The sequence below is a fragment of the Microtus pennsylvanicus genome, chromosome 4, assembly GCF_037038515.1.
Source record: "Microtus pennsylvanicus isolate mMicPen1 chromosome 4, mMicPen1.hap1, whole genome shotgun sequence".
NCBI classification, from domain to species: Eukaryota; Metazoa; Chordata; class Mammalia; order Rodentia; family Cricetidae; genus Microtus; species Microtus pennsylvanicus.
The window spans coordinates 112,571,675-112,643,763 of NC_134582.1; the positions used below are offsets into that span (position 1 = coordinate 112,571,675).

Here is a 72,089-nt window from a genome sequence, read left to right on the forward strand (position 1 = left end):
AACCTCCTGCTACACTTGCGAGGTTGAAAACTGGCAGAAAACTCTAACTCTAGCCCTTGGAATGGCTACAGCTTCCTGGTCACCTCACAGTATGTCTTGACACTTCTCTGCCTTTTATTTCCTCACTATGTATTCAGCAAGCAATAATAGAAAACCTTCACGTTTCTTGAGGCTATTCCATATCTATCTTTCTTCTCCCTTCATAAGGTGACCTCATGTCCTGCATCATTTTTGAATATTGAATTACCTATGGAATACTACCTTGCAGATACTCCATTCTCAAACCATCTAGGTGTTCTGTGGTCCTCTCTGCTTCCTCCTGAACTCAGATATGTCACTTGTCACTGTTTTCTCTTCGCTTTCAGCCTATCCTGATCTACCACTTCATTTCCTTTGGTTTATAAAGTTAGTCAAGTATCTGTCATGAAAAAAAAATGAAATTTAAATCATTTCCTTAGGAGTATAGTTTTATTCTTGACCTAGGCCTTTTCACTTGTGAACTAAGCACCCTGAAAAATTGGAAGATATTTTCTCTCTAAAGCTTTTGCTGCCAATTCTCATCTTAAATCTTTGTAAATAGCATACCTTTATAATTTTTTAACATATATATTAATCATTTTAGAATTTTGTACAATACGTTTTGTTATTATTTACCACCAACTTCTCCTCTTACCTTCTCCCAGATTTACTCTCATCTCCCTACCTTCCCATTTTTGTGTCCTGTTTTAAAAAAAATGTAATAACCCATCTCCTTCAATTTATACACATATACTATACACATATAGAACTATACACATATAGTTCTCTGTGTGGGTACATCCACTGGAGTGGATTCGACTTACAAGAAGCCACGCCCTTAAAAGGAAGTGAATTGCCTTCCCCCAGAATCCTTCAACCATCAGGAACTCCTCAGTTAGAGCGGAGGCTCAGAAATCTGTTTCCCACTCCGCGTTAGACTGTGGACTAACTTGACTTGACTTGTGTACAAATCGTGCAGACAATCACATGAGTGCAAGAATCATGTTTTGTCTAGAAGATAATATTTTGTTCTACTTCTCCTTGACCTTTGGCTCATAGAACCTTCTGTTTCCTCTTCCAAAATGGTGCCTGAGTCGAGGAGAGGGGAGTGGTAGACTTGCCTCATTCATGGCTGAGCATGCTACAAATGAGACATAAGACCATTCTTTGTACCTTGAGCAGTTGTGAGTTCCTGTGTTAGTTACAGTCCATGGCATGAAGAAACTTCTTTTATGTGTCCTAAGAGCTGAACAAATCAACTGGTAATATTATATGAATTTAGAGGACAATTTGAATTTGATATTATGTTCATTTAACAGAATATTATTAGGCTTACCTCTGGAGCCTGTAATTCTCTAGCCATGGGTTCTTGGCCAGATTTATAGCACAGGCATGTGCTTCCTCCTCTGGAATGTTTCTTAAATCCAATCAGAGAGTGGATGAGTACCCCTATAGTAGCCATGCCATGATGGCACTGATGGGTATAGCTTGCTATGACAGTTGTTACTGTAGTTCACAGGGTTCCAAGCTGGATAAGATTTCTGTTTACTTCCCCCTCCCAATCCTATCACCCTGCATTAGCACCTTCTAGTACAATGAGAGGTAGCCAAGAGGGTGGAAGCTTCCTGGTCAGCATCAGCTCAGTATCTTCATGCCCTGTGGCTCATATGTGTGGTATTTTCAGCAATAGTGATTTTTTTTGCCAAGTTCTTCCGAGCAACCAAGAGCAAATAACAATAGCTTGTATTGTTTTGAGGATTTCCAGGACATCTATGATAGCAATTCAAGGGGATATGTTTCATACCAGGTACTGATTTTGTCTGTTTTACTTGGCAACCAATGGCTTCTGAAATGAGCATGATACTCTGTGTATGGTAACTCCAATTAACCTCTTTTGTATGATAATAAATACGAAGCTTACAAAATAGAGGGTTTCCACACAGCTCTTCCAAATATACTCAGAATTAAGGTTCTTATTGACATTTCAATTTAAATGCTTATTTTTGTGTTATTATCTTTGACTTTTTTATAATTTCATGTATTTTGTTATTCTGTTTGAAATTCTATATACACTTGGTTTCTCATAATGACTCCTTACTCACTTTGTCTATCTCCAAATGTGCCTTTTTTCTTCTTCTTTCCTCCTGATACACCATCCTCAAACATGATTTCTTCTCTGCCAATTACATCATGGAAACATTGGTGCCACTGTTTGGATCTTGAAGATTTTTTAGGGTTCCATGTATTAAGGCCTAGTCTCCAACCTGTGGTGATTTTGGAAAGAGGCAGTATCTTGAAGTTTAAAGCCTTGTGGAAGGATATTGTCACTGGGATGGTATTCCTTGTAGAATAGCCAAAAAGCCATTAGTTAATCACTTTTATTTCAACCTAAGCACTTTAAAGACAATTTCCACTTCCTTCATATGCTATTTGCAGACTCTTTCCCTAGCTTTTCTCCATGCTTCTTCTCTGACCCACGCTTACTCTGTTCCACCCACCAGGCTAATGTGAACCTCCCACTCAGTTGTATTAAAATAACCTCCTTTTTGGACTCTTAGTTATTGAAAGACCAATTCCAAGCTCTTAAGACATCAAGTGCAACTCTTCATATTGTATAGGCAGAGGCCAGGGCTCGCTTTGCCTCCAACTGTCGCTTGCCAACTCTCTGTGAAGCACTCCAAGGGAGCCTCACAGAAGTGCCTGCTCTGCTGACATGAAAGTTGAACATGTATAAACCAGCAGTAGGGTGATGTAATCCCATCCAATTTTCACAGATAATATCCAGGGTGAAAATGTTTCCAAACCACAGCTGAAAGACACATGTGGTTTTATTCGGCATAAAATCCAGTAAGTAATTAATACTCAACTCTGTCATGCTCCTGGAAGCTGGCTCTCTTGCAGTTATAGAGAGTGATGGTGAGACCTCTATGGTCTGTGCTGACTCCCTCTGGCCCAGCAGGGAATGCCAATACCCCTTTCATACATACTCTGGGCAATCATACGGCCTGTCTGGATGCCTCAGAGGTTTGTGGAGATGTGTTAGGGATTCTGGATGGTTACCCAGAGCACCTTGAATCAGGGGCCATCAGGAGTTGTTTTTGAGACTGACTGCTCTCTAATCCTGTCCCCCTAAAAATGTACACTGCTGAAGACATTCTAGAAAAAAAAAACAAAAACATGCTGAAAAGTTACATCACACTAAAGGTATCAGATTTTAGGGAATCATCTGAAGTTACTACTGTAGCAAACTGCAGAAATGGTCGGTCTTCAGCAATGTCCATGGAAAGCTCATTTCTGTGTTTGCTTCTGCCCTCTCTCTGGAAATATTCACTTCATACCCAATCCCATCTCCAGATGCTCTCCAAATAATCAGCTTGAGAACTGTCATCAATAGAGTATAACAAATTTTTGACTTTCAATCAAATTTTAACTTTTGCTATTTTGGAAACATCAGTCAGAAGCAAAGTGGCATTATAGACTCTCATTCCAGAAGAAACCCATGAGCACTTGAAGTTTTGCCTGTAGTTTACAGAACTCAAGGACCATTGTTCTCCTAACAAATCGCCCCAGAGGCCCCCCAGGGTTCTAATGGGTCTCCAGGAGGACAGTTGTTAGATATCTGTAGACTTTCCACTATTCTTCCTCTTTCCTATTGGTCTTCAGATTGACTTATAACTTTCTTGATGGTTCTTTTTGTTTTCCCTTTGAGTGATGCCCTAAAGTACATTTATTTGGCTCTGCATTTAGCTCTGCAGGTTTTCCCAGAACCATGAACCATTGTATCCTTTAAGCATGGAAGTTTTCTTACAGCTCAGTGGCTAGACACTCATAAAATGTGCTCCCAATCAAATTTCTGAGATTGTATCTTGCATATATTTGTCAAATTACATAATCACGCAGCTTTAATTGTTAGGTGTCTAGATATCACACAGAAAAGCCAGTCAGTTTTAGACCAAACTGACTAAAAAAGGCTAGGACCTGACATGAGGTTCCCATAGGAACGGGCCAGTCAGCAGTGCGAAAGGAAGTATGGTATCTGCTAGCACCCATTGCAGACTAGCCAGAGACCCAGACAAGCAGCAGGTGCAGACGACCGCAATCCCAGCCAGCCAAGGAGCAAAGCCAGGACAGCACATCATTCAGTCTTCCATAGAAGGATACAGTTTTCCCTGTGTTTCTTCTAGCTTCCAGATGCTCAGAAAGAGACAATTAATTGTTGGAAAACTGAAACATTCAGTCACAGTTACCTTCACACAGCTTCCTGTCTAACAGATAGTAAAGATAGGGTTATGTTTGATTGTTGGGTTTGTCTTGATTATCAATTTGATCGTATTGAGATGCATTTTCAAAGCACACCTCTGGAGGAATCTGTGAGAGCTTTCAGAGGAAAGACCTGCTCCGAATTTGGGCGTCAATCCCACATAGAATAAAAGGGGAAAGCTGTGAAATCCCCGGTTGACTGTGATTCTCCCTCTTGCCTGTCGTCCTACCTTCCCGTGCCAGCATGCTGTGAGTTGCTCTCGTCAGTCATGCTTGCCCCATCATAATAGACCAAAAAGGCCAAAACCTATCTTTCCTCCGTTATGTTTATTGCTCACGCAGTGTAATTTTACCACAGTGCTAAAAAGACTAGGAGCATGACCATGGAGCCATGCAGGTAAGTACAGTACAAAACACAAGGACTGAGGAGACTATCATAGACTGGACTTACTTTCGAAGTAGAGAGTACCATTCAAAGAAGGATCCCTCTGAGAAGGGTCACCAATGCTGATTATACACACACACACACACACACACACACACACACACACACACACACACACAAAGAATCATGTGATTAAACAGAAGTAAGCCCTTGAGCCATGCTCTCTGAGGTTGGTGAACTTGTCTTGTACAGAGAGTTGTCAACCCCATGTTCCTTTGACCCCCAGGCCCCTCCTTCTCTCCTAGAGCAGCAAAGAGCACCATCTCTTCTTTGAGCAGTATTCCTTCCCATTCCTGTGTTTAGGAGGAAATAAACACGGTCTCCTGTGTGCTATCTAGTACACATGGTGAGCCAGCCTTCCTTTGCATCCTGTAGTTGACTGAGAAAGCTGGAATCTGAGTCTCTGTTGGATTAAACAACTCGACTCCAGGACCCTGGGTGAGCATGCGGAGTTTGAGCACATACATCTTCTGGGACCAAATCCAGCCGGACATCTGCCTGGTGATTCTCTGTAGTTAACAGAATCCCTTCCAAGTGTTTCTTAAAGAACCCACTGCTGAGTACTCCTAAACTTGGAATATCACTCTTACTCAGAGATCTGTGATTCCAAGTGTAGGCAGCTCACAAGGGACTATGGGACCAGGTCCTGCAGCCAGCTTTCCTCTGTGTAAGACCCATGGGAAATATCTGAATCATTGAATACGCCGAAGGTCTCTCTGAAGCAGAAGGAACAAGTGAGGCTTGTTCTTTCAAAAGAAGCCTTTTTAAAACAACAAGCTTTTCAGCGTGTTTTGATGCTGGAGCGCACACTTGGCTGGTTGGTTGCCGATCCAAGCAGGGGAGGCATGCAGCCTGTGGTTCCTTTATTTGCCCATAGCTTCGTGAAGATGCAGCTGGAAAACAAATCTCGGTCCTCTCGGAAACACTCGCTTACCTTCGTGCAGTGGCCAGGCAGCCTTCTTGAGGCAGTGAGCTCCGAAAACAGTATCTGTCTTGTGTGTCGCAGTGACCTCATACAGGTACCCTGATCTCTTAAATAGGGAGACCTACTACTGACCCCTCCCCCTGGGGGCAAAATCCAGTCAGGTAGCTAGCTGCCTGGCGGTTCTCCTTAGCCATAGTGCCTTTTCTTTTTCTTTTTTTTCTTTTGCTTTTTTTTTATTTATTTATTAAGGATTTCTGCCTTCCCCCCTCATCCGCCTCCCATTTCCCTCCCCCTCCCCCGATCAAGTCACCCTCTCTCATCTGCTGAAGAGCAATCTGGATTCCCTGACCTGTGGGAAGCCCAAGGACCGCCCACCTCTATCCAGGTCTCCAAAGGTGAGCATCCAAACTGCCTAGGCTCCCACAAAGCCAGTACATGCAGTAGGATCAAAAACCCACTGCGGTTGTTCCTGAGTTCTCAGTATTCCTCATTGTCCTCTATGTTCAGCTAGTCCGGATTTATTCCATGCTTTTTCAGACCCAGGCCAGCTGGCCTTGGTGAGTTCCCGATAGAACATCCCCATTGTCTCAGTGTGTGGGTGCACCCCTCGCGGTCCTGAGGTCCTTGCTCGTGCTCCGTCTCCTTCTGCTCCTGATTTGGACCTTGAGATTTCTGTCCCGTGCTCCTCTGTCTCTGTCTCCTTTCATCACCTGATGAAGGTTAATATTCATGAGGATGACTATGTGTTTGTCTTTGGGTTCACCTTCTTACTTAGCTTCTCTAGGAACATGCATTATAAGCTCATTGTCCTTTATTTATGGCTAGAAACCAAATATGAGTGAGTACATCCCATGTTCCTCTTTTTGGGTCTGGCTTACCTCACTCAGGATAGTGTTTTTTCTGAATGCTTCTCAAAGCGCTGGCCTCCGACCACGAGCAAGCTCTGGAAATGACTTTTGCTGAGAGATCCCGGGTGCCTGCCTCCAGCGTTTGCTTTGCAGGCTCCTGGAAACAACTGCATGTTTTACTCAGCTCACTATTTTTGCAGCCAGTTTCTAAGTCCCAGATGACGCGTATTAAATGGGTTTCTGAGGCGTGTGTGCCGCCTGTTTATGAGCCATGTTGGAAAACAGCCTTTCAGGGGGAAGGTTCCCCGTTTAACGCGTGGGTAAGTGTTTCAGGGTATCTGGGATTTTCGTGGTCAGACAGCAGGAGGTAGGTGTTTGACCTGCTTTGGGTTTGAAAGCATTAATTCCCCCTGAAGATGGGAATCAAATCCCCAGAGCTGAGGGCGTTTCCTCAATGCCAGGACTAAGAGGAGTGGGGTCAGACTTTGCATTGCATCTAGTAACCTCTGAGCATCTCCCGCCACAAATCCTCTCTGTCAAGCAACTCACCTCCCACTGCCTGGAGAATTTATTCTTCCTTGTCTTCTAGATCAGAGAGAGGAAATTTGCAAATTCCCTCAAGCTCACATCCATGAACGTTTCCAGTGAGACATGGTCAGGAAACAGGCACCTCCCATGTCTTTAGAGAAGCTCGTTTAAAGAGAAGAAAAACAGATTCTCAAGACAGAAAATGGTTTGGGAGTCATTCACTCCAGGCTCCTGGACATCCTCTGATGCAGCCGGCAGAGGCCAGGAAGAACACACCTCCTGATTCACTGGAAACTGGAAGCATGGGCTCATGCAGAGAGAAGATTCATCACGTAAGCCAACTCCCTCATTGAACCTCTCCAGAAGCTTAAAACGGTTCCTCTTAAATACGGTGTATGTAGGATGTTTGAGTATATTCTTTTATTATTATTGTCACCATTTATTTACCTTGTGTGTTTTCCTGTGTGTGTGTGCACGCACGCACGCACGCACGCACGCACAAATATCACAGAGTCAATCAGTTTTCTCTTGACACCAGTGGATCCTGGGATTTGAACTCACGTTGTCAAGCTTGGTGGCAGCTCCCATTACCCATAAAACTATTTCCTCAATGGAACCTCGCAGAAAAGGGGGAGGAAGGTTTGAAGGGGTTGAGGACACCACAAGAACACAGCCCACAGAATCAACCAAGCAGGGCTCGTAGGGGCTCACAGAGACTGAAGCCACAAGCACAGAGCCCATATGGCTCTGAGCTAGGTCCTCAGCATATACCTTATGATTGTGTAGCTTGGTGTTCTTGTAGGTGTCCCAGTAATGGGAGTGGAGGGAGGGGTGTCTCTGACTCTTTCCCCTGAGCATGGGACTCTTCCTCCTACTGGGTCCCCATGTGCAGCCATGATATGAGGGTTTGTGTCCAGTCTTATTATTTCTTGTTAGGTCATTTTTGGAGGATATCCCTGGGAGGCCTGTTTTCTTCTTTTTTTCTTTTCTTTTTAAAAGGAAACAGAGGAGGAGTAGTTGATCTGGGGAAGAGGGGAGTTGGGGCAGGGGAGGGACTAATAGGAATGAAAGGAGGGGAAACTGCAGTTGGGATATAATGTATGAGAGAAAACTAAATGTTAAAAAAATGAGCAAGAGACAAAAACAGTCTCTTTGAGCCTTTAAGTGGATTCTACTCCTAAGCCTTCTAGCCCTTACACGATGCTTGTGACGTGTCTGTGGTCTACTATTGCCGTCTGATTTCTATAACACAAGTCTTTTGACGCTTCATTTCAATATTTGATTCTAAACCAAGGTCAAGCAACGACCCATTGGCCAGTCGCTTATTTTGTATTGTCCACTATCTAAAAATTATCTTCAGTTTTGTAAATTACTGGAAAAGATAGAAAATAGAAGTAGTTCCAGATTTGCCTGTATTTGGGGATATGATGATCACTGGGTCAATTATCTTGTTGGTATCAAATATTTTTATTTATTTTCTTTTTTTTCTTTTTACAGTTCTTTTGGACATTGAATGATTTATAATGATTTTTCAGGAAAGACTTTTTTAATTAAATCATAATTATGTCATTTTTTTCTTTACTGTTCTCCTTATAAACACCGCCTTTCAAATACTGGCCTCTTTTTCTTAATGGTTATTGTTTTACACACACACATCCCTCCTTAAGTATATAAATACAATCTTCTCAGTCCATTTAATGTTGCTTGTTGCTTATATGTGTATGCTCTCAAGGCTGACCACTTGAGATTGGATAACCAAGCAGTGTGCTGATCATTGAAAGCTTATTTTGCCCACTCTTAGCATTTTTTAGTTTGTTTTTTTTTGTCTAGGGGTGCCCCCCTGAGATTTTGTCCTTCCAATTTACAGTGTCTATCGGCATTATATTCCTTCAAATTTTATTTCGACAGCCATATTGTTGAGGTATCATGCAGAAGCCTCCCAGGAGACTCACAACAGATTTCCTGGTCCAATGGTCCTTGTGGTCTTCCTTGCCCTCTGCTGCCGTGTTCTCTGAGGTTCAGGAGTGTGTCACAGATACATTAATAGGATGAACACCCTATACTCACCTTTTGAAAGCTGCGGTTTTCTATAATGGCTTCCATCTATTGAGGGGAGAGAACTACACTTATCTGTAGTATAGGAATAAATATTTAGACTGCAGTTAGCTGTGACATTGGTTGATGAGGTGTCAGTAGTAGGTTCTCCTCTAGTTCCATGGCCTCACTAGCCTCGGTAGTTGGTTAAATTCTAGTACCAAGCATACTTTTTTCTCTTCAACTGACTTTTTATCCTAGTTTCTTGGTTGCTGCCAAGGTGTGAGTGCCACTAATGCCCCTTTAGGAGTATCTTGAAGGCCTTCTCATTATCATGGGTCACACGTATCACAGATAAATAGCATCATTGTTTGTGTCTGCCCCTTGGTTGCTTTCCACTGCATCTTCCGTTATGAAAGCTAACTCTCAGTGAGGAGCCTTAGGTCAGATCCAGCAGAGATCCTCTGGTTCCAATTACATGGTATCTTCAACAACAGTTTTTTCTTCTTCTTTTCTTTCTATTTCTGGAATGAGACATCACGATCAAGGCAACTTATAAAAGAAAGAGTTAACTGGGGGCTTGGAGTTCCAGAGGATGAGTCCATGGTTATTATGATAGCCTGGGGGAATAGCAGCAGGCAGGTGGACATGGTGCGGGAGCAGGAGCTGAGAGTTTATATCTGGAAATGCACCATTAGAGAGAGAGAATGGGAATAGCGGGGTTATAAAAAGCATGAGTAGCTTTGGGGAGGGAAGCTATTTAAACCTCAAAGCCCACTCCCAGTGACATACCTTCTCCAGAAAGGCCATGCCTTCCCAGCCTTCCCTATCAGATCCATTAACTTAGGATCAAGTATTCAAATATATTAGCCAATAGGGTCCATTCTCACTGAAACTACCACAATTCTCCCTACACACCCCATTTCCCCGTTTAAATTATTTGAATTCTGCTCTTCCTCTCTCAAATGCCTACCTTCAGATGGTCATTTTTCTAAGAAAAAAAAGTTTTCTAGTTCTGGTGGTTACTTCAGGTTATATACTTGCACCTGAAGATTTGGAACTAGGTACTGCAGATGAGAGAGGATTTGTGATACTTGTCTTTCTGGGTCTGGGCTAACTCACTCAATATGATCTTTTCTAGTTCTACCCATCCACCTCCAAAATTCACGATTTCATTTTCTTTATCTCTTGTAGGAGGGATGCGGGTCCTTGTAGTCATCGAGACCCCCACAGTTGTTGCATAATATTTCATAGTGAACACATTTATATTATTCATTCCTCAACTAAAGGACACTTGCATTATTTCCATTTTCTAGCTATTGTGAATGGAGCAGGAAGGAACATGGCTGAGCAAGTATCTGTGGAGACCTTAGGGCACACGCCAAGGAGTGGTATAACTGGGTCGTGGGATAGGTTTTGTTTGCTTGTTATTGTTTTTGAGCATGTTCCACGCTGATTTCCAGAAGGACTACCAGCTTGCAAACCCAGCAACAGTGCATTCGTTTCTCTCCTTTTCCACATTATTGTCCACATTTGTTCCTGGTTGTTTCGCTGATTTTAGCCATTTTTCACATAGTAAGATGAAATCTCAAAACTGTTTTGATTTTCATTTCCCTGTTGTTAAAGCTAATGAACACTTTTCAGTATATTTCTTAGCCATTTCTGTTTCTTCTTTTGAGAAAGGTCTAGTCAATCAATAATCCATTTTTGAGTGTTATTTTTGTTGTTTGTTTGTTTTGTTCTATCTTTTTAGTGGTCTATGTAATCTGGAAATTAATCCTCTGTCTGATGTATAACTGGCAAAGCTTCCCTTCCATTCTGTGGGCTTCCTCTTCACCGAATTGACTGCTTCTTTAGCTTTGCAGAAGTTTTTTAGTTTTATGTGATTCCACTTGTAAATTTTTGGCCTTAAATTCCTGCAGAAACAGAAAGTTTGTTTCTACACCTCTATTATGTAGGGTACAGCCTGTATTTCCTTCTATTAGTTTCAGTGTTTAGGGTTTCACATTCATGTCTTTGATCCATTTGGAATTAGTTATATAAGGGTCTAACTTCATTCTTCTACATGCAGACATCCAGTTTGCCTAGCACCATTTGTTATTTTAGATTTTTTTGTCAAATATTAGATTCTTTTTACATGTACTCGTTTGGTTCTTCTGTTTTGTTCCGTTCATCTGTATGTCTGCTTTGTTGGAGTGTAATATTGTTTTTATTATGAAGGCTCTGTAATATATCGTGAAGCCTAAATTTCCTCAGAGCCATTCTTTATGGTCAGGATTGCTTTGACTATCCTGTATCTTTTGTAGTTCCAAATGATTTCTGGGATAGCTTTTACCCTCCATTTCTGTAAATAATGAGATGAGAATTTTGACTGGAATTGCATCAAATCTATAAATAGCTTTTGGGCAAAATGATAATTACCACAATAGTAATTCTACCAATCCACAAGCATGGGAGATCTTTCCATCTTCTAGTATATTTCTATATATCTTTCTTCAGAGATTTAATATTTTCATTGTAGAGGCCTTTCACCTTTATTGTAGGGGCTTGGTTAAGTTTATTTCTACCTATTTTATTTTCTTTGAGGCTGTTATGAAGTGGAATGTGTCCATGATATTTTTCTTTGTGTTTATTATTGGTTTATAGAATAGTTACTGTATTTTGTAAGCAGATTCTACATCGTGCATGCTATTTCACTGAATTTCCTTGTTTCTAGGTTTTATAAAGCAAACTTTCTCTGTCTGATTGATTGACTCTGAGGTAGTCTGGCAGGATTTTTCAATACTAGTGTCCTTCTTTAATAGCATACAAGGCTTTCCAAACTTAGCGGTATGTCCTCTGGCTAAAGTCTAAGTAACCAGCCACTGGCTGTTAGAGTTTGTGTTGGCACTTCACAGTTTTAGAGGACTAGTCACCGAAAGTTCATGGTTTTTATAGGCTCTGTGCAACAGCATACGGAATCAATCACTCAAGACTCTTTTCTCCTAAGGATTCAGGGGAAGAAAAAAGGAATGTGTGTTTCCTCTTGACCTCCTGTGACCTTCACACATGTCACTACTGAGATGCAGTCATATGGCTCTGACAGGGATGCTGTTCTGTTTCCTTGTATCCACATTTCTGTGGTACTTTATTTTAAAACTTGTAACCGTGTTTACAAACTTCTGAGTTGAAGCCCCCGTTTCTTTACCCTCTTGTTTCTCTTTAAACACTGGCGAGAAATCTCTCTTTGAGATCAAAGCACAAGACCTATTTTTAATAAAGCTAGATGGTCTATTAGAATGACTTTATTTGGCAAGAGATTCTCTTTCCCCTAAAAAGTGTTTTCTACATTTAGTGTAAAGATACCAACGCCTTTCAATGATGTTCGTTTAGCAAGGATATTGGTTTGAAGTGACAGAAACCAATTTAAATCAGAGAAAATGGGGGGAATGGTATTAGAACATATCATACAAATAAAGACCTAAGCAGCTGACAGGTCCCTCTGTAGTTATTTAGTGCACTTGCCTCGCATGTGAGAACTCTGAGGTTTAATCTCCAAAACTGCAAAAATAAAAGAGTCAAAATTAATGCAAAAACAACCCAAGAAGCCATAACCTGGGAGATTAGGATGATAATTTAAGAAAACTCTCTCCTCTGCCTCTTTGACTGCCTCCGTCTTAACTCTATTTTTCATATAGTAGACACATATGAACAGGCCTATGCCAGCGTTATATCTCCTAATACTTCTCACCTAATTTTATATCATGAAATGGAGGGTTAAAAGCTGATTAGATTTGAGACACCATCCAGATGCTAGACCAATCTCTATGTCTACATTAAGGGGAATAAAGAATGGGCCATGCTTAGATTCTACTGAACCTTTTCACCTATTCTATCCTGCCTGTGGGTGAGGAGCCTTTAAAGTAATCTGTGCTACACACAGAAAACAATTCTGTTCTTGACTCAGAGGCAGTGAGAATAAGATAGGAGGTAAGGTTTCAGTTGGAGTAAGATGGAGGTAGGGTTTCTTTACTTATTTTGTATAGAACTTTGTATATGGTTTATTTATCTCATATTCCTATCAATATACAATGACATAAATTCAAGCTAGACCTAAAGTTTCTGTGTTCCTTTTTTCTTTTTTTAAATTTATTTATTTATTTATAATTATTGATCTCTACATTTTTCTCTGATCCCCTCCCTGCCTTTCCCCTCCCTCCTTCAACCCTCCCCCAAAGTCCCCATGCTCCCTCAGGAGATCTTGTCTTTTTATACTTCCTACTTCCCATGTATCTATGTAAGTCTCTCTTAGTGTCTGCATTGTTGTGTAAATTCTCTGGGACTGTGGTTTGTAGGCTAGATTTCTTTGCTTTATGTTTAAAAACCACCTATGAGTGAGTAGATGTGATAATTGTCTTTCTGTGTCTGGGTTACCTCACTCAAAATAATGTTTTCTAGCTCCATCCATTTTCTTGCAAAATTCAAGCTGTCATTATATTTTTCTGCTGTATAATACTCTATTGTATAAATGTACCACATTTTTCTTATCCATTCTTTGGTAGCGGGGCATTTAGATTGTTTCCAGGTTCTGGCTATGACAAACAAAGCTGCTATGAACATAGTTGAGCACATGTCCTTGTGGCACGATTGGGCATCCTTTGGATATATACCCAAAAGTGGTACTATTGGGTCTTGGGGAAGGTTGTTTCCTAATTTTCTGAGAAATCGCCACACTGACATCCAAAGGAGTTGTACCAGCTTGCATTCCCACCAGCAATGCAGAAGTCTTCCCTTTTCCCCACAACCTCTCCTTTATTATTATTATTATTATTATTATTATTATTGTGGATACTTTTGTTTTGGGTCAGGATCTCAGTGGGGGACCCAGTTTGGCCTTGAACTCAAGATCTTCTGTCTCAGCTTCCTGAAAACTGGGAGCACAGCCCTGTGCCTCCATGGCTTAAGCTTGATTATTGGTTTTGTCTTTAAATGTATACTTTCCCACCTTCAGACCCTGCACCCCTCTGTCATACCTACACATCCAGAAGAACACTTTGACCAGTGACATAAAGTAAAATATATTAATGCTATAATTGGGACAGAAACAGCGCTTGACATTTGGAGTAAAGAGAGATCATCTGTGACACTTACGAAGACTGGAAGGCTGTATAGGACTTCAACTGGGAGCAATGGGGGAGAGGAGGACAGGAGCCGGGAGGTCATTTCAAGCAAAGAGTTGTGCAGGTTGAGGTTAGAGGGCAGGTGGAAGAGTTGCAACAAGAGTTTTGGGAGCCAGGAGTGACTGAGCTTTGCTAAGGCCTCTAAAGACCAGAGGATCAGGATGTGTACATTCCTTCCTGTCTTTGGGAGACTCAGTCTCATTCCCTTATCATTCTTGTTGAGGATTTGTTTTTCCTCATTAAATTTCAAGCTCCTGGAACCATCAGGGGAGGAGACCCCATTAAGGAGAGTCAGCTTGCACTGACGTTTTAAGTCTTTATAAGTCATATGAACCGTCCATCAGTCTCAGAGAAATGCCTTTCCCTGGCAGCTGTACTGCAGTACACTTTAAGGCAACGCTTCCAGTCTGTCCCAGGCAAAGCTGAAGACGTCTGAAGTCCAGGCCATTCTTCTTCTGTATAATAGTTCCTCCTAAGCCTTCCTTTCCCAAAGACCTCTTCTGTCTTCATGTAACTCTTCCTCTCATACTCACTACAGCTATTTAAAACAGGAACGACTTTATCCGTCACTGATATTTGATGATGGATTGATAATTGCAATCTTAGCAAGCTCAGTCACGAAGATATAACCTGACTTTCAAGTGTTTATTTCCTTCGTATTTCTTTATCAGCAGCATGCAATAAAAGACCTTCGTGCTAAAAGAAACTCCAGATTTTAACTATTTTGCAGGGGTATTTTAGATGGTGGTTCTAAAGAGGAAGAAAAAAAGAGGGGGAGATTAAAATAAGGAAGACTGTAAGGTCAGAGAAAATACAGATGAGGCAAAGAAGGCATAATAAATATCAGATAGTATGCCGAAGTGCTAATAAACATTTGTCGAGTAAATGAATGCCGAACGAACAGACGGATGGATGATGCATTTAGAAAACAGTTATTTTTTTCTCCTTACAACTACATAGCAAGGTAATTGGAGGTAAGAAATAAGTACGACTTATATTTTTATTCTGTGACACCTAGGATATAATGCCCTTCTCACTACTAAGCAGAGGTATAATTATTAGGTGCAGATTGAGAAGCCAAGTTTATAGTTAGCAAATCCTAACAATGTATGTTTCAGATTCATAGATCATCCATAAATACAACAAATAAGAAAGCCCCAACGCTCATCCATTTACTTCTGTGCCTTTCCTGGCTCTGTCATTTAGCTGTGCCACATCAACTACTGTTCTGTTCCTTCCTCATTGCTAAGTTCTTACAATTTTATAAGGAATTCTGTTTGTGTTTTACAAAATACTGAAGATTTCTGAAAGTTTTCCAGAAGCTATCTAGGAGGGAGTAAGAGATAAAGGCGCCCACTGCTGAAGGCCACTGCTCCTCCACCTGTGGCAGCCCTGCTTTTACCTCTTTCAGGGCTCTGGTATTATGTACAAGCAACCATTTGCATACTAGCCTGTGCTATGGTGCAATATCATGTAAATTACCCCATTTTATCTTATTAAAAGGCATTGAAACATCATTCCACTTTATCACAAGAAAGGTCTTCTTCCCCCAGCCCCAGACAGGATCTCTCTGTGTAGTCCTAGCTATCCTGGAACTCATTCTGTAGGCCAGACTGGCATCGAACTCACAGAGATCTGCCTGCCTCTGCCTCCTGAGTGCTGGGATTAAAGGTGTGTGTTATTAGTGCCCAGTTCCTGAGTATAGTTTCACTTGGTAAAGGGAAAATCTCGAACACAGGTGCACTTTAACTCTTATTTAAGATGTTTTTATCATGTAGTACATCACAATTAAACAGTTTTAAAGTTAGGAAACCAAAACAATACCATTTTGAAGCATTTTCTGGAGGGTTTCCACAATTTTTATTGAAATGAAGATAAATTTAGACATCTTCTTGAATTTATTATTAGTGTATCCGAGTGTTTCTCAAAGTAGTTGTAAAATTCTCAAACAGTACCTAAAAGTATTTATTGAATTGACAGCTATTAAACTAAATTTCTGGAAAGTCCCTTTTTCCCTAATTAGGCAGGAGAATCATTCTTTTTTTGTGGGGTTCTGAGAAGGAAGAATTTTTAAATTAATGATTCTTCTGCTATGCTGTAACTTCAATATAAGGAGTGCCTTTTTTTTTAATGCTAAGCAGAAGTGGATAAGAACAATTTCGTGGCCCTGTCTATTGGCTCTGCTAAGCCCAACATAGCAAAGGCATGTTCACAGCCTCTGCAAACCAGGCTTACTGCCCCAGCTCCAGGGATGCAGTGGGTATATGTTGTCATTAAGCAACTTGTAGCACTCTGCTTCCAAATACCAATAAAGTGCTCAGCCTCCTGAAAGAGCCATAGTTAATGCTGCCAACACAAATGCCATTTCTTAAAGAAGCCACTCAGTTTTTGCTGCTAATGCTGAGTCAGGAAGCTTTTTCCTAAAGGATCACACCTCTGTTTGCCTCTAGCAAACAAAGCCCACCTGAGAAAATGCTGCAACCAAGAAGCCATGCTTAAACCTGTTCTTTTGTGTCTAGAATTTCTTCCCAAGCTCTCTCAGGTTTTATGTGGATAAAGTTGGCTCACCTTGGCACCATATTATAGAATGGAGCCTGCTCGTTCATTTCCCAGCCACCCAGTCCTGAATAATCACACAGAAACTACATTAATTACGACACTCTTTGGCCTATTATCTTAGGCATATTCCTGGCTAACTCTTATATATTAAATTAAGCCATTCTATTAATCTGTGTATCATCACGAGGCTGTGACTTACTGGTAGTAATGTTCTAGTGTCCTTTATCTTCATCAGCTACATGACGACAACCTGACTCCTCTCTCTCTCTCTCTCTCTCTCTCTCTCTCTCTCTCTCTCTCTCTCTCTCTCTCCCTCTCCATATATGATATATACAATAACTTGTAGCACTCTGCTTGGCAATATTCTGTCCTGCCATAGGCAAAAGCAGCTTTATTCAATAATTAATAAAAGCAACACATATACAGAAGGACATCCCACATCAGACAAATTAGGAGGAGATAAAAGGATTATGTCATATGAACTCTAAGTGTTTTCAAAATTGATTGATGCATCACACCAGGGGAAAATAAGGTCTGTCCAAGAGTAACTTATATAGGTGTGATCATGTGTGGTCATGCTAAATATGGTTCATCAGATATTTCTGATGTATATCAAGTTTTTACATTCTAGCTTATGCAACTTATTTTGGCCAATGTTTTATGTAGATTGATTTAGGGCTAAGCATTTAATTGGAAGTCATTCCAGTGCTCTCTCTGCACATGACATAACGGTCTCTAAGACAAATATGGTGACTACTTAATGTACTACTTATGTGGCTATCAGAGGTCCCTGGTAACATTGATGAGTAGGCATTTGTCCAGCATGAATGAGAAATAAGCCTCTGTGGTTTTACTATTTGAGGCTCATTCAGTTAGTCAGCATTATCTGATACACAGTGTTAAAGAAGGCTGCAGGAGAGCTGCCTTCCTCTTCTAAGAAAACCGGAAACATGCAAAGATGAGATCTCAACCCAACATCAAGAGAATGACTGAGGCATTCTTTTCCAAAAAGAAAGAAGCAAACAAAACCCCCACACTCACTCCCCAGACACTCGTGGATATTTACATACTGACTGGGAGGCTGAAATAATCATTTTAATTGCAAGGATATGTCTTTTATTCTCTCATCTTGAAGTTTTTAAATGACATGTGTCATATTTGTTTAAAAGCAAGACCTAAGTTTAGAAATAATTCATATAATGTTTCTCACATGAATTAAAAACTTTGAAATATTTCCACAAAGATTTATTTTCAACTTTAAAAGAAATGCAGAAGAAAGAAAATTCTACAGAACTTCTTGTCTCTCCATCCCATTTACGGTCTTCAAATACACAGATATTATCCTTCAGCTCCACCCCACCCCCAGGTAATTTTGATTTCTTTTAATACATTTGATGTGAGAAGCTGTCCTAATGGATGATTAAAGTGGTGAAGTCTCTTCTGAGAATGGCAGAGGAATTTCCTCCTAGAATGTTCCACAAGGCTTATCTGTCCACTCATCCCAGAACTTGCCTGTCAGCTGAGTTTTATCTCCTGCTTCTGCTTTTCCAGCAATACTGGTACAATCCCTGTTGAACTGAGGTTTGGATATGTTCCTTTTAAAAAGACAAACAGCATGTTACCAGTGAATCAGGATGGGTCCCCAAATAAGGGGAAGGGGTAAAGCCATATAAGAATTCTGCATGATCCCATTAATATTGACCATAAAACTTTCTTCTTCTTACATTTTATACTTCTTTCCTATCCTTTAGTCTTACTAGAAAATATGTCTGCAATAGTCTTATATCCATCCTCCAATTAATAATGTAGCCACCTCAACTTCAATTTGACAAAATAAGTGAAAAGAAATAACTTATTTGATTGGTATTGCTTGGAATTTTTAAAATACAAATGCCAAGTCTTTTGTCTATTTTACAGTCTTCAAAAAGTATGGTAGCTACACATAATTACACATAATTACTCAATAAACTTTAATAATTTTTCAACTTATTTTTAGAAATAAAATTCTTGAAACAATAGTGATCAAATATAGCTTTATTTTAAAGTGTATTTCTGCCCTTAAAAATGATTTCTTTCATTTTTGAGATTATAATATAATTACATTGTTTTCCATCCATTCTTTTTCCTCTCTCTAAAGAGTCCCACATGCTGCTCACAGCTCCTGAACCTAGGGCTCAGGCACCATTGCAGAGAAGGGGAGGAAAAATTGTAGGATGCAGAACAAGCAGTTTGCTGTGAGACTGTGTCTCCTGGGGATTTCAGAAGCTACACATATAAAGTCTCACCAACATGACTGTCTAAGCTTCAGGTGAACAAGGACAATATCAACAGAGATGCTGAAGTGAATGAGGGGAAGCCCAGGAGGCCTTCATCCTGTTGAGAAGATCTGCAGGCAACCAATGGTGCTGGAAGTGAGAAAAAGAGAACACCAACTGGCTATCTAATCGAAATGATCGGCCCTGAAAACATACATAAATGTGACATCATACAGACTGACTGGGTTGTACTTATGTGTTTAGGGATGTTTCCTATGTACACTTATATATTATGTAACAGTAATTAATGAAAAAAGAGGTTATGGATTTGAAAGAGTACAGGGAGGTGTATTTTCCATTTTTAACCTGGAGATTTATGTGTAGCATGATTAATAAAAACCCAGAGACAGAAATTGGGGTTCAACCTGAAGGTCAGAATAGCAAAACAGCCATCCACTAGCTCTTATCTCTAGCTCACTCCAAAATAGGGATCCCGCCTCCAGGAATCTCAGAATGAGACTGTGTCTGAGAGCTGTATCCTCTCACCTTATATTCCTCTCTAGGGCTGGGATTAAAGGCGCCCACCACTACTGCCTGGTTTTTATGGCAAACTAATGTGGCTACTGGGATTAAAAGTGTGTGTCACTACTGCCTGGTCTGTAAAGATGATCAGTGTGGCTGTTTTACTCTCTGAACTTCAGGCAAGCTTTATTTATTAAAATACAAATGAAGGTTGACGATGAGCCCAGTGTTTCACTACAGCCCATTAATAGCGATTACTCGTGTGTTATCACTTGGTGTGTTGAAAAGGCAGGTACTTTGCTTGGAGGGTGACAGCAATGCACTGGTAACACTTGGATGCCCATGGATATTGTTTGAGCAGTGATGTTGCTTACACACTGCTATGTTAGTGAATAAGTTACCAATACCAATACTCTTATTATTATCACTAGAACAATGCTTCTGATACTAGGACAGGTATTCTGATCTAGTTTAAAGAACAAAATGAAAGATAAGATCTTTCAAAGTTTGGTTACGCTATTATAATGAATGAATAATAATCACTTTAAAACGTTTATAGGTTTATCTTTGAAGCCATATAGTTTGATAAGGGTTTGGTATCAAGAGTCAAACTTATTGAGGTCTGAAAAGCAATAATAAAATTGTGAAAAATTCATTTTGATTAATATTTATTTTTATATGCATGGGGTGCAGATAGAGAGAAGGAGAGAGAAAGAGAGGAAGAGAGGGGTCACTGTGCTTGTAAGGAAGTCAGAGGACACTTAAGTGCTTTCTCCTTCCACCATTCAGTCCCAAAGGTCAGACTCAAGCCATCAGCGTTTGTGGAAAGAGCCTATTCCCACTGAGCCATCTGATCATCCCTGGGCACTTTTAAAGCATGGTGTGTCAATTCTGCATGCTGAAAGTGCTCACCACCATTGTCACCAGCATTCAGGGATAGTTCTGCCCTGTTCTGTGTGGAAGAGGACATTGTCGTGACCTTTGTTTTGGTCAGGAAAAGGAATGTGAGTGTGTTGCAAGCAGCTGTAGTAACCAGAGAACTAAAAGAACATTAAGTAAGTATAAGAATTTTTCAATGGAGGGATATTATGTGTGAAAAAGAGTTGGCTCGGGTTTATAAAGTAAGCAAGAGGCAGTCAAAGAAACAGTTGCTATGAACCCATCAAATATCTTTCAAAGTTAATCATGATGATTTTTCACCTTTCTATTAAGTACTTAGTATGAAGCATCTTAAACAATGCACCATTTTTCCCCTTGGGTTAGAGTTTCACTATATTGCCTAAGCTGGCCTGTAACTCCCAATTCTCCTTTTTCAGCTTCTGCGGTACCATGATTACAGGAGTGTACCCCACCTGAGCTAGCCCTTTTATTTTTAATGAACTACTAATCTCATTTGGGAAAAGAGGAAACAGAAGTGAAGAAACATTTTCTTTCATAAATTGTGGATTCAAAATATACATAGATATCTAAAACCCTATATGTATACATGCACGTACATACATACATACATACATACAATGTATATGCATGTCTGTGTGTATATCTATACATGTATGTGTATTTACACATATACATATATCTTTACATGTATTTGTATCTGTGTAATTTTATGGCAGGAGGAAAAAAGAGAAGGAGGCGAAAAAAAGTTAGAGGGATAGATGTTAAAAGCTCAAAGCACGTGATTTACTTGAAGGAGGTAGAGTATTGTTATGCAATCTAGCACTATAGAAGATGAATGTATGCCAGTAAAAAGTAAAGCTCTTATCTGTGAGAGAGAATAAAACAAAAATAGATCCTCAGATATGTTAAATGCTTGTTTACTTCCCTTTAATATTATTTCTAAATATGATTGAAGGGTTGGATTGGCAAATAATGGAAAAAGGGAGCCCAAGAAAGCAGACAAAAGGCAAAAACAAACAAACACAAAACAAAAACAATAAAACCTTGTTGCAGAAAATATATTTGCCCAGAATCAGTCTTCAGTGAACCAAATGAAATCCTCTTTTCCTAAAGCAGCTTTCGCTGTCTAAAAGGACTGGAGTCCACAGGTTAAAACTCAAATGCAGAGTAGAGCTATTCCTTCCCTTAAGGGTAGCACCAGTGAGCGTCTCCAGGGCCAGCTGGGGGGGGGAGGACATCACCAGCTCCAAGCAAAGAGTAGAAACACACCACGTTATGGAAAGTTCCGTAGTGGAAAATGAAGCCTAACCTGGGCTACATGTGCCATGAGCTTTTCTGCAGGAGACGTAACCAGCTGTCTATGTGCAGATCCATACATGTACATATACAAAGTGTACCCATGGCAGCACACGTGTACCCAGAGGGCCTTTATACTAGTTAGCTCAGTACCTTACTCAACAGTAAGTCAGCACTTCAGGGTAAATAGTTTTCGGGATATGAATCATTTTGAACAGGTTGTTTTAAGGTCTTACGTTCAATACATTTTTTTTTTAGTTTACTGAATTTTAAGTTTACAACGAGTTAACTGGGACATGACACCATTATAAGTCAAAAATTATGAATTTTCATATTGGATTTTATGATTAAGCTTTTTAGTATAATCTTATATTAAATCTAGCTATGTAATCACCCCATGAATATGTTGGAGAGAAACTGTGTCACGTGTCAAGATTCCTTGAAACTATCTGAAGAAATATATGGCTTTTGTTGTGAACTATATTTTGCTTCTAAGTACAAGTCCCACTGGCTGTTTCTAGGTCCTAGACATCTGTGGAAGGAACTTGCTTTAGAGGATGTTAGGTATCCCAGACATCCAGGTTTTAGAAGTGGAGGCTTAGGAGATTTTAGACTGAAATACCAATTTCCCCTCAGGGGTAAACGTGACTTAAGGATTATAACCTAGCATTCTCTTTCCAACCTTCACTTCTTGCAGCTTGGAGCAAAATTTAATCTTGTGTTAAACACAACTGAATTGCTCATCCTAAGGAAGGATGAGCTTCCAGCCGATATGCAGGATGCACTCAGGAAGGCCACAGTGTATGCACTATTTACACCAGCCCACTGGCTGGCCACCTCTGTCTTCTTGGAAGAGGAACTGGGTGCATGGAGTTAGGAATGGATCAAATGTCCTTCCTCAGGGCAAATCTTCCTACTCCAGTTGATGGACTACAGGGGGAACGTTTCCCCCAGCTTTCCTAGTTAGTTTTATTTCTGCCAAATTGCACACAAATGTTCCCCTGAAGTCAGACACTTTTCAGACTCTTGTGCTGTGTGTTGATTTCTCCTGGTTAGGGTTCCATATTCGAGCTCGTGCTCAAACAGCATTGCACATGGCGGAAATTGCCTAATAAATCATAGCGCTCATAGGCTTCATACATAAATATAGTTTTTCTTCATAGTTTCTACATGGTACAAAATGCATTGAGGACTGATTCTCTATGAGCAATTGTGCAATTTTATGCATTTGCAAGAACCCAGGTCTTTAATAAATCAAACTTTTTGTGTCCTTGGAGTATTTTTCTTTCTACCAAGGTCTGAATATTTTATATGGTTTGTGGTCATTTGGATTTTATTTTTTTTTTAACATTCTGGTTGGTTCTCAGTTTACTTGGAAATGCTGGCTGCAGACTTATAATTTCTGCTACAGTTGAATTTTCCACTCACATCAATTTTATAGCTCTCTGGTGGTGTGCACAGAGGTGAGAACAGACATTTTTTTCCAGTTCAGCCAACTTCATTGAGAGACTCAGAATCTTAAGATAATAGTCATGATTCAGATCCTACAACTACCCCCATTGATTGGCTCAGAATGTGATGCGGGCCTCGTATGAATAACATTCTCCAGTCCATCCTCAGGGTGTCTGAGAGTACACAGACTTCTGCTCCACAAGGCAGCACAAATGGTATCCCTCATAGCCGAAGCCAAATCTTTAGGTCAATCAAATCCTCTGTGAGAGATGAGACATCCACAAAAACACGATTATCTCCACGATTATGACTGCGGTGAAAGAATATTTTGGGCTCAGAATTGATGCAGAATTGTCACTGAGTCAATAGACATGCTTGTGAAGAAAAAAAAAGATCCAATAGCTGCCTATTGCCTAGGAAGGTTAAAGTGGATTTTAGAGAATTTTCTCCTTATATTCTAAAGGCATGCTCTCGGGAGGATGACAAGAACCCAGAAGTCATCTGAGGATAGCTGAAATAAAGCATGACTTGCCTCATGGCACAGAGCAAAGCAATGAATACTCAGCACTTGAGTTATTGTATATAATCCAGGTTGAGCTAAAAGTAAAGCTAATTACTATGCGTGAGCAGGTATTTTAAGTTAAGTTAATTCCACAGAGGAAATAAACCTTCAGAGAAGTTGAAGGAGGGGAGTTAGCAACGCTTGAGCACTTGCATGTGGCCTTAACTTCATGGAAACCAAGTGTGTGGAGAACTTTCTTACAAATGAGCTTTTCAAACAGGACAAGAGATGGCAAACACGTTTCTACTACAATGCACTATTCCTGCTTCAACGTCATCGCCTTAAACTCAGAGTCATGAATTCAAGTATGGACTTTTTTTTTTTTTTTGCCAAGTCTGGGAAACTTTGATATGGGATCCTTGCCACTGTGAACTCAACTCTCCTTACTTTAGAAGGGAATGTCACATAACAATTTCTCTTCACAGGAGTCTGTGTCATGCTTATAACCAGTCATTATGCTAAGGGACAGGAAACACATGTGGACTGTAAAATCATCCCTGTCTTCTAGAAGGTTGGTTTCTAGGTGAAAGGCACGAGATGACCATATAACGGGAAATTCATAACTAAATGCTGTCTGTCATTCCTTTCATGCATTTACTTGTTATTTAATTTACACTCAGGGGGAACTAATTTTTCTAAATTATAATCTATATTTGAATGAATTTTAAGGTTTTTTTGTGGGCAGGGGTGGTTTCAAGACAGGATCTCTCTGTAACTTTGGAGCCTGTCCTGGAACTAGCTCTTGTAGACCAAGCTGGCCTTGAACTCACAGAGATCCACCTGTGTCTGCCTCCTGAGTGTTGGGATTAAACACAGGCGCCACTACCACTTGGCTAAATTTTAAGTTTTATTATGTCAAAATGTATATAGTAGGACATTTAACAGTTCATCGACCTAAGTGTGTATCCCGTTGCTAGTATGTGAACACCGCTGAGTGTCACATGATTCATTGTGGAAAATTTATTTTCCCCAACTGATCTCTTTCTGCATCAAAGTCTAGCTCTCTACCTCTCACCCAGCCTCTGACAACCACAATGGATTTTTTTATTGCAGTAAATGTGACTATTTTAGGATGAATGTAATCACACAATATATTTTCAATAAAAATCAATTTTATTGTGCTTATTGAAGATGTGCAGCATGCTGTTGTTATATGCTTCAAAACAGCCACTGCTGCACAACTGTGAAGCAAACAAGCTTCTCCATCTTCTCACGTAAACACCATCCACATCCTGCTGTGCTTACAATTGTAGCCAAAATTCTGGATAGACTACCGATAATGCTCATGTTATACTATCCTCATACCTTTTGCGGTAAATACCTGTACTTTGTAGCTTCGAGCTTTATCATCCCATTTGTTTTCTGTCTCCTCCTCCCTCCCCTCCCCATCTCCATAACAGTAAGGCCATGCAGTTATGCGAATTAAGTTAGAGTGACTTCATTTTCTGTGAGCATATTCCAGGAAGAGGAACTGCTGGGTCAAATGGTGACTCTATGTTTAGTTTTTCGAGGAAACTCCATATTGTTTCCATAATGACACCAACAGGTTCCATTCCCAGAAACTATGTTTAAGCGTTTCCTTTTTTCCATGTCTTTTGTGCCAACATTCCTGCCATACTGATAGCAACTATCTTGAGGGATGAGATGTCATCTCACAATGGCATTTGTCTATATCTCCCTCATGATTAGTGGTATTGATCAACTTTTCATTTACCTGCTGATCATTTATAACTCTTCTTTGATGCATGAAGTCACTGCCCATTAAAAATCAGGCTTTGTGTGTTTTATGTTATCTAGTTTTTTTAAAGCATTTCATGAATCAGGATACTAACACTAGCTTCTTGACAGACAAAATATTTACAGATATTTTGCCTTTTGATTTTGTAGATGGTTTTGTGTGAAGTTGATATAATCATATTCACTTACCTTTACTTTGATATCCTCTGATTTTGGTATAATAGCTAAGAAAGATTGTCAAGGACCTTTCATTGTATGTTCCTTCATGTGAGTTGTATGGAATTAATGCTGAGGGGTTTTAAATCCATTTTAATTTCTTTTGCTATACAAGGGTCCAATTCATTCTGCATGGCACCATTTATCAAAGAGACAGTCCTCTTGCCATTGCCTCTTCTTTTTACTCTTGTTAACATTAGCCAACTCTAAGTGCTTGGATCCATTTCTTGTCTCTCTGCTCCGTGGCATAGGTGTATGAGGGTTTTAATGTCAGTGTTTTGATTAACAGAACCATGTAGCATAAGCTTATATCTCTAACTGTATTATCTGTCTCGTGATATTTTATGATTTCATACAAATTTTGTAATTATGTCTTATTCCCATTGCAATGAAGAATCTAACTGGAATTATATAGACATTATGTTGTATTTATATAGTTTTCTTGGAAGTGTGACAATACATGAGGCCCATGGCCATGTTTATAGCTGTCACTTTATAGTATTACACCTCTTTGGATAAATTTATTCTTACATATTTATGCAGGCATAAATGGTTTAGTTTCGTTTTGTTTTTCAAGACAGGGTTTCTTTGTCTATCCCTGGTTGTTTTGGTAGACTTTTATCGGTTCTCTATGGCTTTCTGGTCTCTACTTGACTTCTTTCTTTCTTGATGTTTATGGTTTCTTTCCTTCTGCTGACTTTGCATTTAATTTGTATCCTATTTTTCTCTTTTTCTGAAGCATAGCATTAGGCTCTTAGGAAACTTTGTCTTTTTTTTTCAAGACAGGGTTTCTCAGTGTAACAGCCCTGGTTGTCCTAAAACTAGCTCTTGTAGACCAGACTGGCCGGGAAGGCCTCGAACTCACAGAGATCTGCCTGTCTCTGCCTCCCAAGTGCTGGGATTAAAGGCATGTGCCACCACTGTTTGTTTGTTTTTTTTTTTTTAACTTTTATTCTTCTGCTATATATTACCTCCTGACCTGACAGAATTTTCCCCTCTCTGCATTCCTCCCAATCCCTCCTCCCACCTGGTCCAACAAGATACAGTAAGGTTGGCATGGGCTGGGCAGTGGTGGCTCACTTTAATCCCAGCACTCGGGAGGCAGAGGCAGGAGGGTCTCTGTCGGTTCAAGGCCAGACTGGTCTGCAAGAGCTAGTTCCAGGACAAACTCCAAAGCTACAAAGAAATCCTGTTTCAAAAGAACAAAAAGAGAAAAAGAAAATAGAGAAGGAAAGGAAGGAAGGAAGGAAGGAAGGAAGGGAGGGAGGGAGGGAGGGAGGGAGGAAGGGAGGAAAGAAAGAAAGAAAGAAAGAAAGAAAGAAAGAAAGAAAGAAAGAAAGAAAGAAAGAAAGAAAGAAAGAAAGAAAGAAAAGGATTGGCACAAACCTCATATCAAAACTGGATGAGGAAACCCAGTAGTAGGAAAATGGTCCCAAGTACAGGCAAAAGTGTCAGAGACATCCCCCTCTCCCATTATTGGGAGTCTCACAGGAACACACCAAGCTACAGGACCAGAAGGTATATGCAGAGGTCCTGCTTCAGATCTACACAAGGTCTGTGTTTCTGGCTTCAATTCCTGTGAGCCCCTATAAGTCCTGCTTAACTGATTCTGTTGGAAATGTTTTGATGTCCTTGACCCCTCTTACTTCTACAATCCTCTATCTCCCTCTTCTTTATGGTTCCTCTGGCTTTGCCAAGTGTTTGGCTGTGGGTCTCTGCATCTGTTCCCATCAGTTGTTGGATGATGTCCTTCTGATGACAACTGGCATAGGCACTGATCCATGAGTGCATCAGAATTCCTAGGAATCATCTCACTGACTTTTTAAATTTTATTTTTTGTCAGTCATGTTTGGGTCTATCCTGGGTCTCTGATTCCTGGTTATCCAGGCAGTGTCAGGCATGGGCTCCGCCTCGTGGCATAGGCCTCAAGTAGGACCAGTCATTGACTGGTCACTTCCACAGTCCTGTACCACAATTACCCCAACAAATTTGCAAAGCAGAATAAGTTGTAGGTGGAAGGTTTTGTAGCTGGGTTGATGTCCCAGTCCCACAGTTAGGAGCTTTGCCTGGTTATGGAAGATGGGCGCTTTGGGTTCTGTACCCAAAATTACTAGCCGACTTTGCTGGATCACTCTCAGAGATTTCAGGTAGTTTCCCCTGCACTAGGTTTTTACATCACATCATAAGAGCCCCCCAGTTCCAGTCATCTCACCAGTAATCCCTCCTTCCATCCCTCTCACCCACACATCCCTCCTGTTCCCATCTTCACCTGCCTCAGTCCACACACACAATCTATTTCCCCTTCCTAGGGAGATTAATGTACCACTGCCTCCAACACCCCAGCCCTCTTGGTTACTTAACCTCTCTGGATCTGTGGACTGTATTATGATTATTCTTTACTTAACAGCTAATGTCTGCTTATAAGTGATTACACACCATGTTTTTCTTTATGGGTCTGGATTACCTCACTCAGAATGATCTTTTCCACTTCCATCAATTTGCCTGCAAAGTTTATATACCATTGTTTCTAACAGCTGAACAATACTCCATTGTGTAAATGTACCACATTTACTTTATCCACTCTTTGGTTGAGGGACTTCTAAATTGCTTCCAGTTTCTGGCTATTATAAATAAAGCTACAATAAACATGGTTGGACAAGTGTTCTTGTGGTAGGATGGTTCAATATAAAAATTAGCCAGTGCAACCCATTATATAAACAAACTGAAAGGAAAAATATCCCACATAATCATCTCATTATGCTGAAAAGGTCTTTGACAGAATCCAACACCCCTTCATGATAAAAGTATTTGAGAGTAGGGATACAAGAGATATATCTAAAAATAATAAAGACAATATACAGCAAGTTGATAACCTAAATCAAATTAAATGGAGAGAAACTCAAAGCAATCCCACTAAAATCAGGAACAAGACAAGGCTGGCTGTCCAGTCTCTCCATATCTATTCAATATAGTAATTAAAGTTCTAGCAGGAGAAATAAGACAACTGAAGGATATCATGGGGATACAAATCAGAAAGTCAAAGTATTATTATTTTTGAATGATACGATAGCAGACATAAGTTACTCCAAAAACTCTACTATGGAACTTCTACAGCTGAGAAACACCTTCAGTGAAGTACTGGATTCAAGATTAACTTAAAAAAATCAGTAGCCCTCCTACACAAAAATGACAAATGTCTGAGAAAAAAATCAGGAAAAAGGAAAACAACACCCATAATAATAGCCACAAATAATATAAAATGCCTTGAGGTAACTCTTACCAAGTAAACGAAAGACTTGTAAAACAAAAAATTCATGTTTTAAAGAAAGAAATTGAAGAAGATACAAGAAAATGGAAAGACCTCTCCAGCTCATGGATTGATAAAATTAACATAGTAAATATGGCCATTCTACCAAAGGCAATCTACAAATTCAGTGAAATCCCCATAAAATTCTAACACAATTTTTTTTACTAATTTTGAAAGGGCAAAACCCAACTATACATGAAAAAAATAACAACAAAAACAAAACCAGGATAGGTGAAACAATTCTGTACAATAGTTGAATATTCAGAGATATCACCATTCCTGATTTCAATCTGTACTCTAGTATACTTACCACTTTCTCTTCTATGAGGTTCATTGTGGCTGGCTTTATGTTGATGTCTTTGATCCTTTTGGACTTAAGTTTTATGCATGGTGATAGGTATGAGTCTATTTTTATTCTTCTCTATGCTGACATCCAGTTATGCCAGCACCATTTGTTAAATATGCTTTCTTTTTTCCGTTTGATATTTTTTGCTTCTTTGCCAAAAATCAGGTGTTCAAAGGTGTGGATTAATATCCGGTTCATTGATTTGGTTCCATTGGTCCTCCTGTCTGTTTTTATGCCAATACAAGGCTATTTTCAGTACTGTAGCTCTGTAGTAGAGTTTACATGATCATCTCATTAGATGCCAAAAAAGCTTTTGACAAAATACAACATCCCTTCATGATAAAGGTCTTGGAGAGAGCAGGGATACAAGTAACATATGTAAACATAATAAAGGCAATATACAGCAAGCCAACAGCCAACATCAAACTAAATGGAGAGAAACTCACAGTGAGTTGACTGAAATCAGGAGCAAGACAAGGTTGTCCACTCTCTCCATATCTATTCAATATAATTCTGGAGGTCCTAGGTAGAGCAATAAGACACAAAAAAAGAGATCAAGCGAAAATCGGAAAAGAAGAAAACTCTCACTATTTGCTGATGATATGATAGTTTACATAAGCGACCCCAAAAATTCTACCAAGGCACTTCAATAACTTATAAACACTTTCAGTAATATAGTAGAAACAAGATTAACCAAAAAAACTCATATTGAAGGATACAACCAATAACCTAATGTAAGATACATAAACCCTACAATCAATATGAAAATCCTGAGGTCATATCTTCTGCAGAGATCACCAAATCCATAGTAATGGTCCCCAGTGAGAATTTAGAGGATTCTCAATACATGGAAGTCAAAAGAATAATTGTGAAAAGTTTCCAAAATTCAAGATATTTTATGAACTTGCAAGCAAACACCCACATTAGTTTAAAGAAGACAGGAAAATAAACTAATGATAGTCTAAGAATACACAGCTGAACATTGGGTGAAGTAATAAAGAAAATGAGAATATGAAAATTGAAGTCAATAAGGGGGTAGAAACATTGAAGAAAAGCCAAACTGAAATGAAGCTAGTAATTAAAACTTTAATAATTGTCATAAAAAATTCACTGGCTAGTCTTGCCAGTAGAATGACAGTAGTTGAAGTGAAAAAAAATTGGATTATTCAATTAAAGAAAGTGTTAAAAATTTGAAAACTCAAATTTAAACTTAAATGAATATACCAAAACTTAGACATCATGAAAAGACTAAATCTATTGAGTTGAGGGCATAGAGGACGCATAGGACACAGCCTCAATACAATGATGAAAAAGACTCTCAAATCTAGGAAAAGAAATGCCTCTTCAGATATAATGGGCACAGAGAATACCAAAAAGAAAGTACTAAAAAATAAACTTCCCATGCCATATTATACTTAAAACAGTAAATACACAGAACAGAGTAAGGGTGCTAACAGCTGCAAGAGAGAAAGACCCAGTCACATACTAAGTACAGACTCTTAGCAATAATTGAAGGTCACTCAATGGAAACTCTGAAGTGAGTGAACATATTGCTTCAACTTCAGAAAGAACACAGATGCCAAACAGTGTATGCTAGTTTATGCTGCCTGGAAAAACTTCCCATCATAACTGAAATAGAAAAACAAACAAAAAACTTACCATGAAAAAAGAAGGTTAAAGGAATTTGTGACCACTAAACCAGCTTTATAGAAACAACTGAAAGAAATATTCTGGATTGAATTTACAGATAATTGTACCAAAGAAGGAAACTGGTGCATACATAGAACCTTTATCCACAGGTTCTAGAGTCTTTGCTACGGGAAGAGCTTCTAAAGGTTACCAAAGAGAAATGTAAACTGCATCCCAGCCACAAAACCTTTGATCTACAATGTGTCTTGCCTACAAAATATCCTACAGCAAAGGCAACACCAAGCAAGTGGATGAAACCAATCAATGTCTGATTTGACTCAAGGCCCACTCCGTGAGATGTAACCCATACTCAACACTGCTTGAGTGGTCAAGACTAGCTAGCCCAGAGACCTAAGGGAAAACCAAATACTACTAGTCTAAAATTATTTTAAAGGAACAGTAAAATAACTTCTAATTATATTTTGCTATAGTCGTAAATCAGTGCCTTGTTCAGGCATCATCAGAGAGGCTTCCTTCTGCAACAGAATGGAACAAATACAGAGACCCACAGCTGGATATGACAAGAGAGAGAGAGAGAGAGAGAGAGAGAGAGAGAGAGAGAGAGAGAGAGAAACGATGTAGGTGTGTGTGTGTGTGTGTGTGAGAGAGAGAGACAGAGAGAGAGAGAGAGAGAGACAGAGAGAGAAAGGTGAGAGAGGTGTGTGTGAGAGAGAATGAGAGAGTGAACGAGAGAGTGAGTAAAGAGAAAGTGAATGATGTAGAAGTGTGTGTGTGAGAGAGAGAGGGGAGGGTCTGAGGGGGCAGTGAAAGAGCTGCTGCTGTATAGGAGAGCTGTGTAAAGGAACTGTGTAAAGTACTATGTGGAAAGAGAGCTATGTAAATGAGATATATAACTGTGGGCATGTGGAGGTTGTAACTGTGTGGATATAAGGAAGATGAAGCTGTATAGAAAAAGAGATGTAGAAGAGAAATGTACGTAAAAGAAAGATGTGTGGTCATATGAAAATAGATGTAACTGTGTATAGAGATATATGGTCAGGTAGGAGAGAGACGAATGTATGTAAAGAGAGATATGTAGTTGTATGTAAAGAATGTAGCTGTGTGGAGAAGAGAGATTCTCAGAGAGCATTTTTAAGATGAAGTAAAAGAGGAAGTTACCATCAGAAAGCATGTGTACTTCCTTATTTTTTCCTTCAGATAGAAAAAGTCTAGCCCTCAGATCAATAAGAATTTTTCATAAGTACTCACCAAATTTGTGGAGTTTTTTCATATCCTGGTGTTGACTGGAAGCTGGCTCCCCCAGTTAGAAATAACTTTAACTATTAATTGCCTCAATTCTCCAGTCAAAAGACATGGGATATCTGAATGCATTAAAAAGCCAAGTTCATCTTTTTGTTGTCTACAAGAAACTGAGCATTAAAGACAGCACCACCTTAAGGTGAAAAATTGGAAACTACTAGTCCAAGTAAATAGATCCAGGAAATAAACAGGTGTTGATATGCTAATATCTGACAAAATAAATCTCAAAATAAACTAATAAGATGAGATAAAGAACATTTCATTCTAATCAAGGAAACAACCAAGGAGAAATTACAATCCTAAACACCCACATAATGAAATCTGGTGTAAACAATTTCATAAAAATTGTGTCTTTGGAACTAAAAGCACAGATGAATGCCAATACAATAATAGTAGGTGATTTCAGTACTCACTTTTTCCAATAGACAGGTCATGTGAACAAAATATAACAGAGAAAACTCATACTTAAATGACATCCTACATCAATTGGACCTAATAGACATTTACAAAATATTCATTTGGCTTAAACATCAAATGAAACACATTCTATTCAGCTGCTAATGGAATTTTCTCTAAAGAAGAGTACCTCCTCAACAAACAAGTCTTAACAAATTCAGAAAAAGTGAAAAAGCATTACATAGCCTATCTCAGTGAGACGCAATAAAACTCAAAACAGCAACAATAAAACAGAAGAATCTAGAGAAAAACAGACCAAACCAAACACAAAAATAAAAATCAAGCAAGAATAAAAATCAGAGGGGAAGTAAATCAAATTAATAAAATTATAAAGAAAATAAATACTACAAAAATGCTAATGAATCTAAAAAATGATCCTTTGGAAGAAAAACACAGACTCTTGGCACAACTAACTAAAAGAAAGAGAAGTGATCAAAATACTGTATTCCATTAAGTTGGGAAATTTAGAAAAGATCAAAGAATTTCTCAAATAAGCCAGGCCACCAAAGTTAAACCAAGAAGAAGTCAACAACCTAAACAGATACTTAACAAATGAGGACATTGGAGTAATAATAAAAAGTCCCCTTCTAAAAATAACACAAGCCCAGATGAATTCACAGAATTTTACCAGACTTTCAAAGAGGTTCTACAGCTAATCCTTAAAATATTTAAGAAAAAGAAAAGAAACAGAAGTAGCACTCCAGTAGTTTTCTTTTTAAAGACAATATCATACTAATAACAAAACCAAAAAGACACAACTACACAAAAGGAAAGAAAATTACAAGCCAATATATCAAAAACAACCATAGATTCAAAGATGCTCAATAGAAATCTTGTAAATCAATATGCATCAAAAAGTTTACTCACCATGACCAAGTTGATTTTATCCTCGAGATAGAGGCATAGTTCCACATACTCAAGTCTGAAGCATGATTAATTAAAACTCCGGGTCAAAAAATGGGGTTCAACCTAAAGATCTGAAAAGCAGAATAGCCAGACACTAGCTCTTACCTTGACCTCAGTCTGAAATGATGATCCTGCCTCCTGGAATCTCAGAATGAGACTGTCTGTTGAGAGTTGTTTCCTCCCATTTTATAATCCTCTCTAGGACTGGGATTAAAGGCTTGAACCACTGTCATTAAAGGCATGTACCACCCAGTTTCTATGGCAACTAGTGTGGATACTGAGACTAAAGGTGTGTGCACTGTGGCTACTAGATTATTGGTGCATATCATTATGGCTAGTGAGAATAAAGGTGCATGTTACCATAATCTGGTCCACAAGGCTGACCAGTGGGACTGTTTTAGTCTCAGATCTTCGACAGTCTTTATTTATTAAAATACAATTGAAATGCCACTACACAAATCAATAAATGTAATAAACTACATAAATGACACTTGTGAAACTCAACAATGATTAGCATGGCACAGTAACCCTAAGGGTGCAATAATAAAACACATACGTTGGTGGTAACTAACAGCTCTCTGATTGAACTTAAAGCTCGCTCAATAAGAGAAAAATCATGACTGGTACTAAGTCAACTACCCAGAGCTAATGAAGTCATGAATTCGAAGAACCTCCAGCTGCCACTGTTCTAAATCAGCATAATCCCTAACTACATTGTAAATATTTACCCTTATACCCACAGATAAGGTATTTCTCACCTCTCATGAAAGAAATTTCTCTTTGCAATAGACAGAGACCATTTCAGAAAATTATAACCAATTAGAATGCAAAGAACAAGAGTCTCCAACAGTATATCCACAACACAATCCCTGTAGCTGAGGCTCAGAGGATAAACCCTTCATTTTGGTTAACACTCTCCATCACCCACTAGTCTACAGCATCTACTGTCTGTTCCCTTCTTAGACTTTTACATCCCCAATAGTTCCTCTCTATACTTTCATAATGTCTAGAATGTATTATTTCCTCTTTTTAAGGAACCTTCATACCTATATCCACTTTCTGAATTTCTGACTTCTATGAGAACTCAAAGTTGAATACACACAAAGTTAGAGGTTCAAGCTAGGACCCATGTATGAAAAAAAATGAAACATTTGTTATTTGTTCCTGGGTAACCACACTCAATCTTTTAAAAAATTTATCTGTATACCTGCAATTTTTCCCATTTCATATATCTGCCTGTAAAATGCATGAGATTTCTTTATAGTTGAATAAAATTCTATCATATATATGTGCATTTCCTTAATCCATTCTTCAGCTGAGATACTGCTAAATTGATTCAATTTCCTAGCTATTGTAAACAGAGCAGCAATAAACTTGAGTTAACAAATATCTCAGTAGTAAGATATGTGATGGGGATAAATAACCACTGTAGACTTGGACTTTATTTTTTCTCCACTGAAGGCAACCACTATGAAAACACTCAGAAACTCATTCCAAGGGAGGTCATAGGCCCTATGGTAGATAACTAGTAAGAACACCAGAGTGAATGGATCCTTTGAAAGGAGGAGGCATATTATACTGTGGTATAAAGTGAGAAGAGGAATAATGGAACACAAAAGATTAAATGTGGTGAGAGCTGGGAAGACAGGGTAGAGGAGGGAGTGTGGGGTGTGTGGGTAGATTAATAACAAACCATTTGAAAGATTCATATTGATACTTACTAATATATATAATCCCAGTAATATAGCTGGGTTACTTATTTACTTATTTTTGAATTGTTAGCCCATAGTGTTTAGTAGATCTCCAAACATTAGAGGCTATTACTACTGCTCTTAGTTACTATCAAGAACTTGATGATAAGACCCTTTTGCTAAAGATACTGCATGCTTGGGAGCCAGGGCAACCTGGAAGCTTCATCCCTGTTGTCTAGCTTTTTTTTTTATTGAGAAAAGGAAGAAAAAAAAGAAAACAAGTTTCCACCTCCTCCCAGCCTCCCATTTTCCTCCCCCTTCTCCCACCCTTCTCCCCCTCCTCCCACCCTTCTCCCCCTCCTCCCACTCCTCTCCCCTTCCCTCTCCAGTCCAAAGAACAGTCAGGGTTCCATGCCCTGTGGTAAGTCCTAGGTCCTCCCCCCTCTGTCCATATCTAGGAAGGTGAACATCCAAACTGGCTAGGCTCCCACAAAGCCAGCACATTGCGTAGGATCAAAACCCCGTGTCATTGTCCTTGGCTTCTCATCAGCCCTCATTGTTCGCCATGTTCAGAGAGTCCAGTTTTAACCCATGCTTTTTCAGTCACAGTCCAGCTGGCCTTGGTGAGCTCCCAGTAGATCAGCTCCACTGTCTCAGTGGGTGGGTGCACCCCTCGTGGTCCCGACTTTTTTGCTCATGTTATCCCTCCTTCTGCTCCTCATTGGGACCTTGGGAGCTCAGTCCAGTGCTCCAGTGTGGGTCTCTGTCTCTATCTCCATCCATCACCAGATGAAGGTTCTATGATGATATGCAAGATATTCGGAAAAACAAAAAACCCAAAATAGCCCAAACAATCCTATACAATAAAGGATTGTCTGGAGGCATTACCATCCCTGACTTCAAACTCTATTACAGAGCTACAGTGATGAAAACAGTGTGGTACTGGCATAAAAACAGAGATGTCGACCAATGGAATCGTATAGAAGACCCGAATTTTAACCCACAAACCTATGAACACCTCATTTTTGATAAAGGAGCCAAAAGTATACAATGGAAGAAAGAAAGCATCTTCAACAAATGGTGCTGGCATAACTGGATGTCAACCTGTAGAAGAATGAAAATAGACCCATATCTATCACCATGCACAAAACTCAAGTCCAAATGGATTAAAGACCTCACTATCAGTCAGAACACATTGAACCTAATAGAAGAGAAAGTGGGAAGTACCCTATAACAGATGGGCACAGGAGATCGCTTCCTATGTGTAACCCCAACAGCACAGACATTAAGGGCAACATTGAATAAATGGAACCTACTAAAACTGAGAAGCTTCTGTAAAGCAAAGGACACTGTCACCAAGACAAAAAGGCAACCTACTGACTGGGAGAAGATCTTCACCAACCCCGCAACAGACAAAGGTCTGATCTCCAAAATATATAGAGAACTCAGGAAACTAGACTTTAAAATGCTAATCAACCCAATTAAAAAATGGGGCACTGAACTGAACAGAGAATTCTCAGCAGAGGAAGTTCAAATGGCCAAAAGACACTTAAGGTCATGCTCAACCTCCTTAGCAATCAGGGATATTGTCTAGCTTTTATTGTGCTAGCAAATTCTATGCAGGACCTCACCATTACACGAAGAGCTAGAAGCAGCTAATGACTGCTGTTAAAAAGGAGAACGAGCCCCTTTTGGGTACAAGCCTAATTATTCATTATCTAATACAGAGCGGTAAGCCTTGGAACCATTTACACAAAACAACAAAAAGTAGAGAAAAGTAATTCTCAGCGTCATCATGTTGTGAACCCTGCAAGCTGCAATGACAGCTGATCTAAAAAGATTTGCCACTTGTGCCGTCATGACAAGAATGCCATGGAAGTAACCAACCACTTTCGAGCTGATCTAAGGCCTGCTCCATGAGATGAAACCTGTATCTGGCACCATTATTAAGACAAAGAACCTGTGGCTAGATAGGTCTTGGATAGGTGGGATCGACATAATAAAAATGGCAATTTTATCAAAAGCATTCTACAGAGTCAGTGCAATCCACATCAAAATCCCAATACAATTCTTCACAGATCTTGAAAGAACATTACTCAACTTAATATGGAGAAACAACAACAAAAAGATAGGAGAGCTAAAACAATCCTGTACAATAAAGGAACTTCTAGAGCCATTATCCCTGACTTCAAGCTCTACTATAGAGCTGTAGTAATAAAAACAGCTTGGCGTTGGCATAAAAACAGACACGTGAATCAACGGAATCAAATTGAAGAAGACCCTGACATTAATCCATGCACATTATAAACACCTGATTTTTGACAAAAAAGCCACAAAAAAGGACAATGGAGAAAGGAAAACATCTTTAACAAGCAATGCTGGATGTCAAATGTAGAAGATTACAAATAAATCCATAGCTATTTGCCTTGCACAAAACTCAAGTCTAAATGGACCAAGAGCCACAACATAAAGCCAGTTACATTGAACCTGATAGAAGAGAGCGTGGGAAGTAGCCTTGAATGCACTGGCACAGAAGACCACTTCCTAAATAGAACATCAGTAGCACAGACCCTGAAGCAGCAATCATTAAATGGGACCCCCTGAAATTGAGAAGCTTCTGTCAATAAGACAAAAAGGACACAGTCAATAAGACAAAAAGCAGCCTACTGAATGGGAAAAGATCCACGCAACCCCAAATCTGACAGAGGGTTGATCTCCAAAATATATAAAGAACTCAAGAAACTAGACTACAAAGTACTAAATAATCCAATTAAAAATGGGGTGGAGATCTAAACAGAGAATTCTCAATGAAGAAACTCAAATGGCTGAAAGACGTTTAAGGAACTGCTCAACATTTTTTTTAATTTTATTTTTCCATTCAATTATTTATACTTCTTTCCCTCCTCCCAATTCCCTCCTGCTCCCCCACACCCCCTCCTCCTTCTTCCACCCTGCTTGAGAGAGGGCAGGGAACCCTGCCCTATAGGAAGTCCAAGGCCCTCCCCACTACATCCAGGCCTAGTGATGGGGGAGTGTCATATATCAATTTGTTGATTCCTTTGGCTAAGCAATAAAGAAACTGCTAGGCCCATTTGATAGGCCCACCCTTAGGTGGGTGGAGTAAACAGAACAGAACGCCCAGAGGAAGAGGAAGTGAGGTCAGACTCCACAGCTCTCCTCTCGGGAGCAGAAGAGAGGCCATGCTCCGCTCTCCCAGGCAGGCGCACGCAATGAAGCAAGCCGCCAGGTCAGACATGCTGAATCTTTCCCGGTAAGACCGGTGCTCACAGATTGTTAGAGATGGGTTGATTGGAATATCAGAATTAGCCAGTAAGGGCTAGAGCTAAGGGCCTAAGCAGTGTTTAAAAGAATACAGTATCTGTGTAATTATTTCGGGGCATAGGCTAGCCGAGCCAGGCGGCTGGGGTTTTGGGGACCCAGCCCCGTCGCTTCATATTACTACAGCCTAGGGAGCTGGGCATCCATATAGACTAGGGTCGCAAAAAGCCAGAACATGCCATCAAAAAAGTCCCAGTGCCTTTATCAATGGCTTCTCAGTCAGCCCCCAATGTCAGCCACAATCAGAGAGTCCAGTATGATCACATGCTCATTCAGACCCGGTCCAGCTGGATTTGGTGAGCTCCCATTCTCAACATTCTTTTTTTTTTCTGAGAACATATTTTAATATATCACTAGATGCAGCAATGTATACCAAAAGAACTATGATGACTTTAATAAGAAAAACACAGTGAATGTAAACATTATCTCTACCACTTCTAAGGTGTCTGCAACAATTAGACTAACTAGAAATAAACACACACTCCCAATGCCCCCCACACATTACAGGTTATATGAGCAGGTAGTTATAAAACACACTGAAAGAATGAACATACCACATTCAACATTCTTAATAATCAGGAAAATGCAAATCAAAACAACTCTGAGATACCATCTTTTAACTGTCAGAATGACTAAGATCAAAAATACTGAAGACAGCTTATGCTAGAGAGGATGTTGAGTCAGGGGAACACTCCTCTACTGCTGATGGGATTGCCATCTTGTACAGTCATTCTGGAAATCAGTTACAATAAGTACCAGGAAGGAAATAAAGGCCATGTCATAGGCCTTCTAAGCTCAGGCTATAGCCCAGAAGGAAAGCTATGGAAAGTTCGCCTTTCAAGTGTGACTTTCAAGGAAGTAAGAATTTTATGAGTGAAGCAAAGGAAGGGAACTGTTCCGGCAGCTACAAACCACTGATAGAGATTTTAAAGCAGAAAGGAGTTCTCAAGAAGAATGAAGGTTGATGTTGTTAGGGAAAGCACGGGGCCCATGCCAATTCATCAGAGTGCCAAGGCTTTCTAGTGAGACCCCAGAAAGGCTTAGCCTTGAAGGGAGTAGGAGTGTTGGTTTGTGAGGGGTCAAGACACTTTGGGATCCCATTTTCAGAGAAGCATGCCGTAGCACTTCTCGAGAGTAAGCACAAGCGTTGTGGGAACTAATAAGATTACTGAGTGCTTCCTAGATGCCTTCCCTTGAGTCTACAAACAGAAAAGCCTCTGGTGAAAAAAGAGAGGAAGGAGGAAATGAGTGATGAACAGGAGAGAGAAAGGAGAGATGAGGAGAGGTGTGAGGTAAGGGATACCCATGACCACCCCTTCTCCCTCATGTTATTTGAGTTTAGCTAAGGTAGGGAGAGAATAAATGGATTGGAGAGGTTTTCGTCTAGGTTTTGGGATGGTATAAATCAATTGCTGAAGTATATGATGAAAAATTATGAGACCCACAGCAATTCAGAGTGAATCCAAGACAATCACGGAAATGTACACCAGCGGAACTAAGACCCTGTCCCACATCCCACCAATTATCCTTGAGAAGAAAGAGTGCTAGCTCTCCAGGAGGCTTTAGTTCCATAGCTTGGCTCTCATTGATCCAGTGAGCAGGTATTTCTCTCTTCATAATTTTCATACATACAGCCAAGTTACTGCCCCAGTATATGAGTTTACTTTATTTCTACTGACTAATCTAAAACCAAAGACAGGACTAAATTCCTTCCAAACTTTTCTTGACATCACCACCTGTATTTGCATAGGCTACATTCCCCAACCCTGGAAAAGCAAGGCATTTTCCTGAATTACGGAAGCTATAGCTCATGAGCAACACACTCTTGACTAGAGCAGAGAAAAAGTCTGTCCCAAGCAGATATTTATCAGTGGATTGTTGGCCACGTTGATGGGTGAGTTTGCCATGTGTTTATTTAATGATGTTTAACAACCAAATATGTAATAGGAAGAAATGGTCTGGGATGAAAAACCATTTCTATAGAACTAACATCTGGGCAGATGTTTGAAAGTGGGCCATGGTCTGAAACACTAAGCAAAACACTGACGTTCATGAATACAGGCAAAAGAAAAAGTTGCTAATATATCCAGGCTGGCCAAGAAATGTGGCAGTCCTTCCTGTCACTGGCCAGAGAAAAAACAAATATGCCACTCATCTGAAGGAGGGCCAGAATGACTCAGATGTTTTACAGGACACTTATTTCTTCTTGCTCTAACTCCTACTCTTCTGTACCCAGAAGTGCCACATACGCATATGGAAGTCATTGTAAATTTTGGTTTTGTTGGCAACTTTATAAGGTGAGGCCAAGTAACCCAGTCAATGTCAAGGCTGAATTGGGGGGGTGTTCTCACACGTGCAGAGCTCCCCAAGTGCGTAAGCAGATTTTGCTCAGAGACAAGAGCTGGACACAGATAAATAATATGCCTGCCTAACTACCCCAAGGATCCACATAAGGGAGAGGGGATGGGCATATTTTCAGCAGCTGCAGGACAGAGGATTTTCTTGGGCTAGTTGTCAACCAACTGCTTCACTGTCCTGCACCAGGGAAAATGTCTGAATTTGCCAGGTATTATTATAACCAGAAAAGTATAAAGTATGGGCTGAGCTTGGTGTTGTAGGAGCTGCGGGCCTGCTTTTCATCCCGCCTGGCTCCTGCACGGCTGGCTTTACACCAGAAATAACAACACACAAACTGTATTCATTTAAACATTGCCTGGCCCATTTCTATTAATGTGTGTAGCACCGAGGTGCACTTACCAGGAAGATTCTAGCCTACGTCCATCTTGGGTCAGAGGTTCATCATGTCTGCCCCAGAGAGAAGAGCTATCAAGTCTGAGATCACTTCCTCTTCCTCCCAGCATTCTGTTCTGTTTACTCCACCCACCTATGTTCTAACCTATAAGGGTCAAGCAGTTTCTTTATTTTTTAACCAATGACCTTCCTCCATCATTTCCCCTTTTTCTGTTTAAACAAAGAAAAAGGAAGGCTTTAACTTAACATAGCAAAATTACATATAACAAAACAGTTATCAAGTAAAAATTACAATATTTACATCTATTTTATCTTTATCATAACTAAGGATAACTATAACTAACTATTCTTCAACTCCATCAAAGACTCCAGAAAGATACAATATTACCTAAACAAACAAGAAATAAGCAACTTCCAAACTCTAGAAATAACAGAGACATCTCGCTGTCTGGACAGTCACCCAAAGTTCCGCTGTACTGTTGGGGCATCCATCTTCAGCCTACGGGCCCATAGTATCCAGAGACATTTCCATGAAGCAGGAAATTTCAAAGTCAGTTCAGTCACTATCTGTTGTGTCCTGCAGAATGTCTTGCAGACTCCTTCATGAATCAGGAACCCCAAAAGATTATCTCACTTTAGGCAAGTTCAGTAGTCCTCTCTCTGTGGGTTCTCTGTGTCCAGTTTATGCAATAGTCCAGGCAAGAGCAGTTTCTTGCCAAAATGGCTATCAAACTCCATAAGGATCCTCTCCAATGCCCATCTTCTTCTTGAAGTAGATTGGTGCTGCCAGGAGCAGAGTGTCTCATTGTCATGAAAAATCCTAAGTTATTAAAACATTTAAAATGCCATATTCTATAATCTTTGAAAGATATAAAGAATGCCTACTTAACTGAAATATATCTCTATATATCTAGAAAATCTTAACTAACATGACTACAAACTTGACTATTATTATAATTATCTATTAACAACCCATATACATTGCATTTTTAAATGAACTACATAATCACAACACATTAATCAAGATCACAAATACATATACATATAACAAAATTGACCTTAAAATCCATATCAATGCACATTATTCATATCTATATCATATCCCCCTTTAAATGTAAAAGAACATTTATAAACCATATTTGGGAACATGGGCTCAGTTTTTTCTCTCCAAACTGCTTCCTGCTGGATGGGGGTGCTGTTAATCAGGTCTTTCATGGTATAACCTGTGTGCTAGGTTCCTCTCAGGCGGCAGTTGAGCAAGCTAATTTTTTGAAGGTGTCCACAGCAACCATTCAGGAGGGCGTGGTCTATCATACAATATTGGGATAGAAGCAATCCACAGAGTCTCATCCTCTGTGAAAACAAAAGAAGAAACTCTTTTCCGAAGTATCATATCCTTAGATCCAAATTCTGAAATCAAGTTATTTTCAAATTCTCTTGGAGTAGTTCAGCAGCATTTATAAACAAATATCTTTTAGCAGCTGTTGCACCTTCCTCAGCATTCAAACAATTCAAAGAGAGCATAATAGCATACAGTATTAAGATTCTCTGTGTATTTTCCATCTTTGTGCGGCTTTATTTTAACCTCTATTCCTTTTACTTTTACTTTTTATTTTTTGAGACAGGTTCTTTGTCCTGGAATAACTCTGAAGACCAAGCTGTCCTTGAACTCTCAGACATCTGTACGTTTCTGCCTCCCAGGCATTGGGATTAAAGGTGTATCCTGCCACACCTTGAAGTCACAGAGGTCAATCTACCTCTGCCTCCCAAGTGTTGAGATTAAAGCTATGTACTACCACACCCAACTACTCTCTTTCTTCCTTTTTTTGTTTGTTACTTTAAGAACTTTAACTGTTAGCCTGCATATCTTTTTAACACACAGTAAATCATTTAAAGGTTTTCTTTGTTTTTGAATCTCTCTTTATTGTATCTCTCTCTCTTTTTCTGAACACATGAGCCTTTAAATTATGGAGCAATATGGGTAGGATGAAAGCCGTGGCTTTGGCAGCTAGATCCAGCTTCATGGCGGAGGTACCGGTTGTAGGTACATGGCGGAGGTACATGTTTACTGCCACAACTCTATGGCGTTTTAAGGTCCCTGCCAGCAAGGAAACCACAGCATTCTGCTCACAGACCACATTCAGTCAGACTACCTGCTTGAGTCTGAGTCAGAGTTTGCCCTGGCAGGATGGCCCAGAAAACCGGCATTAAAACAACTCAGCTGTTTTCCTGCTACTGCTGAAAACAAACAAGCATTCAGTCGGCTTTTATCAACATTATTTAAGTATTTTGTAGCAGGACCTCTTAAGAGCTGCAGGGTTTTACAGCTAAAGCTGAGTCAGGAAGCCTCTCTTAGATGAGAGCGCTTACTTGCCTCTAGCAAGCAGAGCAGACCTGAGAAATTGCTGCTACCAAGAAGCCATGCTTTACTCTATTCTTTCCCAAGCTTTCTCAGGCTTTCTGTGGATTCAGTTGTCCACATGTTGGGCAGCCATTCTGTTGTAGGAGCTGTGGGCCTGCTTTTCGTCCTGCCCGGCTCCTCTTTATTTTGTTTTTTGGTTTTTTTTTTTTTTGACAAGGTTCTCCACTTTCCCCTTTCATGTGTTTATTTTGCCATCTGTAAGTAACAGCATCATTCCCAATCTAAGCATTGTGGCCATCACTTACAACATTATCTTTCTTTCATATTTTTTTATTTTAAAACCCATTATAATATTAACTATTATTTTATTACATCAAAGTTCTAGAAAACTTTCTAGGATAATGTAATTCCTACTCTAAGGGAAAACAAATGAAGGCACATGCACAAACACATGCCCATGTGCGCACACACACACACACATCTCATCAGAATGTAGTGTTAAATGCGTATGTTCAGGTAGGCAAGGAAACCTGCCCTTGAATCTCCCCACACTTAAATTCATTTTAGACTTTAGTTTTCTTTAATTTTGCCAACATCTCTTTTTTCTGTACCAAAACATGCATGAAAACAGTCGATATTTTCTACTCTTAAGCTTGAATAGCCATTACAACACTTCTAAGTTAAACTTTGGATTTGAGAGAAATTAATAGTATCTAGGACAGTTACACCCTTTTGGCAGATATCCATGGGATCAGCAAGCCAGCAAATGCCCTGTCCCACTGTGAACCTGTATGTTCTTTCAAGGGTTGAATGCTTGAGAGTTCAAGCAAACTTCCAAGTGGCCAAAAATCTTTGCATAGAATAGGGGGAAGAAAAACCATTCTGGCTTGTTTTTGTCTTAGGCTTCAGCCCAAGTCTAAGAATATTCTAATGACTTCTGGGAAAGTCACCTTCTGGTATGCAACAGAAAAACAAGTTAACCTACCCCAGCATTTAGACTGGTATATGTCTTTTGGGGTAAATACAAATGACCTACCTGTGGCAGAAAGTAGGAGTATCTGCAAATGATTCATGGTGATGTGTCCTTTGTGGCTGTTAACATGTAGCTTCCGGTCTACCTATAATTGCTGGGTGGACAGCCAGCCTAGTCAGAGACATCATTGCTCTGCTTCTGGGCTGGACCACGGAATCTGTCTCTTCCCTGACCTTTGAACTCTTCTGTGGTAAAAGGTCTGCTTTCATTTCTTTTGCATTCGGAGTGCTTAACCAACTTCATTTCTGCAGCTGGTGCTCGCAAATATCTATTGACTTGGCTTTAAATACAAGGCAGTGGGGTAAGATACTAGTCTCTCCAGTTGTCTCTAAGGTCATAGCTATACATGTGCCTTTAGTCAACTTTCAGAGTGACACTGGAAATAGCCACACCAATGCTAGTATCTCTAGACTAAGTTGCCTGATCCAGAGTCATAGAACCTAAGCATTAAGAGACTCTTAAATGCCCTTAAAAAGACTCTCCAGATCCTCTGTATGCATGCCAACTTTTCCAAAATGACAGATGCCATTTCTCTCTAGAAGAAATCCAGTTTTGTATAATAAAATGTATACTCAGGTTCTGAATCAATTTTAACTAGTAGATGACAATTATTTCACTCCCTTCCTTTTCTTATTAGGGAAACATAGGCAAGTAATATAAATATAAAGTGTCTCATGGTGAGCTCTAGTTGCATCCTTTATAAAAAGAAGAATTTAGATTTTTTAAATTAAATCAAGAAAGCTAAATGCATATAGTCTAGCAGTCTGTGCATATAATACATATGTGCCCATAAGATGAGTTGGTAGGCAGCATTATTTACTATATCACATTTTCCATTTTTTATAGGGAAAGAATATAACAAAGGACTAATAGAAGTGGTAATGTAATCTAGAAAAATATAAAATATAAGGAGATACTGACAAAGAAAAAAGGCTAAACCAGAAAATGTCAAGAAGAAATATGGAAACAAAGACATTTCCTTGGATACACAAACAAATATATTTATTCTTCAGTATCCATGGGATAGGTTTCAGAATTCTCCACAGGTACCTAAGTATACAGGTGTTCAAATGCCTTTAAAAGGTATATGTGCCTTATATGCCCTTCCATGTTCTTTAAACCTTGTCTAGATTACTTACATCTCATAGAATGTAAATGTTACATAAATATTTGTCAGATTGCATTATGGAAGAATGGCAAGAAAAAAATATCAAGATGAATAGCATTTTTCCTAGATATTCTCAATCTGCACGTGGTAAGCATAGACCACAGATGGAGGAACTTTCAAGGCGAAGAACCCAAGATTGCTCTCAATGGCAGTGTTGTTGTAGATTTATTAAAAATGCTGCAGGATCCCTGGTGGCAGTAGGCAGCAGAAATGCTGTAGGTCCCCAAGCCGTGGTAGCAGGCCATGTAGCAGCAGGTAGTGGGCCCTGGGAGCAGCCAGTCCCAGGCAGAGACGGCTGCTGGTACACGTGGCGGGCGGGCAAGAGACAGAGACATGGATAGACACAACATACAGAGTAAGGTTAAATATTTATTTATGGGGTTATGGAGGGGAAGGAAAAGGGGAGAAGGGGGGAGAGAGGGGGGAGAGAAAAGGGGAGAGAAGGGAGGGAGAAAGTTGGCAGCCTCTTTAAAAGAGGGGACGGGAAGAGAGAGGGTGGGGTTCTGAGGCTGCAAGCAGGAAAGGAATGGGCATGGCTCATCCTTTAAAGAGACAGAATATTACAAGCATGAATTTCAGAAATTCTTCCCGGCAAAAGCTGTCCTCAGGCCACCATGCTTCCTCTGAGAGCCCTAACACCCCGAGTAAAGCCAGTATGTGAAATTCATTTGTCTTGTTTCGATTCCTCTAATTTTATCCTCCATTTTCTACCAGCCAACTACACATCTCGTCATGTAGTGTATCTAAATGTGGCATTTTTTGGTCAATTTTTAAAAACATTTTTTAGATTTTGTGTGTGTGCTGACTAGTTTTATGTCAATTCAACACGATCTAGAGTCATCAGAGAAGAGGGACCCTTGATTGAGAGAATGCATCCCTAAAGTTAGGCTGCAAGGCAAGCCTGTAGGGCATTTTCTTAATTAGTAATTTATGGGGGCTCATCCCATTATGCATGGCGCTATCCCTGGGCTGATGGTTCTGTATTCTATGAGAAAGCAGACTGAGTAAGCCTTGAGGAGGAAACCAGCAAGCAGCACTCCTTCATGGCCTCTACATCAGCTCCTGGCTCCAGGAGCTTGACTTCCTGTATGAATTTCTTTGTTGATTTATTCAGCAGAAACTGAATAAATGTTTTCTTCCACAAGTCTCTTTGGTCATAGTGTCTCATCACAGCAATGGTTAACTTAACTAAGACTGTGGGGTGTGTGTGTGTGTGTGTGTGAACATGCATGTGCTTTATTGCGTATGTGGAGGTCTTAAGATGACATCAATTCTTTCCTACAACAGCAGGTACCAGAGATCAAATTCAGGTCCTCAGGTATGTATAGCAAGAACTTTTATTCACTAAGCCGTCTTATAGACCCCAGATCAAATTTTAAAATAGCAGTTTAGATGTATGACATACAGAAGTGACTTGTTTATTAACTTGTTGGCTGTGAAAATCTTAAAAGCCAAAGTAGGCTTAAAGTCAGGATAAATTAATGCTTGTTCTGGACAGCTCAGATTTTATGAATTTACGTAGTCATAAAAGAGAACAATTGTGATCTAGCTTTGTTGTGATAAACACATACTTTTTAACCTGTGAGAAATGAATTCATACTACAAAAAAAAGAACACGTTAATTAAAATAGAAAAAGCACAGAATTACACGGTTATTAAAACCTTACCCCTCTCAGGATAATTCAAAATTAAAATTTCATAAAATTCATTATTTTAAATGTTAATTCAAAATAATATTCCAGTTGGTAAATCTGGATATATTTTTTGCTATAGCCCTCATATAGCAATGTTTGTTCTACATTTTATTTCAGCTTTGATATCATGCTTAGTATTTTACAAAATTTGCTTAATAAATTTTACATATTTGAACTGAGCATTTAAGGATGCTTTCAGACTCCACACCATTCTTAATTAAAAATGCAAAAGTGACCCAAAGTGATGCACTGGCTGTCTTCCTTACAACGCTGGAATCTTCTGATATTTGCTAGCATGATATCTAAAGGTCACACATGAAGATATAAGCCCCAGAGAACAGCAGAAAGAGTCAAAACTGAAACATAAGTTCTTGGAGAAATAGAAAGATGTGCTTTGGAGAACTGTTCTTGTGGGTGAAAATGTGAGAAGCAGCAAATGCAAGCAAGCCCCACTGAGTCCCAGAGCCCATATCTGGGTTCCTGTGTCATGGCCATCAACTACAGCTTCTTAATGCAATGCGTTTACAACACAATGTATTTGCATATGTATGTCTGTCTATGTATGTATGTAGTTTTGTGTGCTTACTTAGACATGTATATACTACAACCACCGTGTATACTCTACTCAACTAAAATAGAAAATCTTTTCTATTCACTGATGTTGAGAGGCCACCAAGAGAGTGGTGGGAACACAGGCTTGAGTATCTTCTTACTGGACTGGATTTCACTGAGAAGCACCAGCTCCCTGACAGCCTTGAAAAGACCCCAGGAGGCAACTCAGGAATAAAAATAGTCTTTTGCATGGAAAGTTTCAGAAACATCTGGAGTGAAAAGAAAACCGGGAACCAGGAAAAGTTTCAGGGCAGTTAGTGGAATTCCCACGAGAAGGAGAGTTTTCTGAATGTAGAGTGTATCCCAGAGTGAAAAAGAAATACATGATATTGAGAGGAATTGCTCAGTGTCAGTCAGAGAATCAGAGAATAAGGTGGGAAACATTTCCACCTGCGTCTAAATTGTCGCTGGATTTTCAGGGACTTACCCATGCTGCCCAGGCATACAGGGAAAATTTCAGCCCCATCCTTAGAAAGTTCCAGTTAGAAGGACTTAGCCTCCTTAAGGCCATCTGAAAAGATGCTGTGGACTTCTTACCTAATGTCTCTCAATCTCTGGACTACAGCAGCCCCATTCCTCTGAGGAGTGACTATAGGCTTCTCCACTTCTGTGTTTATGGAGGTCTCACAAGAACACGAATGTAAGTCTTATGGTGCATGAACTTTCTGTGACAATTCTATTCCTATCTCTGCCATTCTCCCAGGAACCCCAGTCTTTAATTGCATGGTCAGTCTCTTATGAATCTGAACTCTCAATAATGGCAACCAGAAACTGGATTCCAGATTCATCTGAAAGACATCAGCTTAATGCAGTTCTGGAACTCATGATTCCTTTTGTTCTCTGACCAATAAAATGAGACGCAAATGTGATAGTGTTCTGTTTACAGTAGAACATTCTCTGTGACTGTTTTAATATTCATATTATACAGAGAGTATTGTTTCATCAGCTTGTGTTGTTATTTAAACTATGTAGTGAAGCATTTATCTAATTATTCTTTATCAATGAAAACTCGGGAGTCAGATATCTTGGTAAGGACCTGAATAATCAGAGAAGTGGAAGAGAAGTGACCCATGACCTCCTCTATTTATTGTTCCTCAATCCCAAAAGCCTGAGACCCTCTCCTAGCCCTCCCTATTACTTCAGGTGTCTCTCTATCCTCAGTCTTCCAAAATCTCTATGGTTAATTTTGGTCAGCTATTAGCTTATTCCACCCTCTGCCTCTGATTCAAAGCAAATTTTATTGGCAGTATTGCGTACTTGAGAATGAGATCAAAATATTCCACAACAATTTTAATTCAGTGAGCATGTTTTAAAGTTTCATGAACAGCTCCTGTTATTTATTCATCATATTCATAAAGTAATTATTTCTGTTACTAAAATGGCAAGACAGTATAGAATGTATTTAATATGAAGGTAATAAAACCAAAGATTGATTGACATGGTGCTCACCGAAAAAGTCTGATGACCTGAGTTTGATCCCTGAAATCCACTAAGGAGAAAACCAACGCCCAAACCTTGTTCTCTGACCTCCACCCATGCATTCTGGAACCTAAGCATCTGCACTTACATACATGCACCACACACAGAAAAAAAAAGAAAGAAAGAAGAAAGGAAGGAAGACATTCAAAGAAAAGCATCGTTTCTGCCAGAAACAACAACAAAAAATCCATGAATGCAAGAGCAGTGTTTTCTTCTGACATTCTAATTAGCAGCATTCACCGAAATTATTTGACATGCATTTAGTACTCAATATTTGTCAGGTAAGCAAAAGAGCAAGACAGATGGACAGGTGAACAGACAAATGCAGGAAAAGAACCTGCTGCGCCCTCGCTGGTTCCTCTCATGGTAGATTTGAGTACTGAAATCTGCCTCTCACTCCCACGATGGCCTCATGTAGAGAACGATTTCAGCTGTTGTCTGCAATGCATTTTGAGGCTGTAACCAGAGAATCAATGGAACAATTACAATCCACTAAATGCTAATAAAATGTATCCAGGCAGGGACTCATAACCTTGGAGTTGAAGAGAAGGGAAGGAATTGTTGGGCCAAGAGGCAAAATTATCTTGTTTGAATGATTTGAATTCCTCGAAACACAAGGTCACATATGGCCAATTTAATTCTTTCTACTCATAAAGAAGTCCAAATCAAAACAACTAAATTGAACCCTAAATTCACAGCTCTTCTCCCTGGAGTTTCTTGCTCAGAAGTGCACAGATTTCAGTGACCCATACTTTATGGCAAACTCCAGTCTTGGCCCAGTAGTGTTCCTCAGTTAGTTTAAGAGCTTTTCATCTGTGATATAACAGTTCTGTTGTTGGCAGCACTCGATGACATCACAGTCATAAAACTCTGCAACAAGAAGAAGATTGTTTTGGTGTCAAAGTGAGAATTCTGCTGTGGCCAGCATCACACCATCTTGTGTTCTTTGTTGAAGCTCAACATTAGGGCTGTGTTGACTGCTGCCTGCTGCAGGCTATCATTGATGTTGGTGGCCACTCATTCTTCACAGATGCTGCCACCAGTGGTACAGAGTTTGTCCTTGATACTTGCCTCCAGCATTGACCTTTACTCCGGCCTTTAGAGTCTATAAATTAGCCACATATATGAGAGTCTTTGATGAGTATCTATGAAGAAAAAACATATAAAACTTTACCCCAGAAATGCATCCCTTTAGATACAGAGAGCAATTGCCACTTCATTAGGCTAAATAACATTTCAACACTATAGAAAAAGCACATCATCTCTGTATGGGAATGTGGAGCCTGGCAGATACATGGGCTGGTATCACTTGGTCCCAGTTTCATCTCTATATGGCCACATCCCAAAGCACGAACACTAACCCAGTAGTGGGATAAGTACGCAAGGCTCTTGCACCTCAGATATCAGACAATTTAGATAGTCAGCTTGAGAACAGGCATTCCTACTAAGGTCGAGCAGAGGCACTTGGATCTCATCTATGTACCATCAGTATTTGAGAGAAAAGTGTTCAGCTGAGTATTACTAAAACTAAACTCCACAGACATAGAAGAAAAGAGCAGAGTGGGCCAGTTGTGGGAGAATATTGCTATACAAAGCTGCAGATAAGAACTAAAATATTAGTCTTCCTGGGTAAGCATCAGACATGAAAATGGCTTTAACAGGAGGTAAATAAATGAAGTTACAGCCTAGGACTCTGGCAGCTCCAAGATATTCTTCAGAGAGGGCTGCCTTGCAGAAAGATTCTCTGGGCCTCTCTTCCAGGCTTGGTTTCAATATAAAATGGTTTTGAGGATTTCCAAATGTGTACTATATTCACATCATTTCCATCCTCTTCCTCTCTTCTGCTTATGGTTCTTCCTGTGTCTCCCACACCCCTTCACTGTCATGATTTTCTCTTTAATGATATATATGAAATTATATAATACATACATATATAATACACAATTATATATATTGTTTCTTTAGAGCTTCCAATTCCATTATTGAGCTTGTGTTTCCATAGTGTAGCAAAGCAGTAGAGGAATTCAAGTTTTCCAATTGGGGAAAGAGTTCCTCCTTGTTAAACAGTTATGGTTCCTGACTCTGTCTTCAATATCTCTCCATTGAATTCAGGCCAGGAATTCTCCATTTCCTCAATTATATGGGCCACATGGCTCCTCACAGAGACACTGTGGCTTTAATTGTTCTTCCAAGTGTTTCCAAAGTCCTGAGAAGCCACCCCCACAAGCATGTCTCTCCAGCTCCCACTTGTGTTCTACATATGCACTAAAGCTGTGTGTGGCAGGATGGAGGGATCCTGGGGCTTCCTTCCAGAACATTCCATGGTGAGTGGATCTGCCTGCCTTCCTGAAATAACTTTTTAGAAAATTATTTGCTTATTATTTTTGTGTGTGCATGTGTGCCTGGTGGAGTTTAAATGTGTTGTATGCCCGACAGTCCCACTGGAAGCCTTAAAGCGGCATCAGATCTCAAGGGAACTGGAGTTACAAAGCACCTGAAATGGCTGCTGGACATGAAACCTGGGTCCTCTGTAAGAGTAACAAATGCTTTTAATAGGTGTGTCATCTCCTGCTGTGCTGGTTGGTTTTTGTGGACCTGACACATGCCAGAGTCACTTGGGAAGAGAAAACTCATGTGAGGCATTGCCTCCATCATATCAGCCAGTAGAGAAGTCTGTGAGGAACTGTATTTACTAATGATTAATGAAGGGCTCAGCCTACTGTGCGCAGTGCCATCCTCGCACAGCTGGTCCTGAGTTATATGAGAAAGCAAGCGGAGCAAGAAAGAAGGAGCAAGACAGTGGGCAGCTTTCTTCCACAGTCTCTGCTTGAAGACACCACGGCTTCCCTTCACTGTGGATTCTAAGCTGTAAAATGAAATAAACTCTTTCTAAAGCAGTGTTTGGTTAGTGTTTTATCACAGCATCAGATAAGCAAAGTAGGCCATTAATGGAATAGTTTTTAAAATTGTCTTCAACAAGCATATTTTTAATATGGCGTATTTCATTTTATATAAATTTTACTTACTTTAAGATTTATAATAAAAAGTTGCCAAGAAAAGATAGTAAACACCTAAGAGATCAGGCTGAAAGTCTATGTAATAGTCAGAATGACTATTCTGTAGTATATAGCTTTGGATTTTACATTTTCAATTTTTAGAAATCATTTTAAAGTCAATTTATTTTTTAATTATTTTTTTATTTTTTGAGATTATAATTACTTTGTCTTTTCCTTCTTTCTTCTTCCCTTCAACACTCCCATATACTACCCTTCATTTCTCTCAATCAAATTCATAGCCCATTTCTTTAAAAAATATTTGTGTATGTGTGTTCATTTCTACATGCATAAAAACAACCAGATCAGGCTGTATAGTATAATTGTATGCATGTCTTCAAGGATGAACAACTGGTACTGAAAAACTAATTGGTGTGTTCTTCCCTGGAGAAGATTATTTCTTCCACCCTCGGTGTTCATAGGTGCCCTGTATACTTTTGTATAGGATTGGGGCATCCTGGGTTTCTCTCATCCACATTAGCATGTCTATATTGGTGTTTTAGTGTAGTTTGTGTTTAGGCAGCCATGTTGGTGAGAATGTATGTGTATAGCTTCTGATATTCTTAGAAGACTCAATAGCACAGCAAACTCTCGGTTCCTCTGGATCTTTCATCCTATTTTCTGAAATTATCTTTGAGCTTAGACACAGGACTTGTTTTGTAGATACATTGAATGGGACTGCAATACACAAATCTGCATTTTGATTGGCTCTGTTCTGTAACAGTCTCCATCTGTTGCAAAGAGATGTTTCCTTTATGTGGGATGAATATTACCCTTAGCCGTGGGTATAAGGACAAATATTTAGAATGTAGTTAGGGGTTATGCTAGTTTAGTAAAGTAGTGGTTGCGGGTTCTTCAAGATCCGTGACTTCATTAACCCTAGTTGGCTAGTGTTCTAGCACCAGAAATTATTTCTCTCATGTTGAGTGGGACTTATTTCCAATTAGAGAACATTTTACTCTGGTCAGAATGGCGAAGATCAGCAAAACAACTGACAACAAATGCTGGAGGGCATGTGGAGAAAAAGGAACCCATTCACTATTGATGGGGTTGCAAACTGGTCCAGCCAGTCTGGAGATCAGTGTAAAGAATTCTCCAAAAGCTAAAAATAATTTTGCCATATGACCCAGCTATTCCACTCATTAGCATATGTTCAAAGGATTCAACATCCTACTCCACATATCCTGGCTCAGCTATGTTCATTGCAGCTCTGTTCACAGTAGCTAGGAAATGCTTCCAACTGATGAGCGCAAACTGCAAACGTGGCACATATACCCTATGGAATGCTACTCAGCTATAAGGAAAAATGAAATCATGAGCTCTCTTAATTACTATTCTATTGCTATGAAGAAACACCATGACCAAGGCAACTCTTACCCAAAAAAATGTGTTTGATTGAGGCCTGCTTATGGTTTCAGGAGATTAGTTCATTATCATCATGGTGGAAAGAAGACAGGCACAGTGCTAGAACAGTAGCTGAGAGCTTTACATCCTGATCCAGAGGCAGGGAGAGAGAGACTGGGTCTGCTGTGGGCATGTTTTCCAAGGAGGACATACCTACTCCAACAAAGCCACTCCTCTGATGTTGGATTGCCTTCTGTATGCTGTCAGTGTGTTTTATTACCATTGGTTTATAAAGAAGCTTCTTCGGTATTATTCTATGGTAGGGCAGAATAAAGCCAGGCAGGAAATCCAGAGATAGAGAGAGAGAGTAAGCCGAGTCAAAGAGGTACCATGTAGCTGCTGAAGGAGAAAAATGCTGCTACCAACAGAATCTTTCCAGTAAGCCACAGCCTTGTGATAATACACAGATTATAGAAATGGGGAAATTTAAGATATGAGTTAGTCAGGAATATACCTAAGTCATTGGCCAAGCAGTGTTGTAATTAATATAGTGTCTGTGTGATTATTCGGGTCTGGGTGGCTGGGAAATTAATGAACAATCTCTGCTTACACTCCTCCTAAACAGTTAATCAATTGAGAACTACACATGGATATATATGAGCCAATGCAAGGCATTTTCATTAAAACCATAATGTAAACTTTTCAAGTAAATGGAGGAATGAGACAAGATCATGTTGAGTGAGGTAACCCAGACCTAGAAAGACAAAAGTTGCATGTTCTCTCTCATTGGAGGTGCCTAGCTCCAAAACTTCTGATGTCGTTCCTGGAGTACTTGCAGAAACCAGGAAGGTAAAAGGGACCTTTGCTGATATAGGGTAGGGGAGCAAGGGCGATTACAATAGTAGGATACACGTGATCTTATTGGGTAAATGGGAAAAGGGGAGGTACTAATTACAGAGAGTAGAAGGAGATGAATACAAAGAAGGAGGAGAAATTAACAATAAAGATGCCTAAAAGACATAAGGGATCATACTATTAACTATTTACCTAAAACAAATGAACAGACAAAAAACTTTGATGCATGTAAGTCTGTGTATAAACTACAGACATAGTTTAAATGAAATTTTCTCATCTGGGTTAACAAGGCTCCATCCAAGAGCCAAAGACAGTTTAACACCAGGTATGAAAACCCTCTTCTGGGTTGCTGGTCAGGGTAGGTCAAGAGACTCCCAAAACATACAGGTGATTGTTCTTGCCCTTGATTATTCCTCAGAGGTGGAAGGGAAGTCCCTATGGCTGAAGGCACCATGTACTTCAGACACAGGGCCCAGAGGCCCCTGAACTGTAATGGACCTGAATCCCTCCTCCATGAGTCCTAGCTTTCATGCTAAGAAGGCACCATGCAAGCCTTCAAAGGATGGACGCAATCAACAGTCCTACCCAGCTATGATGGTTAGAAACCATAACAATAACCAGCATGGCAAGAGACCTCCACTGGCACAGTACTGACACGTGTGTCTTTGTGGTAACCAATCCCAATGAGCATCCTCTTTTCCCACATACACATCAGCATTTGTTGTTGGCTGCTTTGTTCTTTGTTTGCTTTGTTGTTGTTCGTTAAACCTTAGCTCTTCTGACTTGTACAAGCAGAAACCTGAGATATAAGCACAGCTCAAAGTTGTTTTAGTTTTTATTTCCCTGATTGCCAAGAATAATGGATTCCTTTTGAGATATTTCTCAGCGGTGTTTACTTTTTAGTTTGAGGGTATTATTTTCAAATCCATAGTCCATTTTAATTGGGCAGTTAATTTTTTTAAAGATTTATTTATGTATGTTATGAATACGGCTGTTTTGTATCCATGTACATCTGCACACCAGAAGAGGGCATCAGATCCTCTGTTACTACAGTTATACATGATTGTGAGCTGCCAAGTGGATGCTTGGAATCGAACTCGGGATCTCTGGAAGAGCCTCCAGTGCTTTTAACTGCTGAGTCATCTCTGCAGCCTCTCCTAATGTTCTTAATTTTGTTTTCTTTTGAACTGTTTATATGTTCTAGATATCAGTCCTCGACCAAGTATATAACTGGCAAAGATTCCAACCCTGTGAGTTTCCACTTCACTTAATTGTTTACTTACCTATGCAGAAACATAATAGTTTCATAAGGTTCCACTTATCAATTGTTGACGTTAGTTCCTATTATGTTGACGTTATTCCTATATGAATAGGCAAAAAATTCTATTCATAAATGCCTTTCTTACATCTATGTCTTATAGGGTACTGCTTATAATTTCTTTAAACATTTTCAGGTTTCATGTTAGACTACTGCATGTAATTAGAGTTTTGCACAGATATAGATACAGATCTAACTAACTTTTTTCTTTTACATGTTGACATCCACTATTCCCAGATCAGTTTTAAGATGCTGTCCTGACCCCAGTGTATGTTTTTGGCATCTTTGTTCAAATATTAGATGACTGTTGTTATGTGTATTTCTGAGAGTAGGAAAGATATTATGTAATGAGAAAAGGAAATAAGTTTTTCTTTCCAATGAGAAGATCCAGGACCAAAATTTGTAAAACCTGTGTGGTTTTTGTAAAATATACTGAGGATATTAGACAGATTGGGCAGCCAAAAAAGTTTTTAAACTGGAAGATGGATTTGAACATACAGAAAAAGTGGATAAGGGGGTTGAGAAGGGTATGAAAAATTTAAACAGCTTAAATTTTTTAAACAATTTAAAGGGCATGGAAATGAATCCTGATTTTAAGGAGAAGAAATAATAGAGATTGTATTTCTTTTTCTTTCCCATTGGAAACAATTTTAAGAGTAAAAATTTAGGAAGAGTAAGAAATATGAAATAAGAAGTAATAACAATAATAAATAAAATTAAAGCAAATGACATGATTTCCAAGTCATGGCAGGGGAAAAACACTTAGGCAGAACCCACTGGTGGTCCTTAGCTGGGAAAATAGTGCTGAGAAAAGAAGACGTGTAAAGAGAGAGAATTCTGGAGACACAAAGAGAACCTGCCAAGTATTCATCTGAGCACCCATCAATCCATGCATGGAACGGAGATAATAAGTAAATAGAAAAAGCAACCTAAAATGAGAAGTAGTGGTATTTGACAAAGATAAGGCTTGTTCTCACAGGTATATCTCACTAGTGAAATGACTGCTTAATGAGTCTTAGCAGCAATAACTTCTAAACCCAATATTTTTCTAGTAAGTTATGTTCCCCACTCCCCAAAATGATAAGAGTAACAATAGTAACCTTTAGCCCAGAAGACAAAATTCATGTCTCTAATTCAATTTAGGAACTTCCTAAATAAGGAGATAGTCTATTGAGGTCAATTCAGAAGTCATGAGATTATTAAATTTAGAAGACAAGGGCAATAAAATAACTGTAATTCATTCCTTCAACCCATTAAAAAGAAACATGGAGTATACAAAAAAAAAAAAAACCCAACTCTACTCCTAGAAGTAAAAGTATTGCTCCTGTAGGTGAAGAGGAGAGAAGCATGAGCAAAGAAAACCATTTGGCTAATTTTTTGTTAATGTTGTACAGTGTATATCACAATCCATAGAATCCTTACAAATTCAGAGTTCAATAAAATGAATAAGACTACACAGAGATACACTAGACTTAAGGTGGTTAACAGAAATTTCGAAGAGAAAACTCTTTAAAGCAACAAGAAAGGGAAAGAAAAGGACAGACAGGTAGCATGCAAAAAAACAAAGGGTGACAGCCTAGAACAATCACTTCTTTAAGGACTGAAATAAAAAAAAAACTTTAAAAGGCTACCTGTTCTAGCCTTGAAAATAGAGGCAAAATAAATGAATGTTGTAGTAATCACCAGCAAACTAAACATCAGCAAGGCCAAACCCTGATCTATATATATAGTAAAGATGGTAACTAAATATGTGGGAAGTTACAAGTAAACAAAAAGGTCATGAAGAAGCCAAGGAACAAGCAGAAAACACATCAAGATGATGGCTGCAACTTAAACCTTACAAATAACCACATTAAACATAAATGGTCCAAATACCCCAGAGCAAGAGTCCTAATTATGTTATAAACATTAAAAGCACATACTTTAGGTAGAAAATAATATTAAATTCTAATCAAAAGTTTATAAATTTTCTATATAGGTTTTAAAGTAAATTTTAGAGGAAATAGCATTGTCACAGAGAAAGTTGACTTCATGGAGAAATGTCAAACCATTCAGCAAAAAGATGTAACAGTACCATGTTTACAAAAACTAGCCGAACTTAAGGATGTGTGCAGCTAAAGCTGGTAGATATTTAAGGAAAAATTGATGGTGAAGATTACAATACTTTCCTCAGCAATAGAAACCAAGAAGACAGAAACTGAATGAGGACAGTGATGTGTGGAATTTTAGACCATTTTCATGCAACCAAAGAACACATTCAATAACACAAAGATTGACAGTATTGGGGATCATAATACAAATTTCCATAAACTTAAAAGAATTGAAATCATGGGTTACCACTGTGAATGAGAACTCCCGGAAAAAAAAGTTGTGTCTTCAGAGACTGATTAGGACTGTGATACTGTTGAAATCCTGGAATGTTGCAGGTACAGAGGCTGTGACACCACTCAGGGATTTCACAGATATTCACAATATACACAAACAAATTTACTTCAATAAATTTGCAAGTTGACATGAAAATAAGCAATTTCCTTGAAAAACACAAATAATCAAGTTACACCAGGGAAAACATAGGATATATGTGTGGTACTATATTTATCATAAAATTGAACTTTTTGTTGTTTTTGTTTTGTTTTGTGTTTTTGGTTTTTCGAGACAGGGTTTCTCTGTGTTGCTTTGGAGCCTGTTCTGGAACCAGCTCTTACAGACCAGGCTAGCCTCAAACTCAGAGATCCACCTGCCTCTGCCTCCCAAGTGCTGAGATTAAAGGTGTATACCACCACCACCCAGCAAAACTGAACTTTTAATTTAAAACATTTTACATAAAATTCTAATAGTCAAATCGATTCTACCAGACTTTTAATAAAAAAGTAAATCCATCTGTACAAAGACTTTCAGTTAATTTTTTAATGTGCATAATTCCAAACTCTTTTTTATAAAGCCAGACTTTTCTTGTTATCACTAGAAGAAAAAAACTGAAGACTAATATTCCTCATGAGCATGGATAAAAATAATAAGTGAATATTGTTTGTTTTTGTTTTTTGAGATAAGTGCTAGTTTTGTAGCATAGGCTGGCCTTGAATACCCTGTAAGATAAGGAGAACTCAAAATTATAGTACTCCTGTCTCAGCCATGGCCAGATAAGCCATGGTTTAGAGAGTCAAATATAACAAATATAAAATATATAGTAAATGATAATCAAATAGAATTATTTCAACTGTGCAAAGTAATCAATCATTTTTCTTTAGAAGATCAATGGAGAACCTGGAGAGATGGTTCAGTGTTAAGAGCACTTATTGCTCTTGATGGGGTTGTATTCAGTTCTTATCACCCTCACCACAGACCTCACAATGACCTGAAATTTACATTAATAAAAAACACAGGAGTAAAGGGTTGTAGAATCTCCTTCTAGGGTTAATAAATGCCAGAGAACCTAGACAACAATGAAGACCCTAAAAGAGACATACATAGAATGTATAATTCCTTGTCTAAAACCAGGAACATACATGGCCAATAATAATCTGGGCCAATAATAGAGCCTTTGAATGCTTTTCCCCAAGGCTCTAATATCTAGAAAAAGAATTTAGTTTCTTGTTTAAAAGCAGGAACATGATTGGCAAGGTCAGTAAAGGACTGTAGTCAGGGAGTTTGGAAGCTAAGACTTTGGATCCTGGGGACCCAGTTTTTCTTCTCCTTGAAAGGCTGTAGTTATCAGTATCAAGGTTTTGACTCCTGAGAACCTAACTCTTCCATTCTAGAGACTATTGTTACAATCTTACAGCCACTGTGTGCTCAGTCTGTGATGCATTTGAGATGGCCTGTTTTCCCTTTGTGCTTATTTGATAAGCTTCCTGACGACTTTGTTCCATTGTATTATAACTTTCTGGGATTCTTTCTCATACCCTCATACCCCCTGCAAACTATATATAAGATGCTGTTCCTCTTAATAAATGTGCTTGACATAAACCATCAGATTGTACAAAATCTCCTGATCCCAACCTTCTCTTCTTTTTTGTTTTCTCACCTCTGGTCCTGCCCTTCAGAACCCTATCACTGAAGTACAGCCATGTCAGTTCGATCCAAACAGAGACACCTGAGTATGGGAGAAAGAGTAAATACAGTTGTAATGTTTAAATAAATGAAAGAAGTCAGGTCAGAGGGACTGCCTGAAGGAAGGTAGGGGTGGAACAATTGGGGTAAAACATGGGCTAGCTGTATTATAAGGGGCTATTATATGGGATAATGTTCTTGTACAATGTAAAGATTCGTCACATGTATTGGTTTAATAAAATGCTGATTGGCCAGTAGCTGGGCAGGAAGTATAGGTGGGGCAACCAGACTAGCAGAATTCTGGGAAGAGAAAAGGCAGAGACACAGTTACCAGCCAGATGCAGAGGAAGCTAGATAAGAATGCCTCACTGAGAAAAGGTACCAAGCCACATGGCTAAACATAGATAAGAAGTATGGGTTAATTTAAGTTGTAATAGCTAGTTAATAAAAAAACCCAAGGTAAAAGTTGAACAGTTTATAATTACTATAAACCTCTGTGTGTTTCTTTGGGACTGAATGGCTGCAGGACAGTGTGGGACAGAAAATTCTATCTACACTAAGGAGCATTTTCTTTTCCTATAGATGCTTAGTTTGCTTTAGCATTCTAGTTCTAACAACTTATTGCTGAAATGCTTAGAAAACAATCTCTGCTTCCATTAAAAACAAACAGATACAGTTCTTAGACAACAATGGGGACACTAAGAGAGACATACATAGATCTAATCTACATGGGAAGTAGAAAAGATAAGATTTCCTAAGAAAATTGGGAGCATGGGGATCATGGGAGAGGGCTGAAGGAGAGGGGAGAGGCAGGAAAGGGAGCAGAGAAAAATGTAGAGCTCAATAAAAATCAAAAAGTATAGAGGTACACACACAATCACTGCTACCATCTTCTTTGACTTTCTTTGATTAAATTTTAACCTCAGAATGATGTATAAAGTAATACCAGATAAGCAAACTACCTTGTCCAATAAGCTTCATGAAAAGAGAAAGTTAAAAACAAATCAAAACAAAACAAAAACTATGCTTGGTTTTCTGGAGAAGGCTCTGTATATTTAAAAACATAGGAATGTGTAGGTGAAAGTTTAAAAACAAAATATCACCTAAGAGGGCCAAGTGGGTGTCCTATTGATGGGGTTGCACTTTGAAATTGATTAGAGAATGTTTTGGCCCAGAGCATAAGTTTGATTCAATAGTAGCTCAATATTCCTGAAAATCTGGACAGTTTCCTCCAAAATAGACTGGGGGAAAAAGACAAAAGTAGAGAACTTTTACAAGTTATGCAAGTCTGAGGAAGGTTAAAGAGATTGAGACTTAAAGACAATATTTATCATACTAAAAATTCCAAGGTCTAAGATCAATAATTACAAAAATCTAGCTAAAATGTAAGTCATTCTAGTTTTTTTTAAAATACATGACTACTAACATATTACACCATATTTTTTTAATTTATTTATTTATTAAAGATTTCTGTCTCTTCCCCGCCACCACCTCCCAATTCCCTCCCCCTCCCCCAGTTAAGTCCCCCCCCCAGCCCGAAAAGCAATCAGGGTTCCCTGTCCTGTAAGAAGTCCAAGGAACACCCACCTTCATCCAGGTCTAGTAAGTTGAGCATCCAAACTGCCTAGGCTCCCACAAAGCCAGTACGTGCAGTAGGATCAGAAACCCATTGCCATTGTTCTTGAGTTGTCAGTAGTCCTCATTGTCCGCTATGTGTAGAGAGTCTGGTTTTATCCCAGGCTTTTCCAGACCCAGGCCAGCTGGCCTTGGTGAGTTCCCAATAGAACATCCCCATTGTCTCATTGTGTGGGTGCACCGCTTGCGGTCCTGAGTTCCTTGCTCGTGCTCTCTCTCCTTCTGCTCCTGATTTGGACCTTGAGATTTATGTCCGGTGCTCCAATGTGGGTCTCTGTCTCTGTCTCCTTTCATCGCCTGCTGAAGGTTAATATTCAGGAGGATACCTATATGTTTAATAGTATCAGACTGGTATAACTGATCTGGATGTTTGCCATATGGTGCTCCGCACTGCTTCCTTTAATTACACTGGGATATCATCCACAAATCCTATTTGTTTATTATTTGATGGTTATTACAATTGTGTCCCTCTTGTCTGAGTGACCAATAAGCCTATTGCTTTGATGTCTAGGAGAGGTAGGATGTAGAGTTTTTCAGATAGAACAGTTCATTCATCATTTGAGCTAATCAATCACAGGTTTCCCCTTTGCAAGGTCACTTCCCAGTATGCAATGAAAATTCAGCACACTCATTTCAGAATGGAATGTCTCCTTGGGTGCCATACTCCATGTTTCTAAAGAACTCTGTGCCTCTGAAGGGGTGACTTGAAGTGCTGTTAGACTTGTCCTGAAGGTACCCAGCTGGTCAGGATAAAGATAACATCTTAGGATCCCCTCATTGAGCATGTCCTGTTATATTATCCCCAGAAGGAAAAGTCCAACTGGATCTTTCAGTGTTGGCCACAATCTTGGGCAATGTAGTCATCTATGGGACTAAAAAGAAATATGAACAGCTATGATATGGTCATCATTGTATGTTTTGACTCATTGCCTGTGCTAACTCTTCATATGTTTTACTGATTTGGAGTCCCTTGATTCAAGAAAGCGGGGTGTGCTTTGGTTGTGAGCCTAGCCTTTAATATATAAAGTAGATTGAATATCACAACTTAAAGACAACATAGAGGAACTAGACAGTATAATCAAAGAATATGAAAATTATAAAACAAAACTCAGGAAAAGACCATGAGCAAAAAAAGACATGATAAAAAAAGACTAAATATTTGAATTATAGGCATAAGGAAGAAGAATTCCAGGTCAACAGCATAGAACATATCTACAACAAGATCATAGAAAAAAACTTCCCTAAATAAGGAAAGACATGCCCATATAGATACAAGAAGCATACTGAATGCACAGTAGACCAGGCCAGAAAAGAAACACCAAATGGTGTTTTTAGAATGTTACGAATGATAAAAAAAAACATATGAAGACATATTATTTTATTAAGATATATAATGCACATAAGTTTATACATTTATAAATACTTTAAATAAAAATATAACACTTGTTGTAATAAATGTTTTGTCCAAAAACCATATACTGACTTTCTAACAAAACCCCCAGTGCCTCTGGGTTGTTTGTCAAGTGATTACAAGAGATTACTAAAACAAAATGGGCTAGTGCAATTGTTTTTGATTGCCTTCCAGAACTTGATGGTTAGACCCTTTTACTGAAGACTTCACACACACTGGACAGGAAAATTAGAGAAACTGAGCTTGAACTCACCTAGAATTTTCCTCCCTAGGGACTAGTTCTCATAGTATCTGAAGGTTTAATATAAGTAACCAGTGGAAGAAAGTAACTAAAAGGTCTACCTAGCTGTAAGCCCTGAGAACTACAACAATGACCGACATAGCAAACAATTACCAGCAGAGAAAAATATACTCAAGTATGCAACTGTGAAACTTCTGTCTTGAGGAGGGAATAACTAACACCTTTATAATTGGAGCTCTAACCCGCCCAGTTCTCATTCCCGGTACGATATGCCTAGTCAACTTCCTCTGGCTGGTGAGTCCATAAGGAGAACATACCATTGTCACTTTGTTAAACCAATTAATTCCTAACTGCATTTTAAACACAGATAAGTAAAACTTTGACCTCCTCATCAAGTAAACTTCTCTTTGTAGCAGATGTAGACTAACATGGAAAGCTTCAACTCATTATAATCAGAGAATAAATTACCATGTAGGGCCCAGCTTTTTTTGATGCACTTACAACACGACCCTTTCACCCAAGGCTTAAGGAATATCATGGAAGAAGAGGTGGAAAGATTCTGAGAGTTGGAGGACAAGGAGGTCTTCTGCAAAATTCTGTCTTCTGTAATAATAGAAAACTGGCATCCTTGATCTCTTATCAGTATGGTCCCCTAAACAAGGCTTGCATGGTGATATCAGTTGACATGCCAACAAAGTTCCACCCTCAAATAAAGTGCTATATAGACAATTAATGACTACGAAAGAAGGAGAATCAGTCTGTTTCAGGGATGAGCCTTCAGACAGGCTATCCAGCTCCAAATGGTCACTCTTAAACACATGTATATATGAGCAACATTAATGAACTTAGTAGATACACATACACACACACATAATGTGTATGTAATATGTGTTTTTGAATAATAATTACAGAAGAAGGAGTCATGAATTCTAGAGGGAGTAGGGAGAGCATGAAAAGAGTTGGAATGGGGGCGGAACGCAACGCGGCCGGACCACCGGGCGGCGGAACGCAACGCGGCCGGACCACCGGGCGGCGGAACGCAACGCGGCCGGACCACCGGGCGGCGGAACGCAACGCGGCCGGAACACCGGGCGGCGGAACGCAACGCGGCCGGAACACCGGGCGGCGGAACGCAACGCGGCCGGACCACCGGGCGGCGGAACGCAACGCGGCCGGAACACCGGGCGGCGGAACGCAACGCGGCCGGAACACCGGGCGGCGGAACGCAACGCGGCCGGAACACCGGGCGGCGGAACGCAACGCGGCCGGAACACCGGGCGGCGGAACGCAACGCGGCCGGAACACCGGGCGGCGGAACGCAACGCGGCCGGAACACCGGGCGGCGGAACGCAACGCGGCCGGACCACCGGGCGGCGGAACGCAACGCGGCCGGACCACCGGGCGGCGGAACGCGGCCGGAACACCGGGCGGCGGAACGCGGCCGGAACACCGGGCGGCGGAACGCGGCCGGAACACCGGGCGGCGGAACGCGGCCGGAACACCGGGCGGCGGAACGCGGCCGGAACACCGGGCGGCGGAACGCGGCCGGAACACCGGGCGGCGGAACGCGGCCGGAACACCGGGCGGCGGAACGCGGCCGGAACACCGGGCGGCGGAACGCGGCCGGAACACCGGGCGGCGGAACGCGGCCGGAACACCGGGCGGCGGAACGCGGCCGGAACACCGGGCGGCGGAACGCGGCCGGAACACCGGGCGGCGGAACGCGGCCGGAGGACGCCCAGCGCAGCCGGCGGCGACCCACTGGGACCAGAGCAGCAGCAGAGGACACAGGCTGCTGGCGGCAGAAACCGTCCCAGCAGGAGAAGCAGGCTGCAGGGACCGCGCGCAACACCAAGAACAGATCTCCCCACTACAATTAAACCAAAGAGGTAGGCCTTTGGTTGGGGAGGTCCCTGGCAAAGGAGGAGCCAGGTCCTATTCCTGAAGACCTTTCTGAGGGGTGAGAGGGATCTTGGCCCCCGGCAGGAACCAGGAAACAGAGCAAGGGCATTTTGTAAGAGGAGCCCCTGGCCAGCAGGGGAACCTGAACCAGTTTTAAAAGACCCCTTAGATAGCATCGATAGGAGGAGATGGGCAGGCGCCAAGGAAAGAATTCACCCAATAATCTGAAAAACAACATGAAAACACCAGAACCCAACGATCTTACAACAGAAGGTCTCCAACACCATAACACAGAAGAAGTGGAAAAAATTGACTTTATGAAAGCAATAGAGTCCCTTAAACAACATGTGAAAAATGCCCTTATAGAAATGGATGAGAAGTATAACCAAAAATTTGAAGAAATGAGTAAATACGTACATAATACCCTGGGAAACCAAGAAAGAACAATCAAACAGGTAATGGAAACAGTTCAAGAATTGAAAACTGAAATGGAAGCAAGGAAGAAAACACAAACTGAGGACCAGCTGGATATGGAAAATCTAGGTCAACGAGCAGAGCCTACAGAAACAAGCATAATCAATAGAATACAAGAAATAGAAGAAAGAATCTCAGATTCTGAGGACAACATAGAGAAAATAAACGCTCTGATCAAAGAAAACTGCAAAGCCAACAAATTCTCATCACAAAACATTCAGGAAATATGGGACACAATAAAAAGACCAAATCTAAGAATAATAGGAATAGAAGAAGGAGAAGAGTCACAGCTCAAAGGCCCAGAAAATATTTTGAACAAAATTATGGAAGAAAACTTTCCCAACATAAAGAAAGATATTCCTTTGAATATTCAAGAAGCATATAGAACACCAAACAGACTGGATCAAAGGAAAACATCCCCTCGCCATATAATAATCAAAACACAAAATATACAGGTTAAAGAAAGAATACTAAGAGCTGCAAAGGAAAAAGGCCAAGTAACTTATAAAGGTAAACCGATCAGACTTACACCTGATTTCTCTATGGAAACAATGAAAGCCAGAAGGTCCTGGATAGAAGTACTGCAGAAGCTAAGAGACCATGGATGCAAGCCCAGACTACTATACCCAGCCAAGCTTTCGTTCACTATAAATGGAGAAATCAAGACATTCCAGGATAAAAACAAATTTAAACAATACGTAGCCACGAATCCAGCCCTACAGAAAGTAATAGAAGGAAAATCGCAACCCAAGGAATCCAACATTGCCAACACTGCTTACAATAACTCAGGCATCTAGCGACCCTTCACTAGCACAACTCAAAGAAGGGAGACACACAAATTCTACTTCCAAAAACAATAAGAATATCTGGCGTAAACAACCACTGGTCATTAATATCACTTAATATTAATGGTCTCAATTCACCTATAAAAAGGCACAGGCTAAGAGATTGGATACGAAAACAGGATCCAACATTCTGCTGTTTGCAAGAAACACATCTCAACCACAAAGACAGGCATCTACTCAGAGTAAAGGGCTGGGAAAAGATCTTTCAAGCAAATGGTCCTAAGAAAAAAGCAGGTGTGGCCATATTAATTTCTAACAAAACTGACTTCAAACTAAAATCAATCCGAAGAGATCGAGATGGACACTTTATACTCATAACAGGAACAATTGGTCAGGATGAAGTCTCAATCCTGAATATTTACGCCCCTAATATAAAAGCACCCACGTATGTAAAAGAAATATTACTAAAACTCAAGGCAGACATCAAACCACACACACTAGTAGTAGGAGACTTCAATACACCTCTCTCAGCAATGGACAGGTCAATCAGACAGAAACCTAATAGAGAAGTAAGAGAACTACTGGAGGTAATGAAGCAAATGGACTTAACAGACATCTATAGAACATTCCACCCAAATAGGAAAGAATATACCTTCTTCTCTGCAGCCCATGGAACCTTCTCGAAAATTGACCACATACTCGGAAACAAAGGAAACCTCCACAGATACAAAAAAATATCAGTGTCCACCTGTGTCTTATCAGATCACCACGGATTAAAGTTAGAATTCAACAACAATCCTACCTCCAGAAAGCCGACAAACTCATGGAAACTGAACAGTCAACTACTGAACCACACCTGGGTCAAAGAAGAAATCAAGAAAGAAATTAAAGTCTTCCTTGAATTTAATGAAAATAAAGGGACAACATACTCAAACCTATGGGACACTATGAAAGCAGTGCTAAGAGGAAAGTTCATAGCACTAAGTGCCCACTTAAAGAAAACAGAGAAAGCATACATCGGAGACTTAACAGCACACCTGAAAGCTTTAGAAAAAAAAGAAGCAGATGCGCCCAGGAGGAGTAGAAGACTGGAAATAATCAAACTGAGGGCGGAAATCAACAAAATAGAAACGCAGAAAACAGTCCAAAGAATCAATGAAACAAAAAGTTGGTTCTTGGAGAAAATCAACAAGATCGACAAACCCCTATCCAAACTAATTAAACGACAGAGAGAGAACACGCAAATAAATAAGATCAGAAATGAAAAGGGGGACATAACCACAGACACAGAGGAAATTCAGAGACTCATTAGATCTTACTACAAAAGCCTGTATGCCACAAAACTAGAAAATGCAAAAGAAATGGACATTTTTTTAGATAAGTACCACATACCAAAGCTAAACCAAGACCAGGTGAACGATCTAAATAGACCTGTTAGTCGCGAAGAGCTAGAAACCGTTATCAAAAATCTACCTTCCAAAAAAAGCCCAGGACCAGATGGTTTCAATGCAGAATTCTACCAGAACTTCCAAGAAGAGCTAATACCTATACTCCTTAATGTATTTCACAATATAGAAACAGAAGAGTCATTGCCAAATTCCTTTTATGAAGCTACAGTTACCCTGATACCAAAACCACACAAAGACCCAACCAAGAAAGAAAATTACAGGCCGATCTCACTCATGAATATCGATGCAAAAATTCTCAATAAAATACTGGCAAACCGAATCCAAGAACACATTAGAAAAATTATCCATTATGATCAAGTAGGCTTTATCCCAGAGATGCAGGGCTGGTTCAACATACGCAAATCTATCAATGTAATCCACCATATAAATAAACTGAAAGAAAAAAACCATATGATCATTTCATTAGATGCTGAAAAAGCATTTGACAAAATTCAACACCCCTTCATGATAAAAGTCTTGGAGAGATTAGGGATACAAGGATCATACCTAAATATAATAAAAGCTATTTACAGCAAGCCGTCAGCTAACATTAAATTAAATGGAGAAAAACTCAAAGCCATCCCACTAAAATCAGGAACACGACAAGGCTGTCCACTCTCTCCATACCTCTTCAATATAGTGCTTGAAGTTCTAGCAATAGCAATAAGACAACATAAAGGGATCAAGGGGATTCGTATCGGAAAAGAAGAAGTTAAGCTCTCATTATTTGCAGATGATATGATAGTATACATAAGCGACCCCAAAAACTCTACCAAAGAACTCCTACAGCTGATAAACACCTTTAGTAATGTGGCAGGATACAAGATCAACTCCAAAAAATCAGTGGCCTTCCTATACACTAAGGATAAGGAAACAGAGAGGGAAATTAGAGAAGCATCACCTTTCACGATAGTCACAAATAGCATAAAATATCTTGGGGTAACTCTAACCAAGGATGTGAAAGATCTATTTGACAAGAACTTTAAGTCTTTGAAGAAAGAAATTGAAGAGGACACCAGAAAATGGAAAGATCTTCCTTGCTCCTGGATTGGGAGGATCAACATAGTAAAAATGGCAATTCTACCAAAAGCAATCTATAGATTCAATGCAATCCCCATCAAAATCCCATCAAAATTCTTCACAGATCTGGAGAAGACAATAATCAACTTTATATGGAAAAACAAAAAGCCCAGGATAGCCAAAACAATCTTATACAACAAAGGATCGTCTGGAGGCATTACCATCCCTGACTTCAAACTCTACTACAGAGCTACAGTATTGAAAACAGCTTGGTATTGGCATAAAAACAGAGAAGTCGACCAATGGAATCAAATAGAAGACCCTGACATTAACCCACAAACCTATGAACACCTGATTTTCGATAAAGGAGCTAAAAGTATACAATGGAAAAAAGAGAGCATCTTCAACAAATTGTGCTGGCAAAACTGGATGTCAACCTGTAGAAGAATGAAAATAGATCCATATCTATCACCATGCACAAAACTCAAGTCCAAATGGGTTAAAGACCTCAATATCAGTCCGAACACACTGAACCTGATAGAAGAGAAAGTGGGAAGTACTCTACAACACATGGGCACAGGAGACCACTTCTTACGTATAACCCCAGCAGCACAGACATTAAGGACCTCATTGAATAAATGGGACCTCCTGAGATTGAGAAGCTTCTGTAAAGCAAAGGACACTGTCACTAAGACACAAAGGCAACCCACCAACTGGGAGAAGATCTTCACCAACCCCGCAACTGACAAAGGTCTGATCTCCAAAATATATAAAGAACTCAAGAAACTAGACCGTAAAAGGCTAATCAACCCAATTATAAAATGGGGCATTGAGCTGAACAGAGAATTCTCAACAGAAGAACTTCAAATGGCCAAAAGACACTTAAGGTCATGCTCAACTTCCTTAGCGATCAGGGAAATGCAAATCAAGACAACTTTAAGATACCATCTTACACCTGTCAGAATGGCTAAAATCAAAAATACCAATGATAGCCTTTGTTGGAGAGGTTGTGGAGAAAGGGGTACACTCATCCATTGCTGGTGGGAATGCAAACTTGTGCAACCACTTTGGAAGGCAGTATGGCGGTTTCTGAGGAAATTCGGGATCAACTTACCCCTGGACCCAGTAATACCACTCTTGGGAATATACCCAAGAGAGGCCTTATCATACAACAAAAGTATATGCTCTACAATGTTCATAGCAGCATTGTTTGTGATAGCCAGAACCTGGAAACAACCTAGATGCCCTTCAATGGAAGAATGGATGAAGAAAGTATGGAATTTATACATATTAGAGTACTACTCAGCAATAAAAAACAAGGACTTCATGAATTTTGCATACAAATGGATGGAAATAGAAAACACTATCCTGAGTGAGGTAAGCCAGACCCAAAAAGAGGAACATGGGATGTACTCACTCATATTTGGTTTCTAGCCATAAACCAAGGACATTGAGCTTATAATTAGTGATCCTAGAGAAGCTAAATAAGGAGAACCCAAAGAAAAACATATAGGCATCCTCCTGAATATTAACCTTCAGCAAGCGATGAAAGGAGACAGAGACAGAGACCCAAATTGGAGCACAGGACTGAAATCTCAAGGTCCAAATCAGGAGCAGAAAGAGAGAGAGCACGAGCATGGAACTCAGGACCGCGAGGGGTGCACCCACACATTGAGACAATGGGGATGTTCTATTGGGAACTCACCAAGGCCAGCTGGCCTGGGTCTGGAAAAGCCTGGGATAAAACCGGACTCTCTGAACATAGCGGACAATGAGGACTACTGAGAACTCAAGAACAATGGCAATGGGTTTCTGATCCTACTGCACGCACTGGATTTGTGGGAGCCTAGGCAGTTTGGATGCTCAACTTACTAGACCTGGATGGAGGTGGGGGTTCCTTGGACTTCCCACAGGCCAGGGAACCCTGATTGCTTTTCGGGCTGGGGGGAGACTTAATTGGGGGAGGGGGAGGGAAATGGGAGGCGGTGGCGGGGAAGAGACAGAAATCTTTAATAAATAAATAAATTTAAAAAAAAAAGAAAAAAAAAAAAAAGAGTTGGAATGGGCAAAGGTCTGGTCTGTATTGGTGAAGACACAGTCAAGTTGCAGTAGAGACCGCAGCATTTTGGAGAAGTCACCAAATACAGTAGAAGCATTGAAGAGAAGCCAGTCTGAGTTTAGAAGATATATCATAAGGGTCCACAAATGTGATCCTATTCTACCTTGTCTGGAGGACAGAGTTTGTGCTTAATTTTGCTCTTCAAAGTTGTTGACAACAGAGGTGGCTACAAACAAGAGATTGACCTAGGGTGTGCTTAATTAGTATTTTGGGTATAGAGGTGGATCCGCTCCACCTGAACCAAAGGTCGAAGAATTCAAGCCTATTTCTTATATCATGTTAATGAAGTCTGTTGACTCCCCCCTCCTGTAGTAATATGGAGCGGCGGCGGGGCTGTGTCCCCAAAACCCCAGCCGCTTGCCCGGCTCGGCTAGCTTATGCCCCAAATAATTACACGGACACTGTATTCTTTTAAACACTGCTCTGGCCCATTTCTAATAATCTATGTAGCACCCCTAGGTGCGCTTACCGGGAAGATTCTAGCCTAAGTCCATCCTGGGTCGGAGCTGGGGCATGGTGTGCGTCTTCCCTGGAGCAGGCAGCATGGCGTCTCTCCTGCGTCTGCTCCGGAGAGCAGAGCTGTGGAGTCTGACCTCACTTCCTCTTCCTCCCAGCCTTCCCTTCT

At 39.8% G+C, this 72,089-nt stretch overlaps 1 long non-coding RNA gene across 1 annotated transcript; it reads left to right on the top strand.

The window, feature by feature from the left end:
* Nucleotides 1-7,097: 7,097 nt before the first annotated feature.
* On the top strand, nucleotides 7,098-43,266 carry LOC142848904 (uncharacterized). The gene is made up of 2 exons (XR_012910485.1): nucleotides 7,098-7,356; nucleotides 43,087-43,266. It is a non-coding gene; the product is annotated as an uncharacterized LOC142848904 (long non-coding RNA).
* Nucleotides 43,267-72,089: the final 28,823 nt, after the last annotated feature.